Here is a 72089-nt window from a genome sequence, read left to right on the forward strand (position 1 = left end):
ATCTTTGAATAAAAAAAAGGTTATTTCCTGTGATTGAGCACTTGGTTTATTTAATGGTTGGTTTTTTAATGGTTTTCATCTGCTGTGAAGGTGTAGTGCTTAGACGTCTATTATTTAAATGTGTTGCTAAACTGAGATATCTAAAATGTGTGTAGTCTGTTAGTGCTGACAAGTTCCTAAGAGATCTTCTTTCTTTTGCCAATCCCTAATTTTGTCTAAAAGTCGTTTGTGGCAAAGCTGATAGTTGTCAACTTTGACAGAACTGCATAAGGCCATTTCTCTTGTGATAGATGCACGTGAGCATTGTACAACAATTGAACTGTTCCTCTGTAAGTCACAGATTCAAAAATAAACGAAGGTCTGGCAATGTATTGTAACTACGTACTTTGCAATTAAGATAACATTTTGTGGTTGAAAGAAATGCCATTGTAATTAGGTAATTGTAAGATGTGTTTTAACATTCAGAACTGATTTGAAACAATATACAGGTATTGATCTGGCTTCCACAGACGTCAGTAGAAGTTTTGTCATTAGCTTTCATAGCCATTAGCTTTCCTGAATGTGAAAACAGGTGTGTTTTTTTATCAAAGCACATATTAAAGGAAGTTACATACAAATATAACTTGGGCAACATGTGATATTTATTTCACAAAATCTGCAACCCTGGTGTTCACCAGGACTCCTCACCACTTCTAGAGCCTAAATTACTATTGCCACGAGAAACTCCTTTTTTTTTTCATCTGTGGCTGAGAAGATGATTGGCTCCCTCATCAGATGGATTTGGATTTAATCCGGGTAAGCCATAGATTTGTGGGCGACAGGCTTGTTTGTTATAATTCTGCATTAAGGTATGAAACCACTGACCTTAAAAGGGCAGCAATTATTTCAAATCATGGCTACCTGGCCTCTCAGCAATACCAGCTCCTGGAATCACATTGCTCCAAGCATCAGTGTCTTCACCAGCTTCCTAAAGAAGACTAGGTCAAGTTCAAGATTTTGGTTCTCCTCTTCAAAACCTTATATGGGGGTGGCCCAAATTGCCAGAAGGCCTCCTCTTGATGATCCCAACTTCCTATGTCACCTTCGTTCCAGTGAAACAATGGGACAGTCATCTAGAGCTGGTCAGGAAATTATTTTTTTTCAAAAAAAAAAAAAAAAAAAGGTGAAATTGTTTTTTGTTTGTTTTTAATTTAAAAAACTCCATTAAATTTTTGGGGTAAAATCTATCCAAAGAGTTTGACTTAATTAAACTCTGAATCCTCATCAAAGAGAATCTGCTCTTTCTCAGAGAGGAAATCCATGGGACATTGTTTGAGCAAGAAACCCATGGCATAGTCCCTAGGATCATAAATCCACATCAGATTTTGAGCCCTTAGTTGAGGGAAAGAGGCCTCCTTATTTCTTCTGACCAGCAGTCTGATGACTTTGGTGTACACAACATTCAGGTGGGACCTAAGCAAATATTTTAACCCTGTAGGGAAAAGATATGGAGTTCTGAGCGGACCTTCTTAGAATCCTCCTGATTGAAGGAACATAAGAACGCCCATACAGGGACCAAAGGTCCATCTAGCCCATTATCCTGTCTTCTGACAGTGGTCAATGCCAGTTGCCTCAGAGGGAAAAATAGAACAGATAATCATCAAGTGATACATTCCCTGTCGCCTATTCCCAGGTTCTGGCAAACAGAGGCTAAGGACACCATCCCTGCCCATCCAGGCGAATAGCCATTGAAAACTGGGCTTTCTACTGCACCCTCCTTGCCATCACAGCTGCTGTTGTCTCTGAACACAAATCTCTTTATTAAACTGCTCCTTTTTCAGAGCACCCTGGACAAGAGGACACTTCATGCTGTCTTGGAACCAACTCACAGAGTCCCTACAGCTGCTGGATTGGACTTCCCCTGCTTTTCCATGTTTGGTACAAAAATTGGGGGCTTCAATGAAAAAGTGGGGGAAGAGACATGATGGCATCAGTTGAAATGAGCCTCACCCAGGAAACACTAGTTACAATGGTAGCCACTGCTTCAAAGAGACTGCTCGGGTCCTCCTTGGCCCCCAAGTCAAGGTCAGATGGAAGAAGACTCATGAGCTCTCCCAATGGAAATGAAACTGCACAGGTCATGGAGGTGGGGGGCAAGTTGTCCAGGTGACAGGATCTGGTGACCAGCAGCTGGACCATCTTCTTGATGGAAGTGCATTGCCCTGAACTGGGAAAAAAGTTGAAACTGTTTCTCTGATCTCTAACCCACTCCTCATCACTTGTCTGTTACTGTATCTGTAAAAGGAAAAGTATTGCAGAGATTAAAATCAATCAGCAGGAAAACATTCACAAACTCACTGACCAGCAGGGTCTTAGTCCCAGCTCTGAAGATCCTGGCTTAACAAAAAATCCTAACAGCCAACCCAGAGGAAGTAACTGGGCCAGCAACTTCCCTCCATTAGGGAGACAGATGTGACCACTGACCTGTCTCCACCTTCTGGAAGAGAGGATTATATCCACTTGTCTGAAGTGCCACAAGAGAGCAATGGGAAATCGCCAGCTTTTAGAGAAATATCCTGGAGAACATCGGGAGCTAGAACAAACTTATTTGATTTATTTCACAGGGCAGGAAAATGTAAGATGCTAGTAAATCCTCTTTTACTCAAACACACAGTATGGCTATTTTTAGTGTCAGGTTTGGCTCTCATTTAAAAATACACCTAATTTCATGGAAAGAAATTAATGTAATTCTCTAATCTTCATGAAGCCCAAGGGCCCGTCAAGTCACAACAAAGCTTGAGAAAAATACCAAAGAATTGCTATTATTATCTCAGTAGCCCTATTGGGAAAAAATTAAAGCAGAGGTAATTAGTTATTACACATACGTGCACATAATTAGATATTTAGTGTGATATGTAAACTATATCTTGTTAATTCCATTGGAAAACAAAACAGTATTCAGGGAGGAACACATAAAGCCAGAATTTATGCATGTTTATTCTGTGAAAAATTCCCACATACAGATCATAATTTTGTTGTCTAGGTGACTCTTGCAGGTAAAGTCTAAATATCTGTCCTTGGTATTTTACCAAAGACTACACAAGACCAGTACTAAACGCCAAAGAAACCAATCATATTTTCCAAAGGTGCTGATGAGGTCCTTCAGGCAAGCACTGCCTCTCAACAGTTACTAAGGCATCAAGCTGAAAAAGAAGGCACATGTTTTACAGCTAAGGCCTGGTCTACACTAGTCGGTTATTTTGGAATTAGCCAACTTAATTAAAAAAAAAAAAGATTCCTTCCACACGATCAAACCAGTTTTTTTGATTTAAAGGCCTCTTTAATCCGATTTCTGTACTCCACCTCGGCAAGTGGAGTAGCACTTAAATCGGGATCGCAATCCCAGGTTAAAGGTATTGTGGACGCGATTTGACGTTATTAGCCTCTGGGAGCTATCCCAGAATGCTCCCTTGTGACCACTCTGGACAACACTCTCAACTCCGATGCACTAGCCAGGTGGGCAGGAAAAGCCCTGGGAACTTTTGAATTTCATTTCCTGTTTGGTCACCATCAGCACAGGTGACCATCAGCACAGTCCACCATCACAGGCGACCATGCAGAGTCCACCATCACAAGAGATCACGCAGTCCCGGATTCGCAGACGAGCTCCAGCATGGTCCGAATGGGAGGTACTGGATCTCATCTCATGTTGGGGAGACGAATCTGTTATGGCAGAACTACGTTCCAAAAAAAGGAACGCAAATACGTATGCTAAAGTCTCCAGGGCCATGACGGAAAGAGGCTACTCCAGGGACACACAGCAGTGTCATACAAAAATCAAGGAGCTCAGGCAAGCGTACCAAAGAGCCAGGGAGGCGAACGGGCACTCTGGGTCACAGCCCCATACATTCCGCTTCTACCGTGAGCTGCATGCAATTATGGGGGGTGACATCACCACTACCCCATCACTGTCCATGGACACCTGCAAGGGGGGAGTTTCACGGAGCAAGGAGGATAAGTCATTGGAGGACAAGGAGGAGGAGGAGGAGGAAGAGGAGGAAGAGGACAGTGCACAGGCGGCAAGTCAGGAATTTGTTTCCCCCCTAGCCAGGAACTATTCTTGATGCTGGAGCCAATAGTATCCCCCCCATTCCCAAGGTGGGCTCCCAGACCATGACCCTGGAGAAAGTACTTCTGGTGAGTGAGAGCCTGACCGGAGCCATGCGGTAGGGGGTGGGGGGTGGGGGAAATCCAGCCGTGCCAGGCTGTTCGCGTTTAGTTTAAAGGGCTCATCTCTGCTCAGAGCTTCATCAGAGCCACGAGGTGGGTGTGCGGGGGAGGGGTGTTGTGTGAAGCGATCATCCCAGAGAGCCCGCAGGCTGTCCTTTTATATGGCAAACCCACCAGGCATTGCTTGCTATGGGAAAGGGGGCCCAGCAGTTTGAAAGCATTGAAATTAATGCAAAAGAAGCAGAACCCTGCATGCTCCTAGGCTGCCTGCAAGCTGAATTCTGTTGCCCGGCCGTGTGTGATGGCTTACTCACACCAAAGTGGCAGGCACTTCAGTATAAGAGGCAAAATGCTAACTTGTACAGAAAGAACATGTGCTGTGTACTATGGATTGCCTGTTTCACTGAGAAAGAGTGTCCCCTTTGTTCTCTGAAATGTATCTTTTAAAAAACTACCTTCCCTTTTTCTCCTCCCACAGGTGCAAATGTTTCAATGCGGCCCCTATCTACTCTGTCCCAGGGGCTGGTCCAGATTAGAAGGCGGAAAAAACAAACTCGGGACGACATATTCGCCAAGCTCATGCAGTCCTCGTGCACTGATAGGGCCCAGCTGAATGCGTGGAGGCAAACAATTGCGGAGTCTTGTAAAGCATTACAGGAACACAAAGAGAGGAGGGACGCGCGCAATGAGAGCAGGCAGGATGCTATGGTCAAGCTCATGGAGGAGCAAACTGACATGCTCCACTGTATGTTGGATCTAATGCGGGAAAGGCAGCAAGACCACAGACTGCTGCTGCAGCCCCTGTATAACTGCCCTCACTCCTCCCCAAGTTCCATAGGCTCCTCACCCAGACGCCCAAGAACATGAGGGGGGAGGCTACGGAGACCCACACACTCAACCCAGAGGATCGCCCAAGCAGCAGAAAGCTAGAATATGTGAACTTTTGATTTGGTTTCTGGACTTGTCCTTCCCTCCTCCTCCACCCCACTAACCCAGTTACCCCCCCACCAACACTGGTGTACCTTCTGATTTCTCTCAATGCGTTGTGCAACAAATAATAAAGAAGGGTTTTTAAACAATTGTGACTTTATTTCCTTTCATATATATGGGGGCAGGTAACTTCAAGAGAAACAAACACAACTGTCACACCATACTGGCTTTCAAAGCTTCTCTGATGCGCAACGCACTCTGCTGCACTCTTCTAATCGCTCTGTTGTCTGGCTGTGTGAAATTGGCCGCCAGGCAAGTTGCCTCAACCTCCCACACCGCCATAAACGTCTCCCCCTTACTCTCACAAATATTGTGGAGCACACACAAGCAGCAATTACAATTGGAATATTGGTTGTGCTAGATCTAACCGAGTCAGTAAACTGCGCCAGCGTACTTTCAAACATCCAAAAGCACATTCTACCACCATTCTGCACTTGCTCAGCCTATAGTTGAACTGCTCCTTACTACTGTCCAGGGTGCCTGTGTACGGCTTCATGAGCCATAGCATTAAGGGGTAGGCTGGGTCCCCAAGGATAACTATAGGCATTTCAACATCCTCAACAGTAATTTTCTGGTCTGGGAAGTAAGTCCCTTCCTGCAACTGTTCAAACAGACCAGAGTTCCTGAAGATGCGAGCGTCATGCACCTTTCCCAGCCATCCCATGTTGATGTCAGTGAAACGTCCCTTGTGATCCACCAGTGCTTGCAGCACCACGGAAAAGTACCCCTTGTGGTTTATGCACTGGCTGCCCCGGTGTGCCGGGGCCAAGATAGGGATATGCTTTCCGTCTATCGCCCCGTCACAGTTAGGGAACCCCAGCACATTAAAGCCATCCACAATGGTCTGCACATTTCCCAAAGTCACTACCCTTGATAGCAGCTGGTCAATGATTGCGTTGGCTACTTGCAGCACAGCAGTGCCCACAGTAGATTTGCCCACTCCAAACTGATTTCCGACTTACCGGTAGCTGTCGGGCATCACAAGCTTCCACAGTGCTATGGCCACTCGCTTCTCAACTGTGAGGGCTGCTCTCATTTTGGTGTCTTTGTGCTTCAGGGCAGGGGACAGCAAGTCACAAAGTTCCATGAAAGTGTCCCTACGCACAGTGGCGTAGCCAGGGTTGCAGCCAAGGAGGAGCGGCGGAGAAAAACGGCGCCGGTCCTTCGGTGGCATTTTGGCGGCCCTGCGCATGCGCCGAAATGCCGCCGAAAGACGGAGCGGCGCATGCGCAGGGCCACCCCGCTTCCCCATCCGGAGCACTGTCCGGGGCACCGAGACCCCCCGGCCATGCTCTCAGGGCCGCAGTCCCGGCCGGAGCGTCGGGAGTCCGTGGCCCCGTTCCGCCGGCCACCCGGAGCGCCGAGAGCCAGCCCGCAGCCCCGTTCTGCCAGCCCCGTTCTGCTGGCCGCCCGGAGCGGCAGGAGGCGGGAGCCAGCAGGCCAGCCCGTGGCCCCATTCCGCCGGCTGCCCGGAGCGCCGGGAGCCAGCCCGCGGCCCCGTTCCACAGGCACCACTTTTGGGGAATGTGGTAGGGGAAGCGGCCGCTTCCCCTGAACCCCGCTAGCTACGCTACTGCCTACGCATACGAAAGTTTTGCAGCCACTGGGAATCATCCCAGACCTGCAACACAATGCGGTCCCACCAGTCTGTGCTTGTTTCCCAGGCCTAGAATCGGCGTTCCACAGCATGAACCTGGCCTAATACCACCATGATCTCCCAATCGCCACATGCCATGCTTCTAGGAATGTCTGTGTCCATGTCCTCATCGGTATAGTAATTGCGCTGTCGTCACTTCCTCGCCCGGTTTTGCAGGTACTGCACATACTGCTGGATAATGTGCGAGGTATTTACAATGGTCAAAACTGCAGCAGAGATCTGAGTGGGCTCCATGCTTGCCATGCTATGGTGCCTGCACGGGTAATCCTGGAAAAAGGGTGCAAAACATAGGAGAGCTGTTCGGTTCAAGATGGCCGATAAAAGGTGGTAAATGGTTGTCTTCTGTAGCTTTCATGGAGGCGGGAAGCTTGCTAGAGCTGCAAGATTGGGAGAGCAGAGTTTGCGGCAGAAGCTGTGCGGCTCAGTTCACGATGGCCGAAAAATGGTGGGGAATTTTTGCCTTCTGTATTTTCCACAGGAGCCCAGGACAGACAACATGGAGAAATTAGCTAGCGATGCAAGAACGGGAGAGCAGAGTTGGGGCAGAAGCTGTGCTGCTCGGTTCACGGTGGCTGAAAAAAGGTGAGAAATGGTTAGATAAAAGAGTGGATAGAAAGACAAGAGGGCATGTGAGGTGGATTCATAGTACCAGGAGACAGGCGGTGCACTGTACCATATGGCAGCTGCTGTAGCTTTCACGGAGGGAGGAGCGAGTGATGAAACACACCCAGAAACACCTGCGAGAATGTTTTTGCCCCATCATGCACTGGGAGCTTAACCCAGAATTCCAATGGGCGGTGGGGACTGCAGGAACTGTGGGATAGCTTCCCACAGTGCACCGCTTCGACATTCTATGCTAGCCTCGGTACTGTGGACCCACTCCGCCGAATTCACGCGCTTTAGTGGGGACACACAACACCGAATGTATAAAATCGCTTCCGAAAATTCGAATAGAATAAGTTCGAATTAATTTCGTACTGTAGACATACCCTAAGAAACAGAAAACAAATGAAATCAAATGTACTAGGCCTCTGTTACCTGGAGAAAGCTTTTTACACTGAATGCTAACACCTCTGTGGGAAAAGTCAGATATGAAGCATGAGCCAAACACTTGTATTATTCAGTTACTTTTAGCGTCATTTGAATCCAAGAAGTGGTTTTGGTTAGGCTGTTTTTCAATTATGCTATGGAGGTAAAAATTGATTTTAAGTGGTCTGAGACTCAGTCTTAATAAAGCTGTCTGATAAAATTGGCTTTTTATCTGACGGGGGAAGGAGTCAGGAAGGAAGAAAGAGGGGATTCTGACAGTTATTCTTATTTTCCAGAATATTGGAATTTAGGACTGTTCTTTAATGTTTTTGGACAATGCTTGTTTATTTTTTAGACTTATTAAGTATTTTTCTCTATGACCCTCCAGATTCCAACAACTGCTACACCACATTCATTTCTAAAGTCTGGGCTACACTAGGAAATTAGGTCAGTATAACTACATTGCTCAGGAGTGTGAAAAATCCACACCCCTGAGCAACAGGTAAACCACTCTAATCCCTGGTGTAGACAGTGCTAGGTCAGTGGGAGAATTCTACCACCTCTTGGGGAGGTGGCGTGCATACACTGACAAGAGAACCTCTCTCATCAGTGTAGGAAGCATCTTCCATGAAGTGTAGACAAGCCCAAAGTATCCTTGTGATCATTCATCTTTTTTACTGGCAGGAAACAGACAACGATCTCGCAGAACTGTACAAATTACCTCACAGTGAAACACTTATTTCTTGACAAAGTGACAGTGAATTTTATAAAACCTTTTGATCAACTTTGGAAATAAGGTGTTGGGTGCAAACCTACGGTAAAGTGCCTTTCATTCATGGGCAGCCTTCGCAAGTAAGGTAGAGAGTCTGGTTTAGTGGTCCAGTCCTTGGGTTGGTCTCCCAAGATTCTTGGCTGAATAGGTTTGTATGATCCTAATGTTCACTGAATTCTTCTTCGTTCCAAGGTAGATACATTGAGTAACATACAGAGTTACAAATGGACATACTGTCTGTCTTTCCAGGGCCTAATTTTTCTCCCGTTTAGCCCAATGGAAAAACTCCCATAGGCTTATGCAGATTCATGTCCCAGGTCCACTTGGCGAGAACATCCCCTCCCTGAACTGCTTTGTATGTGATGGCTACTGCCATCCCAGGCTATGTTGTGATGGTGAGGCTACAGCATACCTTGAAGGACAGGAGCAGAAAAGAGAGAGCACGGGATGAGAAGAGCAGCAAGTGGGTGTAGTAACAGAAGAGGATGTGGAAGGCCAACAAAACAGGAGAGAAAGTAGGAGGAAAGCAAGAGAGAGGAGAGGAAATGGTAGGGTTTGTATTTGAATTTCCTTTTGTTACCAGTACATTCAATTATTACTGTCAATTAGATCAGCAGTCAGAATAAAATACCTCCTTCCCCCTAACATGTTTTAATCCTCATTTGAAAAGATTTCTCCCCCGCCCCAATATAAATAAATAAATACCTGATCCAGTTGAAAATGATGAGGGATTTTTAGTTAAGCAGAATTTAATTATTGTGAGAGATAAATTGCTGCATAGTTCTACTTTTGCTCAACTGAATGAAACATCTACATGATATTTCATCACAATCTATATCTACATCACAATCGATACGTCATTATACTCTGTATCTACTTTTGCTTTTGACCAGATCCTCAGCTCATATAAATTGGCATAGCTCCATTGAAAGATGTGGTCCATTATGTCTATACTTGTTTTTCAAATATTCCGTGCTAGAATTAATTCTGGATATTTTAATGTCTTGAAAAAGACATAACTAATCCAGTAAATGAAAAACCTGTTCAGCATAGTTCGGGTCTTACATACACCACACCATTGTAACTTCTCTGACTTCAGTTGAATCATTCCTGAATAACACCCCATAAATAAAAGTAGAATCAAGTCCATCATCTGGTCAATGCTTCTAGTTAAATGGGATTTTAATTTAAAACAATATATTAGCTATTTTTTTCTGCATTGTCAAATTGATAGTGCTTTGCACTTACAGCATGTAGCATAAAGAACAGGAGTATTTGTGGCACCTTAGAATCTAACAAATTTATTTGAGCATAAGCTTTCGTGGGCTACAGCCCACTTCATTGGATGCATAGAACGGAACATATAGTAAGGAGATATAGACATACAGAGAACATGAAAAGGTGGGAGTTGCCCTACCAACTGTAAGAGGCTAATGAATTAAGATGAGCAATTATCAGCAGGAGAAAAAAATCTTTTGTAGCGCTAATCAAGTTGACCCATTTCAGACAGTTTGAAACCTGTCAGCATGTAGCATGTTTATCTGAGGATCTCAAAGCATATAATAACTGATGATGCCTTACAACAGTCCTGTGAGGGATGCATTGCTATCATCATTCTCAGTCACATATGTGACCGGTTGGATCACAGAAACCCTCTTGGGAGCTGCCACCTTATGTGCCAAGACTACTTCTACCCCTGCTTTCCCGGTCAGCTCAGAACTCCAGCACCCTGTCTTGCTGAGCCAGACACACCCGTCTGCTCCAACAAAGACACAGGGTCTGAATTACTTACCCCAAAGCTGCAGGTTTACCTGAAAGCAGCTAACAGAAGTGTTCCTGTCTTTAACACTCAGATGCCCAACTCCTAATGGGGTCTAAACCCAAATAAATCCATTTTACCCTGTATAAAGCTTATACAGGGTAAACTCATAAATTGTTCTCCCTCTATAACACTGATAGAGAGATATGCACAGTTGTTTGCTCCCCCAGGTATTAATACATACTCTGAGTTAACTAATAAGTAAAAAGTGATTTTATTAAATACAGAAAGAAGGATTTAAGTGGTTCCAAGTAGTAACAGACAGAACAAAGTAAAATAAAATAAAATGCGCAAATCTATGTCTAATCAAACTGAATACAGATAAGATCCTCACCAGTTCCAGAATGCTCCATTTACAGAGTAATCTCCTTTTAGCCTGGGTTCAGCAATCACTCACACCCCTTGCAGTCACTGCCCTTTGTTCCAGTTTCTTACAAGTATCCTCAGGGGTGGAGAGGCTATCTCTTTAGCCAGCTGAAGACAAAATGGAGGGGTCTCCCATGGGTTTAAATAGACTTTCTCTTGTGGGTGGAGACCCCCTCCTCACTCCTTTGCAAAGTCCAGCTCCAAGACGGAGTTCTGGAGTCACCTGGCAAGTCACATGTCCCTGCATGACTCAGGGTACGTCTACACTTACCGGAGGGTCCGGCGGCAGGCAATCGATGTTCTGGGATCGATCCCGAAAGTGCACCGGATCGATCCCGGAAGTGCTCGCCGTCGACGCCGGTACTCCAGCTCGGCGAGCGGAGTACGCGGCATCGACGGGGGAGCCTTCCTGCCGCGTCTGGACCCGCGGTAAGTTCGGACTAAGGTACTTCGAATTCAGCTACGTTATTAACGTAGCTGAATTTGCGTACCTTAGTCCGAAGTGGGGGGGTAGTGTAGACCAGGCCTCAGTCTTTACAGGCCGAAGCCATTGTCCACATGGTATCTTGCATGTCTCCAGGAAGACTTCCTATGTGGATTGGAGCATTCCAAGATGCATTGTTCCCCAAGTGCTTCCTGATTGAGTACTTAACCTTGCGAATTCCTTCCTAAAGAAGCTGACCAAATGCCTCACAAAGCTTACTTAGAAATCAAGCAAGTATACAGCCAATATTCTTAACCTCAAGTACAAAACGATATATGTGTACAAATAGGATGAATAGATATAGTAGACCATAACCTTTACACAGATATGCACAGGCAGCACAAAACATATTCCAGTTATGTCATATTCCCATAAAGCATTATGGGGTGCAGCGTCACAACATATATTTAAGGTCACATCATATCTGGCTCCAGTGATTGTTGTGGTGTATTGCTCTTGTTTCTAGTTCAGAATGAAATGGGTTGCCTTTGTGGCAAGTCGATGTGGTCAGAGTTGCAGTAAATAAGAATTCTGTATTTTAACATTTTTCATTCTTCATTTTAAACAAAGAGCACCAACCATGTGTTCCTCCTCCATGCACAAGCAGGACTACATCCCTAACAAATATGAACAGAGAAGAGGGAGGCGTGCTGGAGTAAAATCTCTGAATTTTACCTCTCCTCTTTATTCTGGGCCTGTCTTCCACCCTCCTCTTCAATGAAATTCTTACCGCTTCCCTGCTTCTTCGGGAGCTGCACACATGGCATTTATAGCTTCTAACGGATTCTTAACAGCAGCACAAGGCTATGACCTCTCCCTGGAGACCAAATTGTCCCATCTGTAAAAAATTCAGCCTCTGGTAGCCTAGGGACATTGAGACACAGTCATTTTCTAACCTGACTCTCCCACGTGTCATGCAAGGCATTGCCACTGAGGCTTTAGACTTATGTTAAACGTGTACATTAAATGAGTTGCAGTGGCAATACCTGAGCAAAGCCCACAGAAATAGTCCTTGCACAGCTTATTATGTCTCAAAAGCTGATTTAATTTAGATGTTTTCCTTTAAAAAATACTTGCAATAGACTTTGTATATTTATTGCACGTGGCAGAGTGAGCAGCTTTTTAAAATTTGATCCTACTTATTTAGCAGTTCCCTGCATGCCCCGTAACTGGGTCACAAGACTCAAATATTTTCCAAATAATATAGGAAAAGAGAAATAGTCTGTTTAACTGATATCCTAACAATAACACGATTTCATGCCTGACACTGCACTCCTTACTCACAAAAAACTCCCGCTGAAGTCAAGAGGAGTTTTACTTGAGTAGAGAATGCAGGATTAAATCCTTTTAAAACATGCAAATATAAAACAAAATGCAGGAATCCGTACAGTGATTTACTGGTACATAGAAAAGGAAGCAGAAATAAGTCATAATCTTGAATGCAGTCTTTCCCCTGGCCCATCCCCCATGTCACCATCTGTACTAGTCCTCATAGTCTTCTCTATAACAAAACCCTGCCCACTTAGGCTATTATTGATCCTCCACTCCTTCTCTCCGCCTTTCCTTTGTCTGCTCGGTTACAAGCTGGAAAGTCATTCCTTCCTGTTTTGGTGGCGATTCCATTCCTAATGCAACTAATGGTATTGGGAATCATTGTAGTGAGCAAGAGAAGAGATTGTAGGCTGAATTCTGATCTCTGTTACACTGATCTAGATCTGTAGTAGCACCATTTACTTACGTGGAATTACTTGAGATGTACACTTTTGTCACTAAGATCAGACTCTGGCCCTATGACATTAGATTTTCTGCAATTCTGAATCTTAACCTCACAGATAATGAGGAATTCCCATTCATTTGCGTCTGACCACAAAAAAACAGTAATATTGAATGTTATCTCTCATCACTAATAATTACACTGCATCATTTGCATAGTGCTTTTTTTAATATGGAATGTGCTTTTGGCATAAAGCTTTGTATATAAATACTTTGATTTTAAAATTAACAGTATAGGTTCGTTAATTTACTTGATTTCTTTAATGTAAACAATTATTAAAGATGATAAGGTTCTATATTTGGAATCTACATGCTCATTTCTAGAGCAAATTAATTTAAGATTTCTAAATAAATTCATTTATTAATACACTGTTAATTTGCTATATATACTGTAATTTATATGTTAAAGCTAGTAGTTTCCTTCAAAAAATTGTTTAAAAGCAACTGTTTGTGCCTGCTGTACTTGTTCACTGGTTCAGAGGGTCAGTAGCAATTGCATGTGAATGGGAATCAAGAGATTATTCAAGAAAAGAGAGTTTTAGAAAATGGAGCAGTGGGAAATAAGGCTCAGACAGGGCAGGCGCTTCCACTAGGCGACTCTAGGCGGTCACCTAGGGCGGCAGGATTTGGGGGGCGGCATTTTGCCGCCCTCGGTGGAAATTCAGCGGTGGGGGGTCCTTCCGCTCCAGGTCTTTGGCGGAAATTCAGCGGTGGGTCCTTCACTCACTCCGGGACCCGCCGCCGAAGTGCCCCGAAGATGCGGAGCAGAAGGACCCCCACCGCCAAAGACCCCAGGCCCCCTGAATGCTCAGAGGAGGAGCGCTGCTGCCTAGGGCGGCAAAAACCCACGGATAGAATTGAGGTTGAAGGGAAGGAGCTTCCAAGCTCCATCCATGTACCACACAGAGCCCAGGTTGTGAATGTTTTGGGCCAGATTTTTATTTCAAATACACACTGGTGTAAATCTGGATTAGCTGTAATGAAGTAAATGGAATTATTCTAGATTTACCCAGGTATACCTGAGATCAGATCCTGCCCCAGATTCAGCTGCTTTGTGCCAGCTACCATCCTCCCTCTTTGTATCCTGCCGTCAACTCTACCCAAGGACTAAACCCCATATCTCTATTGTGGACATAATGCAAACCCTGAATCCAAACACTCACTAACCTGCGGGTTTGAAATCCAGCTCCAAATCTGAATATTCCACAAGTGGAGGGTGTTCCAGCTGGGTGTTCGGAATCAACCTGTTATTGAGATAGATATGAGCTTGCAGCTCAAATGTAACCTGGTTTTGAATGCACTGAGTCTGGTTCTGATCTGATGCACCTTGATGCAAAGTAGGAGTAGCTTAGTTACACCAGTGCAAAACTGGTATAAGTGAAATTGGAATGAACCCTGGCTCTGGTTTAGACATACAATGAAAATATTAATATTCTAGTTACAAATACACTCTTCTTTATTAACAATGCCTGTATCATCTTACACGTCTTTTATTATATTCTATTCAGGTTCTTACGCCACCTTCATCACTGTAGTATCTGAGCACTTTCCAGCAGTGCATTAACTAACATCTGTGGTTTATCCTTTCTTTCATCCTCATCCCAGCTGAAGAACGGTATGTGCAGTGTAGAGTTTTGTTTTGGTGTGTTGTTTGTTTTATTTAATATGGCATTAGTGCACTGAAAAGAAAAATTAGATTTATAACTGCTTATGAAATTAGTCCTAATCTCCAGGCAAACAAAGAGCAAATGGTAGAGCTTGCCAGACTTTTTTTTTCTCCGTGGGAAATTTCAACACAAACTTGTAAAGCGTTTTTGTCAACATTTCTCATCTTTTCATCAGAAAATTTAGATTTTTCTGCTGAAAGCAAAGTTTCCAGCTGAAAACTTTTCAGTTTTTTGACAAAAAGCTAACATTTTCTTAAGAAAGCAGTTTTCATGAAAAGACTGTAGCTGAAAACTCATTAAAAAAGTTTCAGCAGACATTTCCACCAGCCCTTCTATATAGTGCTTCAGAACCTGCTGGTGCTGCAATGTTAACTCCAGTTTCACGGGTCTCTTAACTCCTGAAACACAATATACAAAATCTCATTTGTTTTGTTGAAATTAGAAAAAAAGAAACAGAAGTAAAATGCAAAGCCCGCCTCAGGGTTTGGAAGAGCACAAAGGGAACTTTTAGCAAGCTCTCAGCTCTGCATGAGGAGCTCTGAGACACCTGAAGACCCATCCATGAGCCATTTCACTGACTGCCCATTGAACAGCATACTGAGTTTAAACTCCCTTTCTTTCATGGCCTGGATTCACCCAGACACTTCTTATATCTTTGTCCTGATCTACTTCCTCTTCCCCCTTTCTCCACGCTGCCAAAAATGTGAATCTGTATCACTTTCAGCTCCTCTTGCAAACATATCAGTGCCTCCTTCCACGCTGCCCTTTATGCTGAGAATGTTTCCCAACCTGTTCTCCAAGTGACCTCACTGGCCTCATTCAGATCCCTCCCAAACTCTCACTTCTGCTGTCTCACCCAGGAAAAATGTGTGTGGATGAGCTGGAAATAAAATGAACACAGCTCTCAAGAGATGTGCATGGCCCATTAGGCTGAGTAACATGTTACTCTTATTATTGTCACCCTTTCTCCCCAAGCTGTCCCTGTTTATGGCCCTTTCTTGTGTCATGTTATATTTAGGCTTGGTCTACACTGGGGCGGGGGAAGGGGAAATCAATCTAAGATACACAACTTCAACTACGAGAATAGCGTAGCTGAAGTCGATGTATCTTAGGTCAATTTAGATTGACTTACTTCACATCCTCGCGGCGCAGGATCGATGGCCGCCGCTCCCACATTGACTCCGCTTCCGCCTCTCGCAGCGGTGGAGTTCTGGAGTCGACGGGGAGCGCGTTTGGGGATCGATTTATCGCATCTAGATCCGGCAAGTAGTGTAGACGTACCCTTAGATTGTACAATGGGCTGGGCAGGAACTGGCTCTGTAGCTGTTTGTGTGACATTTTTCAGACACTTGAAAACTAAATAATAACAATAATAACTGAGAAAAGGGCACCTACGGCTGAAACCCTTTGACCACACAGCTGACCCTTTCAGCCAGTTCTGGAGCCCCTCCGTTTCACATGCATCCCCTTATCTGAAGCAGCCTACCCCAAGCACATGCTGACAAGCACATCTGCCTCTCCCCTCATCAAATCACTACCACAACCTCATCAGCTCAACACCTGCCAACCAGCCACCTCCCAGGTATCCTGCCTGCCCAGTGCCTCCTGCTGGATCTTCTCCTCCCTGCTCACTCTTCTCTCCCACATCTCTCTCCCTTACTGCTTTGATTCCCTCTCTTCCATTTCTCTCCCCTTGCTCCATCTCGCTCTCTTCTGCACCTGCTCCCAGCTGCCACTGTTTTTCTCCCCTTTTTCCTTTACTCCCGATAAAACATTCAGAAACAAAGGGGTTAAAATTTTAAATGAGCAATGACAGGTTTGTATCCAAAGGTAAAGCCATGTAGGTAGCTATATGGCCCATATCACACCATTGTACAGAAGGGGAAGTGATGCGTGGGGTAGATTAAATGACTTGCCCAAGGTTACACAGGAAGTCTGTGGCAGAGCTAGGGACTAAATCTAGGTCTTCCACCTCATAATTAATAGATTCAGGGAGAAGCTCTAAATTGGGAACATATTTTAAACATCAAACCCAAAGCTTGGAGCCACATGGGAGCATCCCCAAATTTCAGGACTCTTATCTGGCAGTTTGGTCTTAGCACCATTATGTACATAGCGGCAAAGTTCAAGTTGGTTGAGACCCAAACTCCCTCAGGATTGGGAGGTGCTTAGCTATGGGGATTTGGTTTGTGCCAATCTCCAATAATAACCCAAACACCTTTACAAACATCTTTTTAACAACGGATCTCTTTTTTGAACTAGATATTTTTTTCATTCCTGTTTAGTCAAATGATAACTCATTTGAGACTTCATAGGGGTTTTATGTTGAGTAGATGTTTCCCTTATTCTGCATTTATTAATGAGTTGATAAACAAAGCTGTTTACTTGCGTCCCTTTCAATAGAGTCTAAAGTTTTTTGCTGGTATATTTTAAGGCATGAGGTGATTATCCTTGGCACAGAGTCAACAGAAATTTTTGTTCACCTGTCCACAGAAATCACCTCTGAAATGCCTCTAAATTCTAGCTAATGCTCCTATGCATTCACCCTACACTGGCTATCTGTTTTCACATCCACCAGAGAGAGTTTTCAAAAAACATTTTCTACTGTGCTAAAAAAAACACAAGTTTATGATTCACTTTCAGACTTTGTTCTCCTAAATGACTTGTTTGTGCACTATGCAACAAAACAAGAGACTTCAGAAACTTGCACACACAGCAGTATTCTTGTTAATGCCTTTTAAGCATGTAATAAATGCATGTACAAATAAGTGGGGGAAGGGTCAAGCTATCTTTTTATGGTATTTTTTTTTTCAAATTAAACATCCTCTGCTCTGAAAAGCAAATGTAAAGATATAAATAAATGAAGACCTGAATGTAAAGGGAAATGATCCAAACTGTTTTGAAATCCAGACTCCCCATCTGAAAGGAAAGTGTGATGGAACCTTTCAATTGTTTTAGGCACCAAAAAAATGAACAAATATTTAAGTCACATTTTACTATGAATGGGCAGCCTGGCTCCCATAACAAACATAGCCTCCAGCTCTAACCTTCCTGTAACCGTATCTTAGTGGGTCATAACTGAGAATGCCAAATAAATTCAGGACAAACTGCTGAGGAATAAGGCCAACACAACCCAAAACTGGTGGTTATTCTTTCATAAGATATACCAAACCAGCCACATAAATAAACTCTTGTTTCACCACACTGGATAACAAGAAAACATAAAGGCCATTTCTTCAGGCATTCCAGTTCTTATAACACCACCAAGAACACTGGATTCAGAGATGAGTGGTTCTTTACAACCAATCTCATCAAATAATAGGTTCTTCTGATCCGAAAGGACCAGCCACACACCCAGGTCAATATATAACTTAGATCTTACCCAAAAAACATGCTGGTGCCAATTCTTTAGTAGTTAAAATCTAAAGGTTTATTGAAAGAAAGAAAGAAAGAAAGAAAGAAAGAAAGAAAGAAAGAAAGAAAAGTGAGAGTGAAAATTGGTTAAAGGAATCAATTACATACAGAAATGGCAAAGTTCTTGGTTCAGACTTGTAGCAGTGATGGAATAAACTGCTGGCTTAAGTCAAGTCTCTGGAACACATCCACAGCCTGGATGGGTCATTCAGTCCTTTGTTCAGAGCTTCAGTTTATAGCAAAGTTCCTCCAGAGGTAAGAAGCAGGATTGAAGACAAGATGGAGAAGATACAGCTGCCTTTTATAGTCTTTTTTCCTGTGGAGGGAATCCCATTGTTCTTACTGTGAAAAATTACAGCAACAAGATGGAGTTTGGAGTCATATAGGCAAGTCCCATGTCCATGCATTTTGCCTAGTCACAGCAGGACATTCCATTAAGTGTAGATAGACATCTCCCATGGTCCATTGTCAGTTAAATGTTCTTTCGATGGGCCACTCAATTTGAATAATCCCTCCAAGATGTGCTGGCTAATTACTTTGTGGGCGTTCCCCCAGGAGCAAACATTTGAAATCCAAGTATAGAGTCAATACTTATAGCGTCACATACAAAAATGATACATGCATACAGATAGCATAATCATAACCAGCAAATCATAACCTTTTCCTAGACACCTCACTCAACAACCTTTGTACAATATTTGCTGCAAATATATAACAGTGGTTGCAACAATGATCTATATGGTCATATTTTAATCAGATAACGTCACACTTTCCCCATTTCTAGCCCTGAACTCAAAACACATTTTTTTAGACTGAATTGGTTAGCTTGAGGGGAGGGATAGCTCAGTGGTTTGCGCATTGGCCTGCTAAACCCAGGGGTGTGAGTTCAATTCTTGAGGGGGCCACTTAGGGATCTGGGGCAAAATCAGTACTTGGTCCTGCTAGTGAAGGCAGGGGGCTAGACTCAATAACCTTTCAAGGTTCCTTCCAGTTCTAGGAGATAAGATATCTCCATTAACATAACATACAATCACTGATTGTTGGGGGAGGGAGGGGGCATTTCTTTCATTATTCTGCAACTTTGCTTGTGGATTTCATCCTGCAGTGAACAAGGAAGAGCCAGGAATTTACAAGACAGTAGTTTTTTATTAGGAGATTTCCAGCTCAAATTTACATAGTTTATATAAATTTCAGAGAAGCATCTAGACTTTTGGGTATTTATCCAGACCTAATCTCAACTCTGATAGTTTGCCCAGGACACTAGCGCTCTCTCTCTCTCTCTTTTTTTTTTAAACATATACCTATTTGCATCAACTCATCCAAGAAAGTTCCAAGGAACTAGCCTCAGATCTGCCTCTACCTGTCCTTCCCATCTGTTCTCAGGCTAATCACACTAATCAGAAATAGACCTCTAAAGTGAAGAAGTTGGGGAGCAAGATCAAACAACTGGGAAATATAGGGAGATGAACTCCACTCTGGAATGTCAACTGATTGGGATGAGGGGTAAGAAGGTGGGATAAAGTATAAGGGCTTCAAGTAAAGATTTTGGAATCTTGGTAGGAGAAAAATAGATTTATCTTGGCACGGATGCACAGGAAGGGATGGATGAACTTCAAAAGGAGTGTTTAGTTCTATTATGGTAACACAGAGCATTACGGTAACACAGAGAAGCCCCAACAAGCTGAGCACTGAGAAATAATGAGAAACAGTACCTGCCACGAAGGGTTGATAATCTAAAATACACAAGGACAGACAGGAAAAGTTTTGTTGTTCTCATTTTGCAGAAGGGGAACTGAGGCACAGAGAGGGAAAGTGACTTTGCCAAGATCACACAGAAAGTCTGTGGTTAAAAGCCATCAATTGAACCCAGGTCTGCTAAAGCACTGTCCAGTGCCTTACTCAGGAACCTACCCTTCTTCTGGCATTTGTGTCCAATTTAGATAAACATAAAGTCTCGCTGTGTGTCTGAATTATAGCCAGAGTTCTTGAGTGATTTCCCCCTGAAACTACATCCTTTGCACAACAGGGCTGGCCCCATCACTCTGCTTATGCATCTTCTTGAGAAGAGTCCTAGCAGTCTGCAACCCCCCTTCCAGTATTCAGTATGGATCCAGCCAGGAGACTTGCACTTTCCCTCTAAAATTACCAGTCTTCTGGGCTCTCATGTGAAAATGGAGAAACCAGATTTGACTGTTGCATTTTGGATATTTTAGCCCAGAGTCCATTAAGTCTGAAATGGGAAGGGCCACTGTGTAGTTGCCACAGAGGGACTTGTTGGAGCATTAGGAGGCAGGCAGACTCCAGTCATTCTCAACATGCTTCGCTCATATTACAAGAAGACACTGTGAGATTTGAAAATCTGTGTCTGTCAGGAACTTCCTGTTCAGGCAAAAGCAAACCCAGTTATGTAAAAAGGTGTTAAATGTACATGGAAAAAATATGCTTTTCCAAGAACCATACAGTGATTACATTCACTAAATCATAGCCTGCAATCATTTTCCAGTAACAAACACAGTACATTCTGTGCAAAATCTTGCACTAAAAGAGACATTTACAATCTCAAGTCAGTAAGATGCAGTTCCTTATATTTTTTCATTAAAAATAATAACCCAGACTCCCCCACAGAAGGCAGCAGTTTAGCTGTTTGTTTTTATACTCACTCATATCCTCAAATGTCTTCCAGAGGAGATTTGTGGATAAACAGGTTTGTTTATGAAAAAAATCTGTTCCTAACTACATTAGCTATATCTATGGCTTTTTTGTTTCCAATGAAATTGATCCTCAGACATTTGTTTGTTTAAAATTAGGGGGATGCACAGTTTAGGGGATAAAAGCAGAAGACAAAAGTGAAAAAAGGGGGGTGCTCAACAGCTCACTTTCGAGTAATCCTTTCAAATCTGTAGTCTCATCCTGGAGCAATTCATCTTAAAACCCAGTAAAAAATCAATAAACATTAAATATGTAAACCCATTTTTGTTCTTCCTGCTTTCTATTTTGTCAGACACAATTCCAAACAAAGGTTGCTTATATTGTTTGCACAAGGTCCCCCTCCCACTCCCCATATATTTACAGAGCACTGTTAAGGTCTCCCTTGAAGCAACACTTTATATCCCACCTGTTTTCCAAATATCTCATTTGTTTCAGAGAATGTACAAGTACCCTGTGGTACTGGACCTTTTTCTGTGTCATGTTTGTGATATAGACGCTACCTCAAGTAACCATGTTGATTTGCATCCAGGATTGTATATTGTACAAAATACATCTTTATGCCTATCCTGGAATGATACGTCTAAATAAATAATGTAACTCATTTTGTATAATGATTATTTATTTTTATTTCCGTGATCGCAGTGAGGCAGTGAATGGGGGAAGGGGAGTCTTGACAAACAGTAGTGTGCAGATATCTACACACAAGTGACAACTGTGTAAATATGCTTTTTAGAAAAGGTGCTACACGTCACTGACTTGACATAGAACAGCTGTGTCCTGACAGCACTAAAAAAATTCCACCTGCTAGCTGATGTATTCTTTATGAGTAACAACTATTCTTTGGAAGAGCAGAGCGGTCACTGGCTCTGTTTTATTGATGCATGATGGCCACCCATGGAATGATCATGGTGTTCTTTTGAAATGGAAAGCATCTGATTTAGCTAATGAACATGCTTTTCCTCTGGATGTGATGAGCAGAATTAAAAGTCAGAGGACAGTTCTTAGATTAAACTTATTCACATAGCTAGTATAGCTTTTTTCAGTGGGTTTCTTTCTACCTCCCCTAATAAGCCAAGGTTCCCTTCTTTCAAATGGAGTAATGCAAATTACTCTTGCCCCACAAGGTATTTCTCATCAATTATAGTGACAAGAGAGAAAATGATCAAAATGTAGCTGAAAAGGAATATCAGCTCCATCTGAAGACAAAAGGGTTTGAGGATCTCAGGAGAAGGTCCTCTCCTCATAGCAGGAGGGCCACAGGTTTGAGTGTCTATTCAAGATGAGTTGATTTTGCAGACTGCAGTGAGCAACCTCTTTCGAAAAAGAGGTTAAGCTGAAATCCTGTCTTGTGAAACCTGCAATCATCTGCTGACTGTGAGAAGCAGCTAATCACAAGCAAATATCCTTATATTGTGCAACCTACATAAAATCCTCTTTTCTTATGCACAATAAAGATCTTGTTATTATCTCCCACCCCACCCCCCTTTCCTGTTGTCTTTTGAATTTCCATAGGATAGTGGATCACCATTATTATTTCCCCTTTGGCCATTTCCCACTTTATGATTTCCATCGCATAGGCTGCCTGGAGTGTCTTTCTTCTTTCCTTGCCTTCAGTTCAGGCTGCAGTGCACAGCAACGTTTTTGACTTTCCTTTCACTGTTCATTTGCAACTTTGTATGTTTTATAGTGCAAACTTTAATTAGAAACCACTGCCCTCCTTTTAGATAACAAGGGTCAGAGAGAATCCATTTTCAATACACTAGCTTGTTCCTTTCTAGAGTGCAGAATATTTATCTAGTGACACAGCACAGTCCATTAACCAGCATGTAACTGTTCTCCCGTTTTGTTTTTCATTCCCAGAAGGGAAGGCAAAAAAAGAATAACAGTATGAAGAAACTAATTTCTTTGCCTAGCTCACTGAAATTTGAAAAGGTGCCTCAGGCTAGCTGTTTCTGTTAGGAATAAGTGTGTTCTGGCTTGCTCAGGAACCTTGTGAATCTAGGTCCTTAATAACTATAGTTAACAATCCATTTGATTAATTTGAAAGTAAATTCATATTTATAGTGCTCTAGTTTTTGTTTATATAATAAGGGCTTGATTCTGAACTCACTTAAACCAGTTTTGCACAGGTGTGACTCCACTGACTTGATTTACATTACTTATAAAGTCATAATCAGTCCCTATGACTCTCTCTCTCTCTCTCTCCATGTATGTGTATACATAAATAGCATTCATGTAAGATTAAGGGTGCAAGATCATAGAATCATAGAATAATAGAATATCAGGGTTGGAAGGGACCTCAAGAGGTCATCTAGTCCAATCCCCTGCTCAAAGCGGGACCAATTCCCAACTAAATCATCCCAGCCAGGGCTTTGTCAAGCCGGGCCTTAAAAACCTCCAAGGAAGGAGACTCCACCACCTCCTTAAGTAACGCATTCCAGTGCTTCACCACCCTCCTAGTGAAATAGTGTTTCCTAATATCCAACCTGGACCTCCCCCACTGCAACTTGAGACCATTGCTCCTTGTTCTGTCATCTGCCACCACTGAGAACAGCCGAGCTCCATCCTCTTTGGAACCCCCCTTCAGGTAGTTGAAGGCTGCTATCAAATCCCCCCTCATTCTTCTCTTCTGAAGACTAAACAATCCCAGTTCCCTCAGCCTCTCCTCATAAGTCATGTGCTCCAGACCCCTAATCATTTTTGTTGCCCTCCGCTGGACTCTTTCCAATTTTTCCACATCCTTCTTGTAGTGTGGGGCCCAAAACTGGACACAGTATTGCAGATGAGGCCTCACCAATGTCGAATAAAGGGGAACGATCACGTCCCTCGATCTGCTGGCAATGCCCCTACTTATACACCCCAAAATGCCGTTAGCCTTCTTGGCAACAAGAGCACACTGTTGACTCATATCCAGCTTCTCGTCCACTGTGACCCCTAGGTCCTTTTCTGCAGAACCTGCTACCTAGCCATTCGGTCCCTAGTCTGTAGCAGTGCATGGGATTCTTCCGTCCTCAGTGCAGGACTCTGCACTTGTCCTTGTTGAACCTCATCAGGTTTTTTTTGGCCCAATCCTCTAATTTGTCTAGGTCCCTCTGTATCCGATCCCTACCCTCTAGTGTATCTACCACGCCTCCTAGTTTAGTGTCATCTGCAAACTTGCTGAGAGTGCAGTCCACACCATCCTCCAGATCATTAATAAAGATATTAAACAAAACCGGCCCCAGGACCAACCCTTGGGGCACTCCGCTTGAAACCGGCTGCCAACTAGACATGGAGCCATTGATCACTACCCGTTGAGCCCGACGATCTAGCCAGCTTTCTGTCCACCTTACAGTCCATTCATCCAGCCCATACTTCTTTAACTTGGCGGCAAGAATACTGTGGGAGACCGTATCAAAAGCTTTGCTAAAGTCAAGGAATAACACATCCACTGCTTTCCCCTCATCCACAGAGCCAGTTATCTCATCATAGAAGGCAATTAGGTTAGTCAGGCACGACTTCCCCTTGGTGAATCCATGCTGACTGTTCGTGATCACTTTCCTCTCCCCTAAGTGTTTCATAATTGATTCCTTGAGGACCTGCTCCATGATTTTTCCAGGGACTGAGGTGAGGCTGACTGGCCTGTAGTTCCCCGGATCCTCCTTCTTCCCTTTTTTAAAGATGGGCACTACATTAGCCTTTTTCCAGTCATCCGGGACCTCCCCCGATCGCCATGAGTTTTCAAAAATAATGACTAATGGCTCTGCAATCTCATCCGCCAACTCCTTTAGCACCCTCGGATGCAGCGCATCCGGCCCCATGGACTTGTGCACGTCCAGTTTTTCTAAATAGTCCTGAACCACTTCTTTCTCCACATAGGGCTGGTCACCTTCTCCCCATATTGTGCTGCCCAGTGCAGCAGTCTGGGAGCTGACCTTGTTCGTGAAGACAGAGGCAAAAAAAGCATTGAGTACATTAGCTTTTTCCACATCCTCGGTCACTAGGTTGCCTCCCTCATTCAGTAAGGGGCCCACACTTTCCTTGACTTTCTTCTTGTTGCTAACATACCTGAAGAAACCCTTCTTGTTACTTTTAACATCTCTTGCTAGCTGCAACTCCAAGTGTGATTTGGCCTTCCTGATTTCATTCCTGCATGCCTGAGCAATAGTTTTATACTCCTCCCTGGTCATTTGTCCAGTCTTCCACTTCTTGTAAGCTTCTTTTTTGCGTTTAAGATCAGCAAGGATTTCACTGTTTAGCCAAGCTGGTCACCTGCCATATTTACTATTCTTTCTACACATTGAGATGGTTTGTTCCTGCAACCGCAATAAGAATTCTTTAAAATACAGCCAGCTCTCGTGGACCCCTTTGCCCTTCATGTTATTCTCCCAGGGGATCCTGCCCATCTGTTCCCTGAGGGAGTCAAAGTCTGCTTTTCTGAAGTCCAGGGTCCGTATTCTGCTGCTCTCCTTTCTTCCTTGTGTCAGGATCCTGAACTCGACCATCTCATGGTCACTGCCTCCCAGGTTCCCATCCACTTTTGCTTCCCCTACTAATTCTTCCCTGTTTGTGAGCAGCAGGTCAAGAAAAGCTCTGCCCCTAGTTGGTTCCTCCAGCACTTGCACCAGGAAATTGTCCCCTACACTTTCCAAAAACTTTCTGGATTGTCTGTGCACCGTTGTATTGCTCTCCCAGCAGATATCAGGGTGATTAAAGTCTCCCATGAGAACCAGGGCCTGCGATCTAGCAACTTCTGCTAGTTGCCAGAAGAAAGCCTCATCCACCTCATCCCCCTGGTCTGGTGGTCTATAGCAGACTCCAACCACGACATCACCCTTGTTGCTCACACTTCTCAACTTTATCCAGAGACTCTCAGGTTTTTCTGCAGTTTCATACCGGAGCTCTGAGCAGTCATACTCCTCTCTTACATACAACGCAACTCCCCCACCTTTTCTGCCCTGCCTGTCCTTCCTGAACAGTTTATATCCATCCATGACAGTACTCCAGTCATGTGAGTTATCCCACCAAGTCTCTGTTATTCCAATCGCATCATAGTTCCCTGACTGTGCCAGGACTTCCAGTTCTCCCTGCTTGTTTCCCAGGCTTCTTGCATTTGTGTATAGGCACTTAAGATAACTCATTGATCGTCCCTCTTTCTCAGCATGAGACAGGAGTCCTCCCCTCTTGCGCTCTCCTGCTTGTGCTTCCTCCCAGGATCCCATTTCCCCACTTACCTCAGGGCTTTGGTCTCCTTCCCCCAGTGAACCTAGTTTAAAGCCCTCCTCACTAGGTTAGCCAGCCTGCTGGCGAAGATGCTCTTCCCTCTCTTCGTTAGGTGGAGCCCGTCTCTGCCTAGCACTCCTCCTTCTTGGAACACCATCCCATGGTCGAGGAATCCAAAGCCTTCTCTCCGACACCACCTGCGTAGCCATTCATTGACTTCCACGATTCGACGGTCTCTACCCAGGCCTTTTCCTTGCACAGGGAGGATGGACGAGAACACCACTTGCGCCTCAAACTCCTTTATCCTTCTTCCCAGAGCCACGTAGTCTGCAGTGATCCGCTCAAGGTCATTCATGGCAGTATCATTGGTGCCCACGTGGAGAAGCAGGAAGGGGTAGCGATCCGAGGGCTTGATGAGTCTCGGCAGTCTCTCCGTCACATCGTGTATCCTAGCTCCTGGCAAGCAGCAGACCTCTCGGTTTTCCCGGTCGGGGCGGCAGATAGATGACTCAGTCCCCCTGAGGAGGGAGTCCCTGACCACCACCACCCTCCTCCTCCTCTTGGGAGTGGTGGTCGTGGAACCCCCATCCCTAGGACAGTGCATCTTTTGCCTTCCAATGGGTGGAGTCTCCTTCTGCTCCCTTCCCTCAGATGGGTCATCTAGTCCACTCTCCGCATTAGTACCTGTGGAGAGAACATGGAAACGATTGCTCACCTGTATCTCCATTGCTGGTGCATGGACGCTCCTCTTTCTCCTTCTGGAGGTCACATGCTGCCAAACCTCTTCACAATCCTTCTGTCCCTGCTGCGCCTGCTCTGAATCTTCAGAACATTGTGGCCGTAGAAGCATCTCCTGACGTCTGTCCAGGAAATCTTCATTTTCCCTTATGCAAAGCAGTGTTGATACTCGTTTCTCCAGCCCTCGAACCTTCTCTTCCAATATGGAGACCAGCTTGCACTTTGTACAGATAAAGTCGCTTCTGTCCTGTGTAAGAAAGACAAACATGGCACAACCTGTGCAGGTTACAACAGCTGATCAATCACTCCAAGGTCAGGAAATTCCAACAACTAAGGCAGCTCTGTTGTGCTGGCAACAGTAATGCAGCCCTGTGGTCACATCCTGTATATTTTATGGTCTCTATTAAAAAAGATGTTTTATGTGCCAGTTCATTTATTAATAGATGTGAATTGTAAACTGCGGAATTTAAATTTCATAGCTGTTCAAGTAATTTGAAGCCATCATAGCCTGATATTAGTACTGTAAAATCCAAATAAATAAACAAATTAATAAAGTTGTTTGCAATGTTGTTGTAGCGAGGTTGGTCCCGGGATATTAGAGAAAGACAAGGTGGGTGAGGCAATATCTTTTATTGGACCAACTTCTGCTGGTAAGAGAGACAAGCTTTTGAGCTTACACAGCTCTTCTTCAGGTCTGGGAAAGATACTCTGAGGCCTTGGCTACACTGGCGCTGTACAGCGCTGCAACTTGCTGCGCTCAGGGGTGTGAAAGCGCCCCCCCCCGAGCGCAGCGAGTGCAGCGCTGTAAAGTGCCAGTGTGATCAGAGTCTGCAGCGCTGCACGCTCGCTCGCAGCGCTGCAAGCTATTCCCCTCAGAGAGGTGGACTACTTACAGCGCTGCAAGACAGCTCTCGCAGCGCTGGCGGCGTGACTACACTTGCGCTTCACAGCGCTGCCGCGGCAGCGCTGGGAAGTCCTGAGTGTAGCCAAGGCCTGAGTGTCACAGGGATTGTCTACACTTAAAATGCTACAGTGACGTTACTGCAGCTGTGCTACTGTTCGTGCTTCAGTGTAGACACTACCTATGCTGACAGGAGGGGTTCTCCCATCAGCACAGGTGATCTGCCTCCTGAGCGGCAGTAGCTAGATTGAGGGAAGAATTCCTTTGTTGACCTAGCGCTGTCTACACAGGGACTTAGACTGTCTTAATAATGCCATGCAGGGGTATGGATTTTTCACAGCACTAACTAACATATTTAAGCCAACCTAACTTTCTAGTGTAGACCAGGACACAGCTAAATACAAGGTTGGAATAGATAAGAAGTTAACACATGTTGCAAGAGACCATTCAAAGTGAAGTGGGCAGTTAACATGTCTACCTACAGTCATAGGACAAAGGAGTGTTAGTGGGTTACAGATTGTTATAATGAGCCATAAATCCAGTCTCTTTATTAAGTCCACGATTTTTGATGTCTAGAAGAGTTATGAATTTAAACTCCCAGGGTTTGTCTATTGAAGGTGTTACGCGGGTTTTCTTGGAGGCTGAGGACTAAGAGGTCAGATATGGAGTGATTGTTTAGTGAAAAGTGTTCACCCACAGGTGATGTGGTGGTTTTGTCTTTTATCATTTTTCTGTGTGAGTTCATTTGAGAGTGTAGTGATTGTCTGGTTTAAACCACACAGTTGTTGTTGGAGCATTTAGTACACTGGATGAGGTAACACCATATGTTGTGAGAGGCATGTGTAGGACCCATGGATCTTGAAAGCTGTGTTGTGTGGGATATTGATCATTGTAGCAGTGGAGATATGTCTGGAGGTTTTGCATCTGTTGTTATGGCAGGGGCTGGTGGCACTTTGGTTGGTGTGTCCTGGTCTATGGAGCGCTTATTTCTGGTGATAAGGTTGGGGGGTTGTTCAAAGGCCAGAAGAGAGAGTTCTGGAAAGATTTCTTTCAGGATGTCATCCCCATCAACTATGGATTGCAGTTATTTAAAGACACCACACATGGTTCCAGTGAGGAGTGATAGGTGACAACTAGGGGCGTGCAGTCAGAGAGGGTTGGGTTTTTTTTTCTGTATTGAAGCTGGTTCTCTTGGGGTATTTGGCTATTCTTGGCTATCCATGGGTCCAATTCCATGATGTGGTCTACTTCTCTGGTATAATGTTCTTGTTTGGTGAAAGCAGCTAAGATCTGTATCCTGGACTTTCTCCTCAGTGCATATTTTATGGTATCTGAGTGCTTGGCTGTAGATAACATATTTCTTGGTGTAGTTTGGGATGGTTACTAGATCTGTGAAGATAAGTGTGGTGTGGTGATATGTCAGTTTCTTGTATATAGTTCTCTGTAGGGTACCACTATGAAGCTGATTGTGGTGTCCAAGAAATTGAGGCTGGTTTGAAAGTGTTCTAGAGACAGTTTGATGGATGGGTGGTGGCTGAAGTGGTGGTAGAAATTGATGAGGGAGGGAGGTTAGGTCATCTGTCCAGTGGAATAAAATATCATCAATGTATCTCAGATATAAGACACCACTGGTTTTGTGATGTCTTAGTCCAGAAATTCTTCCTCAAGGTCACCCATGAAGAGGTTGGCGTATTGGGGAGCCCACCAAGTACCCATGGTTGTTCCCAAAGTATTTGTTCTTGAATGTAAATTTGTTATGGGTGAGGATGAAATGGATGAATTTGGTGACGTGTAGATAATCTACAAGACAACAGTCAACACTCAAGCCAGGTCTATACTCAAAAATTAAATTGACCCAGCTACATCATCCTGAATTACATAGTTAAGATGACCTAGGCTCCTGCATAGACAGTGATAGATTGACAAAAGAATTCTTCCATTGACCTAAATATCACCTCTGGGGGAGGTGGATTAACTATGCCAACAGGAGAACCTCTCCCTTAGCGGTAATGAGTGTCTACACTGAAGCCCTACAGTGGCACAAGTATCCACCCCAAAGACATCTGACATGTATTTGTCCTATGACTGCAGAGGTGTTAACTACCCACTTCACCATGAATGGTCTTTTGTAACATGTATTAACTCCTTATCTGTTCCATCCTTGTATTTAACTGTGACATTTTGAGTACCTTTCCCAGACATGAAGAAGAGCTCTATGTAAGCTTGTCTCTTTCAACAATAGAATTTGGTCCAACAAAAGATATTACTTCACCCACCATGTCTCTCAAGTCACACTACACACCTATGGGGGTATAACTACGTTGCTCAGGGGTGTGAAAAATCCACACCCCTGAGTGACGTAGTCTTACTTGCCAGCTTTGTGTTCTTGGGGAACCAGGGTGCAGTACCCAGCCTGTCTGATTCATGAAAGACCTTCCCCCTCCCCCAGCCTCTGCTTGAACCAAAGCCGATCAGAAGAAAGACTTACAAAAAGCAATGAAAAGGCAGTGGAAGACACACCTAAATCCTCCAGACAAGGGTGACAGGATTAAGGAAACTCCCCTAGGCTCAGTTGCATCAAAGATGGGACAGGGAGGCATCCCCATTAGCATACAAAATGGAGAACAGAGATTCCAAGGCAAGAACCTCACTGAATTCTGGGACCAGAAAAGCAGGGAAGCACTGCATGATGGGGGATCTCTGCTCCAGATGTTAATGAACCCACGCCTACACACACCCAGCTCAGTAGTTATCAGACCAATTCTAGTAATAAATCCTTTATTGGTATACAAAATACTGAAGCTGCCTAATTGCTCCCGCGAAGGAACACCACCAGGAGTAATCAGTTCCTATTGTTGCCTGAACAAAACAACTTTGGTATACTTCCTGAGCCATTCGTTTACCCACAAATAAATCTAGTGTTCTCACTTGAACCATTGTTGTTTCCCTACAAAAACCCCTACCCATGCTGAAGTAAGTGCTCTGATGCCTGGATCCAAAATCTGCATCAGTTCCATTGGGACTTCATCTTCTCCTGACTGATTGTGCTGGGGGCTCTGCCTGCCTCCAGCATTCCGGACCCTCAGCTACCACCACCTGATCGATTCAAGCTTCATTAAATGGTAAGAACCCATCTCTCTCTCTCTCTCTCTCTCTCTCTCTGTAGGTATAGCCTTCTGACCCTGACTTGCGTGATCAGTTATAGTTTTCTAAACCTGACTTTCATAATTAAATGTAAATTAGATTTAATATTATAACTGTTTTGTTTGTTTGGCTCCCCTTGTATGGTTATTACCTGGCAATAAATAACTTTCATGGTTAAGCTGGTTGCTTCTCTCTCTCTCTCTCCCCCTTCCCCCTCGAGGGTGGTTTTTTTGGCTTCCCCATTCGCTCTGCAGCAACGATCCTCGTACCTAAGCTAAGAGATCCCTGCAGCACCCAAAAATCCTGTGGGGTTTGCTCAGCAAGTGGGTTACTACCAGAACAATTGTAACGTGAAAGTGGGGATAGGGACATGCTGAACCTGGGACATATGAGGGGGGGCGCTTGGAAGTGCTGCTCGACCCAGCCTGCTGAGTCCAGGGGCATATAAGGGTGGCAGATTGAAAGTGCTGCTCGACCCAGCCTGCTCAGGCATACTGTATTCCGGTGCGGTGCCCATGGCATATGAGGGTGACAGCTTGGAGGTGCTTTTCGACCCAGCCTGTTGAGTCCAGGGACATATAAGGGGTCAGCTTGGGAGTGCTGATTAACCTGGTCCTCTCAGATGCACTCTGTTAATGTGTGTGTGTGTTCGTTTGATTCTGGGGCTAGAAGAACCCAACCCTGGGGAACCTAGGTCCTGCAGGATAGCTCCATTGGGAGGGAACTTGCAGCAGGGAGAAATAGAGCTCCATATGAGAACACAAGTGACACAAGCAGTACATTGACAGAATTACAGACACACACACCCCTCCTGAAGAGTAACCCTAATAAATGAGCATACCCCAAAGTAACGGGCAAATCTGGTAACAGTAGTTATACTGTCCTCCCCCCCGCCACATGCAGACAGCTCTACGTCAGCGGGACAGCTTCTCCTTTCAACATAGCTACTGCCTCTTGGGGAGGTGGATTAACTATGCCTACGGGAAAAGCTCTCTCATCAGCATAGAAGCATCTTCACTTAATCGCTACAGCAGTGCAGCTGCATCAGTGCACCGATGCAGCATTTTAAGTGTAGACCTGCCCGCAATTAATGAAGTGTAATATGTGAACGTTTGCATAAAGGAAAGAAGACTAGAAAATACTAACTTTTAAGTGGGCTGAGAGATTTTCACCTTAATATAGTGTTTGTGACAGTATTTTAGAGGCCATTTTCTATGGTTTATTTTTTTAACACATGTGCACTAATTAGCTGCATGTTAAATTGCCTGTGCACACCTGTATATGGCATTGAATTTAAATATACACTGCCAGATTTAAAGTAATATTCTATTGCATATATTCAGCACACAAGTTCCAAATGGTCCTAACTATGCTTCTCAAGCCAAGCAAAGGTGTTATTAGGTAATGAGGACTGTGTCCAAGAATGTCAGGTGTTCAGTTTCAAACTTCAGCTGTTTTTTGCTATAACCCTGTAAAAATAGTTCTAGAATGTTCTTAGATGGGAAACATGCACCTGTTTCTCCCTCACTTAACTCAAACATGGTTCATGGGATTTTTCTCAAACTTTCAAAACCAAATTTCTCCCTGGGCAGAGATTAAGTGTGCGTGTGTGCACAGACACAATTCTGAGCATATGAAAACAGGGTTAGCATTACAATTGTACTGCAACCTTACTATAGCAGCTATTACCAAGTGCCACTCTAACTTAATACATATATAATAGTAATAACAAGCACTATAGAGTGCATTCCATCTATAGGCCTCAAAATGCTTTACAATACAATACTATCAGGAAGACTAAGATTTTGTCACGGGTATTTTTAGTAAAAGTCACAGACAGGTCACTGGCAAAAAAGAAAAATTCACGGAGGCCATGATCTGTCCGTGACTTTTACTAAAAATACCCGTAACAAAATGGGGATCTGCGGGTCCCCACACCAGCTGAAGCAGGGCAGCCGCGCAGGGGCTAGGAGCCAACTGCAGCAGCTGGGGGCTGTGGGGTACCCCTGCTGCCTGCAGCTCTGGGGGTTCCCCCGCTGCCTGTGGGAGCTGGGAGCTGTGGGGTGACCCCGCCTCATGTGTCAGCTGGGAGACAGTACATTTGCGAATGTCATGCTTAGTTAGTGCCTGTAACTCACGTGATAGCCATCTGGGTGGCAATGCTGAAGTGTCAGAGTTCAAATCTTGATGATGATGCATGGGGGAGTGGTTATGACAGTTACACATAGAATTAAATGTCTGTGGCCTTGGTTACGCAGGAGGTCAGGCTAGATGACCATGACGGACCCTTCTAGCCTGAACACTATGGACACATTTACTCTTCCAGTTGTAGCTGTGATTTCCGGCTTGGGTAGATGTGTGTGTGTAACACGCTGCTGGGACTATCCAGAGCTGTGAATCACTGTGTTACCTCTCTGCCTCAGCAAGAGATGAGCTTTGCTGGAGATTAGACTTTGTGTCAGCTCCCTGCCACACCAGTCTGTCTTCCTCACCAGCAAACTCCCCAAGGCTTCCCAAACCTCACCTAGCAGGTAACAATCAGTGAACTCCAGCCCCCGAAGTTCCTCAGAGACGTTTCTCTGCAATGCACAGCCCCTATCACTGTGCATTCACAAAAGATATTAAGTTCACTGCTGGTTCATAGTAAAAGAAAACAAGTTTATTAACAAAAGAGCATAGATTAAGTGATACCAAGTAAAAGAGATAAAGGTAGAGATGGTTACAAGCAAAATAAAAGGGAAAACATGCAGCAAAAGTCTAAAACTTAATCTAACAGGATCAGGGGCGCTGGAACAGGGTGGGTGGGCTCTCCCACTTTTTATCAGCCATAAGAGCAAGTGATAGGGAGAGGGGGCAGAGAGGAGCAAGGGGAGCAGGGTCTTGGGGGGAAGAGTCGGCGTGGCAGAAGGTCTCGTGGGGAAGGGGCGGTGTGAGGGCAGGGGCTCAGAGGAAGGGATGGTGCGGGGGGCAGGACCATGGTTCAGGCACCCACATGGCCCCCTCACATATTTAGAGAGTCTCCGTCACTCCTGAACAAGATACACTTTTTGTTCAAGATGGTTTCTCTTACCCACAGTCTCCTTTCCAGCCTTTTACTGGCCAGCCTTATCTGGACCCCTCACAGAGATCAAATGGCTTGGTTTCTTTGCCTCTTAAGGTGAAGGATAAAGGTGGAGTCTCTCTGTGTTCCTTATATTCCCAAAGGAATTGTCTTTGTCTTACGAGGCAAGAAGGCCTCCTAGGAGACTTAGGCCTGGTCTACACTAGGCTTTTATGTCGAATTTGGCGCCGTTACATCGAATTAACCCTGCACCCGTCCACACCACGAAGCTATTTAGTTCGACATAGAGCTCTCTTAAATTCGACTTCTGTACTCCTCCCCAACGAGAGGAGTAGCGCTAAATTCGAAATGACCATATCGAATTAGGCTAGGTGTGGATGGAAATCGACGCTAATAGCTCCGGGAGCTATCCCACAGTGCACCACTATGTTGACGCTCTGGACAGCGGTCAGAGCTCGGATGCTCTGACCAGCCACACAGGAAAAGCCCCGGGAAAATCTGAATTCCCTTTCCTGTCTGGGCAGTTTGAATCTCATTTCCTGTTTGGACATCGTGGCGAGCTCAGCAGCACTGGCAACGATGCAGAGCTCTCCAGCAGAGATGGCCGTGCAATCGCAGACTAGAAAGAGGGCCCCAGCATGGACTGATCGGGAAGTCTTGGATCTCATCGCTGTGTGGGGCGATGAGTCCGTGCTTTCAGAGCTGCACTCCAAAAGAAGGAATGCAAAGATCTATGAGAAGATCTCTAAAGCCATGGCAGAGAGAGGATACAGCCGGGATGCAACGCAGTGCCGCGTGAAAATCAAGGAGCTGAGACAAGGCTACCAAAAAACCAAAGAGGCAAACGGACGCTCCGGATCCCAGCCCCACACATCCCGTTTCTACCAGGCACTACATTCCATCCTAGGTGCGGCCGCCACCACTACCCCACCCGTGACCGTGGACTCTGAGGATGGGATATTGTCCGCGGCCGGTTCCTCGTCGGACATGTTAGCGGACGGGGAAGATGAGGAAGGAGATGAGGAGGACGAGGCAGTCGACAGCGCTTGCACCGCTGATTTCCCCGACAGCCAAGAGCTCTTCATCACCCTTACCGAGATCCCCTACCAACCGTCCCCAGCCGTTACCCCGGACACAGAATCAGGGGAAGGATCAAGCAGTAAGTGCTTTAAACATCTAAACTTTTATTTTTAACAGAACTGGAATATTTAAAATATTAACAATGGGTTTTTCTTGAAGTGATTTAAACATCTAAACTTTTATTTTTAACAGAACTTGAATATTTATAATATTAACAATGGGTTTTTCATGATTTCTTTGCCTTAGGCGATAAAATTTTTAGTCCCAACTATTTAAAAAAAATCTAACAATGTCCGGTTTTTCATGATTCTGCTGCCCAAGACGCTCCACTCTTTAGTCCCTGCCAGTGCAGCTACACCAAAATCCGGTCTATATGTCCGGGGATAGAGACGAAATCCTCATGGGAGATCTCAACATAGGTCTCCTGGAGGTAATGTTCAAGCCTGGTCATCAGGTTCCTGGGGAGAGCGATTTTATTGGGTCCTCCATGGTACGAGACGTTTCCTCGCCAGGAGACAATCAAATACTCAGGGATCATTGCACGGCAAAGCATGGCGGCATACGGCCCTGGTTTTTGCATGCTTTCCCTAAGCATGCGTTCCTTCTCGCTGTCTGAGATCCTCATGAGGGTGATGTCGCTCATGATGCCTTGCTTTGAATTAGGGAGTGGAATGTTAGTATTGGGACTGCTTTACAGCGACGCGGTGGAGGCGGGAGAGGGGCAGCATACAGGGATTTTTCCCTGGGACAGCCGCGAGGGGGTGGGACAGGGGCAGAGTTCATGCTTGCCGGATTGCTGGCAGCAGAGACTGGCTTTGCTTTCAATGTGAAAGGAGGCCGGTGCTACTATTAAAGTTTTAAGCAGCCACAAGTCTACGGCTTACCATGTTTGCCTGCTACACAAGTTGAGGTGTCCTGCCCCGCTTCTCAGATCGCCACTGCAAGACCCCAGGCACTGAAGGCGAGGTCCGAAAATTCGACCTTGTCCTGAGTGCGCATATGAGAGGTGCAGTGCATGGTCTTGTTCACAGAGAAAGACTATGTTCTTTGTTCACAACTTCATTTATCTGTCTCAGGAATTCACTCCCTTTTTCCCATTCCCACAGACACATCTGCGACTGTCTCCCAACCCAGCCTGGCATCACACTCCCAGAGGCTAGCGCAGATTAGGCGGAGGAAGAAGAAGACGCGTGAGGACATGTTCTCAGAACTAATGTCCTGCTCCCGAGCCCAGGGAGCCCAGCAGACACAGTGGAGGGAGAACTTGTCCGAAATGCATCGAGCAATCATGGAACGGGAGGAGAGGTGGCGTCAGGAAGACCAGCAGGCGACTCAAACGCTGCTTGGACTAATGAGGGAGCAAACGGACACGCTCCGGCGCCTTGTGGATGTTCTGCAAGACCGGAGGCAGGAGGACAGAGCCCCGCTGCGGTCTATCTCTAACCGCCCTCCCCCGCCACCAAGTCCCACACCCCCCTCACCCAAAGTCCAAAGAAGGAGGGGCGGCAAGGGCCGTTAAAACTTTCAGTCAACCACTGCAGACTGCTCTAGCACTCTTGGGCTCTCATTCCCCAAAATTTGAAAAGTCCTTTCCTACCCACCTCACACAAGCCCCCGTCCAAGTTTCACCCCCCCTCGTTTCATGTGTGGTTCATAATAAAATATTCGTTTCTGTTAATTACTGTTTCCATGATTTTCTTTTGGAGGAGAGTCTGTCTGAAGGGGGGGAAGGGGCTTGGTAATTGGACAGGACAGTCACCTTTAGCAGGGTACAGAGGCGGGGGCAGGTCCAGCATCAGGACACATACACAGTGCAGTCACTAGTTGCCCTGGTCAGTCTGGGAGGTGGTTTTCATGTTCTGTGGGGGGGGGGGTAGCTCTGTGACTTTGTGGCGGGGGAGGGCAGTTACAGATCTTATGCAGCGGTCCTTATCCTGGATCACAGAGCCACGCAGCAGGGGATCTGTAACCCTCTTCCCCCTGCCAGAAAGTCACATATCCGACACATACACGCAGTCCCGCCCAGGAGTGCTGGCAGGCTCCGTTGAAACAACCAGTCCACCACTGCGGAGCCTGTCATTCCGGGAGTTTAGAAGCATCATTTGCATCAGAACACTAAACCCACCCCCCGCCACAGTCTGCGTCTCCGGTTTAAAACATGCCCGTGAAAACAGTAATAAAGACAACGGTGTTCATTAACAAAACAGAACAGAGTTTATTTTTTGGGAAGGGGGTGAAGGGGGTATGTAGCTGGAGAGGATAGTCAACATAAACTGGGTAAAGAAACGGGGGCAGGTTCAGCTTCTCTTTAAACAAAGTTAATAGTCACAGGTTACCCTGCTCACTGAGGAACCTAGCTTTCAAAGCCTCCCGGATGCACAGCGCGTCCCGCTGGGCTCTTCTAATCGCCCGGCTGTCTGGCTGGGCGTAATCAGAAGCCAGGCTATTTGCCTCAACCTCCCACCCCGCCATAAAGGTCTCCCCCTTGCTCTCACAGAGATTGTGGAGCACACAGCAAGCTGATATAACAATGGGGATATTGGCCCTTGAGACGGCCAAAAGCACACTCCACCACCATTCTGCACTTGCTCAGCCGGTAGTTGAAGAGTTCTTTTTCAGTGTCCAGGGCGCCAGTATAGGGCTTCATGAGCCAGGGCATTAGCGGGTAGGCTGGGTCCCCGAGGATCACTGTAGGCATCTCCACATCCCCAAGAGTTATTTTGTGGTCCGGGAAGTAAATACCTTCCTGCAGCCGTCTAAACAGACCAGAGTTCCTGAACACGCGAGCGTCATGAACCTTGCCCGGCCATCCGACGTTGATGTTGGTAAAACGTCCCCTATGGTCCACCAGTGCTTGCAGCACCATTGAAAAGTAGCCCTTTCGGTTGATGTACTGGCTGGCCTGGTGGTCCGGTCCCAGGATAGGGATGTGAGTCCCATCTATAGCCCCACCGCAGTTTGGGAATCCCATCGCGGCGAAGCCATCTATGATGACCTCCACGTTTCCCAGGGTCACTACCTTTGAGAGCAGTAGCTCAACGATTGCGTTGGCTACTTGCATCACAACAACCCCCACGGTAGATTTGCCCACACCAAAGTGGTTCTCGACTGACCGGTAGCTGTCCGGCGTTGCAAGCTTCCAGAGGGCTATGGCCACTCACTTCTGGACAGTCAGGGCTGCTCGCATCCGGGTGTCATTGCGCTTCAGGGCAGGGGACAGCAAGTCACAAAGTTCAAGGAAAGTCCCCTTCCGCATGCGAAAGTTTCGCAGCCACTGGGATTCATCCCAGACCTGCAGCACTATGCGGTCCCACCAGTCCGTGCTTGTTTCCCGGGCCCAGAATCGCCGTTCCACAACATCCACATGACCCATTGCCACCGTGATGTCCTGGGTGCTGGGTCTCGTGGTTTCTGACAGCTCTGTGCTACTCTCCGACTTCAGGCCCTCATGGCGGTGCCGTAGCCTCCTCTCCTGATTTCTCTGCATCTGCCTCAGGGAAAGGTGTATGATAAGCTGCGAGGTGTTGAGAATGGCCACAACTGCAGCGATGGTCGCAGCGGGATCCATGCTTGCAGTGCTGTGGCGTCCGTGCTGTCACTGATCAGAAAAGTGCGCGAACTGATTTCCCGCCGGCGCTTTCAGGGAGGGAGGGAGGGCGGTAGTGACGGATGGATGACGACAGTTACCCAAAAGCACCCTCGACACATTTTTTTACCCAGAAGGCATTGGCGGCTCGACCTAGAATTCCAATGGGCAGCGGGGACTGCGGGAACTGTGGGATAGCTGCCCACAGTGCACCGCTTCCAATGTCGACGCTTGCCCCGTTAGTGTGGACTCACACAGTCGAATTACTGTCCTTAGTGTGAACACACACGTTCGACTTTGTAATATCGATTCCACATATTCGATTTAAGTGAAATCAAACTAACCTCGTAGTGTAGACATACCCTTAGTCTCCTGTGTGTCTCTCTGGGGTGTAGGAGCCATGTTAATTCTGTCTCTCGAGTTCTGGAACAGTATAACCCCTGCTCGTTAGACTCAACCTCAAAGCTCAATAGCTTTGTTAACTACTACTATGTAAACTGAGGTAAACCCACATTCTTTGGCAAGGATCGATCTATTTATCACCTTTACCTAGGCTAGTCCATCTGGTCTTCAACATGTTCTAGCAATATCATACAGAGGGAAATCATAACTTCACATATAGCATTAACATATGCATTTTACAATGATATTAATAACCAGCATGTCAAGTATCAGAGGGGTAGCCATGTTAGTCTGTACCCACAAAAACAACGAGGAGTACGGTGGCACTTTAAAGACTAACAGATTTATTTGGGCATAAGCTTTTGTGGGTAAAATCCCACTTCTGCAGATGCATGGAGTGAAAATTATAGATACAGGCATAGATATACTGGCACATGAAGAGAAGGGAGTTACCTTACAAGTGGAGAACCAGTGATGATAAGGTCAATTCGGTCAGGGTGGATGTGGTCCACTCCCAATAATTGATGAGGAGGTGTCAATATCAAGAGAGGGAAAATTGCTTTTGTAGTGAGCCAGCCACTCCAAGTCCTTATTCAAGCCCAAATTAATGGTGTGAAGTTTGCAAATGAATTGTAGCTCAGCAGTTTCTCTTTGAAGTCTATTTTTGAAATTTTTTTGTTGAAGGATGGCTACTTTTAAATCTGTTATGGAATGACCAGGGAGATTGAAGTGTTCTCCTACTGGCTTTTGTATGTTACCATTCCTGATGTCTGATTTGTGTCCATTTATTCTTTTACGTAGTGACTTTCTGGTTTGACCAATGTACATGGCAGAGGGGCATTGCTGGGACATGATGGCATATATCACATTAGTAGATGTGCAGGTGAATGAGCCCCAGATGGTGTGGCTGATGTGGTTGGGTCCTATGATGGTGTTGCTAGAGTAGATATGGGGACAGGGTAGGCAACGGGGTTTGTTACAGGGATTGGTTCCTGGGTTAGTGTTTCTTTGGTGTGGTGTGTAGTTGTTGGTGAGTATTTGCTTCAGGTTGGGGGGCTGCCTGTAAGCGAGGACTGGCCTGCCTCCCAAGGTCTATGAAAGTGAGGGATCGTTTTCCAGGATAGGTTGTAGATCATTGATGATATGCTGGAGAGGTTTTAGCTGGGGGCCAGTGGTGTTCTGTTATTTTCCTTGTTGGGCCTGTCGTGTAGTAGGTGACTTCTGGGTACCCGTCTCACTTGGTCAATCTGTTTCCTCAATTCCCCAGGTGGGTATTGTAATTTTAAGTATGCTTGATAAAGATCTTGTAGGTGTTTGTCTCTGTCTGAGGGATTGGAGCAAATGTGGTTATATCTTAGTGCTTGGCTGTAGACAATGGATCGTGTGATGTGTCCTGGATGGAAGCTGGAGGCATGTAGGTAAGAATAGTGGTCAGTAGGTTTCCAGTATAGTGTGGTGTTTATGTGACCATCACTTATTTGCATTGTAGTGTCCAGCATGTGATTAGCTTCCATATGCTGTCTCACAAGACATATTGTGTACAATAGTTTCAGTAGGGTGTGAATATAGGGGTGTTTAGGGTTACAATATGAGCTAGCAGCACTAAAATTATCAGTGGAGCTGCAGGATGGGCTGGCTACCTGCCTAGGGTCCTGGGTGGGATTGTACTCTGGATGGCTATCCCGTCCCACTGCTGCTGTGGCTGCCCGGCTATCTTTAGCATGCTAGCTTGACCAAAGCTAAGCTAGAAAAACACTTCCAGATCAAATAGAGACATATCCTTAAATTATCGTGGATGGGAATATTTTGACTAAGTACACCAGGGCAAAGCTCTAGTTTACAGAAAGTGTCCTGGGATCTTTGATGGCCATGTCAGTTTTGAAGGTCGCATCTGAATTCTTCCCCCAAACACACACACATAAATCTACATGCGACTTAACTTATCTGCTACAATTGTTTTGACTTTGATCCATAAATAATAATTATTATTTGTCACTGTTGGTTCCCAACCAGTTCTGATGAATGTGGGATCCAAATGGCATTTCTGCTTAGGTCTGAAACCTGGCAGTGGCAAGAATTTGCCTGCTTCAGTTTGCCAGTTCACTTTCCTGCTCAGCTTCACTACCTACATTCATAGAGAATTTGATCCCATAAAATTTGCATTCTAGCAATGTCCACACCCCTGGACTCTGCCATTTCTCACTCTGCCTGCACTGGAGTGGGCAATCAGCCAGACTCATTCAGAATTATAGGCTGTTCTTTTTCCGCAAACAAACCTGCAGAAGTAAACATAATATCCTTGGCTCATGATGATGGTGAGTCACTTCTGGTTGATGGGTGGTGGTTGAAAGTGTTTGATTATAGTAAGGAAATGTTTTCTTGAGAAAAGAAACATAATAACCCTACTTAGCATTTTGAAAGCTTTGTACAAACATTAACTAATCCTCAGAACATTCCTCTGAGGTAGGTAAACATATTTATCCCTATTTTAAAGATGGGAAAACAGAGACATGGAGAAGGCCACTGTAGTGGGAAGGTCTAGTGACCAGCTGGCCTAGTGGTCAGCTTGTGGCCTTACAGATTCTGCTGGCCTAGTCATCCCAGAGGGAGCCCCAGCTATGGACTCAAATCATCCCCTTGTGCTCCAATTGTCCCAGATCTCATCACTACAAAGGAGGGGGAGGCAGGCAATGTAGGGGGATCCAGGGCCACCCATTCCACCGGGTCCCAACCCAGGGCCCAAGGGGTCTCTCAAAGTGTCCAGCCTGATCACTAAACTACCCCAAATTACATTACCCCACTACCTACTAGTCTGGAGCTTTTCAATTTGCTGTTTGGTCTTGGGCTTAGCAGACTCCACTCAGTCTCTCAGTGTCCAGTTCAGTTAGACCATCTCTCTCAGGGCTTTCAGCTCCCAAAGAGGGCGGGGAACCCAAGTCCCTGCTGCTATCATAGTCTTCACAAAGTTGTTGCTACTCCGTGAGCAGCTCTCAGCTTCAGCCTTGCTTCCTGGTACCACATACAGTTCATTCCCTTTTCTCCTGGGCTACCAGTGTCCTTTTAAACTGTTCTCCACTGCGAACATGCCCTGCACCTGTTGAGGAGCCGGGCCTCTAGGGTGACCAGATGTCCCGATTTTATAGGGACAATCCCAATATTTGGGGCTTTGTCTTATATAGGAGCCTATTTCCCACCCACCCCCCCACCCCCATCCTGATATTTCACACTTGCTGTCTGCTCACCCTATGGGTCTCCCTAGCCCAGTATTGCTCTACTCATCTTCTTGGTTCCATGGGAGGCCTGTTGATCCTGTCACATCCACACTGTGGGTCTCTGAGGGAGCCAGGATTAGAAGCTAGGAGTGCCCATCCAAGCATGTATTGTACTAGATTATGCTCTTTCTCAATACCATTTGTAACTATTCATTAAAAAAGAAATAGGAAGGGAAACCAATAGGAACATAATAGATAGCAGTGACCAGAATGCCAGCACCTTCAAGTTAGGGGTGTTTTGATTTAGAGCACTAGCTGTAGGTTTCTCCCTGGTGTTTTAGCTCCTGTTCAGATTCTGTCACAAGGGACTGTCAGGATTTGAGGAGGAGGAAATACAGGAAAACATTGTTCTTATGTACTTTCTTCTCCTTTCTTCATGAGCTCTGATATGTCCCTATTCTTATTTCCCTTTCCTGCTTCCCAATGCACCCACTGTCACCTACTGACCTCCCTCCTCTCCAAAAAAACCCTTCCCAGCCTCTCTCACCCATTCCCTCCTCTCCACCTGAAAGACCCTTCTAATCACTGCCATCTGCTCCCATTTTCTTCCCTCAAGAACCTGATGTTCTTACACAGGTCTGGGTAGTGCAGTATGGACATGCCAGCATGGTTGTGGGGCCCGAGTGTCCATATAGGAGTGTGGATACTCAAAGCATGTGCTTGGAAATCCAAGTCAACAAGACAGGTCCCACAGACCCCGCTTAGCATGTGTATTCGCTTTATGTTCCTAGAAACAGGACCAGGTTATTTGCAGGGGGAAAGCTTGGAAAGTGTAAAATAGCCCCTATTACTTTATGTGGTGACGACGCAGGAAAGGAAACAGAACACCAGGTTTGTTGGTAGCCAGTAAGCTTTACAAGCCTCCTGCAAAAAGCCTCTCAGGAAAAAACCTTTCCTGGGGTTTTTATTCTTCTCCTCTTTGTTTACAACTCTCCTTAGTGGTTACATTTTTGTGCATGAAGAAGACATGCGGTGTACAATTACATAAGATAAGAAACCCATCTCTTGAGCACGTGAACACTAGCTGCAAGGGTGATGTCAGGCTAGCCAATAAGTTTTCCAAATACAGACCCAGGGACAAGGTCACTCCCGCCTCGTTACCAAGGGAACAGTTTGCCGTTTTCTTGGACTTGTGATTAGGGAGCAACACATTCCTACACTTTATGCTAATAGCTTTTAACCAAACGTGGAGTGTGATTTTGGTTTTGCCAATGGAAAGGCAATTGAGGATTTGCCAAAAGCAGAACTTGGCCATCCTGGCCCACCCCTAATTAAAACCGGCAATGTCTTTCTCTGCAGCATGATTTTTCATGTGTCATTCTTTCCCTTAGTACTAGGAAAGATTATATTGTTCTTACAATTTCTCTATGCAAGGTTGTTTTATACATTTAACTCCATAGAAAAGTAGTAAATTCCCTTGGATTTACTGTTACCTGCACACTGAGCCTGGCAAATTGTACTAGAGAGAAAGCACATTAAAATATAAGGAAAAGGTTAAAAGCTACATTAACATTACACAAAGATTCATTGACTTCTTTTTTTCATTTTGCAAGAAACTTCAGAAAGGAAACCTGCTATTTTTTCTATATTGGGAATATATATCGGGCATTTGTAGAAAACACCTTATCTTCAAAGAGATACTCTTGACATAGACTTTGAATAAGTAATTTCTTCTACAACCCTCTCTTCACAAATCATAAAGCAAATCATCTTTCAGTTGAGTCTTTTCAGCTTTCTCACTTAATCATGAAACTGAAACCTTTCCCTGCACAGATATTATCCTAGCAATGAGTAACCATTCACTAATCTCTGGGCACATCAAGGAAATTTAGCTGCCACGTCTGTGTTTCCAGCCTGTGGCCTGAATTTTCAACAAGCACTTTTAGAAATGGGTGATTGCTAACGAGATGTGAATGTAGTCTTACATGCCTAGGTCGTTGGTTTGACTCCAGCACTAGTGACAATTGTTATCATCTGATGACTATTTAGTGGCTTTCATTAAATGAACTGATAGCCTCGGTTTAGTTCCTAGTGAGCAGGTAGGTGTCCTCATTACACAAACCACTAGTAAAATTGATACATTGGATTAGTCAGTAAAGTGTGCAAAGGATTGATTGGACACGGAGTCTCTCATCAAACGTCCTCTCATGAATGTAGATGGTCAACCCAGTTCAGGACTGATGCACAGTATTGGAGAGAAGTTGGCAGTATAAAGAAAGAAACTTACACTGTTGTGGCCTCTGCTTTATCAGTTCTGTTCTCCAGGAATGCCTGGCTAGCAGTTTTCATTGTCCCTAATTTAATTTACTAAAACTAAAATGATTAAGAACAATCAAGAGTCTGAATTCCACTGCATTTCATACCATTTCTAGAAAGGATAACAGTTCCTATGGACTCTAATTTTCTTCTGCTTTTTCATGGTTTTAATCTCACTAATAACCTACTCTACTAAATGGTTCTTTGGCTTTGATTAACAAGTAAACAAGCAACTGTTTCACTGTCCAACCCAATGGGAGGGTAGCTGATGGTGCTCCAGGAAAATGTTAATGAAAGTCCACTGCAGTCTGGAATCCACCTGTGAATTAGACAAGAGCTTATCTCAGTTTGGAAATCCCTAAACTTTAAGGAAATTTTCATCTGACTCTAAATTAACCATGAAGGGGAAAGAGGTGGGCATCACTGAAAACCTCTGCTCAATATGTTCGTCAAAAAAGCAACAAGCTCTTAGAATGCACAAGGAATAGGATAGGAAGTTATACTGAAACTATTATAAAACCACTGTGTACATCAATGTGTACTCTACCCTGGGATTCAGTCATTCGGTGGCAAAATGAAATAGCAGAAACAGAAGGTGTTCAGAACAGAAGATGAGAATGATTAGAGATATGTATAGCCTCTGTGACTACTGCTGTATTTAGTGATCTGAAGAAGATCCACCGACACTCCAGTGTTCTGTTGGAAAGGGCCAGACAGGACAAAGAACAAAAGTGAGGGAGAGGGGAGGGGTAAAATGTGCGAGGGAAAGAAGCAAAGTGAACATGAGATCAAGGAGATGACCAGGTTGTGAGCGAACGGAAGGACGCTAGGAGTGAAAGGGATTGCTTTATCTGAGTTTGTAATTCAGAACCATTTTCATACAAAACATTTTGAAAGGCAAATTTTAAATGTGGGGGCTATAAAGCCCTCTTGACATTTGGTTGACTAGTTAAACCACTCATGTTTTTGCTCTCATTGTCTATGACTTCATCCCAATAATGAACCAGTACTATATGGGAGGTTGTCGTTTATTCTCCCTATGAAGAGTAAGTACATTGCAGATAAAGTTCCCTTTGCATACTAAGCGCTATTACATTGCACTGTATCGGTTATAGCTACTTACCTTTTACACAGGGATTAACATGTTCCCAATGCTGGGCAAACATTAGTTATTACAGCACCTGTGTAAGGTATTAGCACCTCCATTTTACAGATGGGGACACTGAGGCAGAGAGGTGAAGTAATTTGCCCAAGGTTCCAGTGTCAGAGATGGGGGTAGAACTAAGGAGTTCCTAAGTTCTCCAGCTCATGCTGCTGCTCTGTTTTACAGATCTGTTTACTAAAAATACAGAACATTTTTGTTTATGACAGTTCAGGATTAATAATTTACCAAGGACATTAGGCCCTTTGTACCTGTCATACAGTAGCAAGTGTTTTGAAGTGTTTGAACTTTTCACAAACAACTTACAAAGTTTAAATTGGCCCACAGTACAGCAGGGCTTATTGGAATCAGACATGACTTCCAGCTGATAAATACACACACAAGCTGACAGTACATGCAGAGGGGCATTAAAGAGAGAGATCAATCTTCATTTTAAACTGTTTCCTGTTCCACATAGTAATGGTAACTGCAAGCTAGTTACTTTGTGATCTGTACTGTGTGAGATTTAGCTATGCCTGTCTTGTGGATAAAGAGGATTATGAGCTTATAAATGCAGCATCCTTCTGCTTTCTTCTGTCTTTTAACTGAAATATATGCAAATACACATAATAATTATATTTATTTTTATTCTGCTGTGATAAAAGTACACTTTTATGTTGTACATCAAATGCATTAACAGTACCTGACTGCTTAATTACCAGGAGTTTCTCTGTCTATATAAAATAGCTTAGGTCAGAAGAATACAGTTTTTGTTTCCTGTGTCTTGTTCAAGCATTTGCCTTAGTGAGGTCTGAAATGATTCCAGTATGGAAGATGGCTTCTGTATTAAACACTTTTTCAAACAGCAACACATTCCAGTCATACAATTCTAAAATCCTGTACACCGAAGAGTTCCAAGTAATATTATTTTGGTGACACCCTACAAACTGATTCTAAAATTTTCCTAAGAAAAGAACATTTTCATCATTATATGTTGGCTCACACAAAATGTTTTAGCAGCATAATTTGTTCAGATGCTTAACCTTTTTATTTAAGAAATCTTCTGATTTCTTTTCAGCTGGAGTTTGCTTTCTCACCTGACCCCAAATGTTTCAGATCCATCTGTTCAGTGTCATTCAGGTGCCTTTAAAAATCAATAGTGCTTAATAGATCTTGCTGCATGTTTTAGGTCATGCTCCTTGACCTCTAAAAACCAAAGAACAGATGCTGACAGACATCTTACATTATACTGAATATGAGCATTTGCGGCAGTAGTCTATCTCTCTAAGAATTAGAGTGGCAAAGTCATGTATTGACCTCCTGTATTTTGCTAGTAAGCAAATTGGTGACAATTTCTGTAACAGATCCTGGTATTTTTAAATAACACACCTCCAAAAATGTATCAGGTAACAGACTTTTGGTTTATTTATTTGAACACAAAATAAATATCTAATATGGCTAGGACCCTAGCGTTAGGATGACAGTATCTTATTGATGATAATCATTTGCATCATTGTTTATGGATGGTAGAAACATGTTATTTTGATACATTTTCTAAAATAATGATCCCAAGTCATTATAGGATTAGATTGTGTATTCTGGCCCCAGTACAGCAAAGCACTTAAGCACATGCTTAACTTAAAGAATATGACCAGTCGATGCAGTGTTGCCAACTCTTATGATTTTATGTCAAATCTCTCAATGTTTGATTCACTTCCTGGAGTCAGGTGATTACCTGAGAATCTCAGCTTTCATTTCAAATGAGAAGCAAGTTTCTAGCTCTCTGGTTGTGAAGAAAAGCTTGAATACATGACTAGACTGTAATCTAAAGTCCCCCAAGCCAGAAGGCAAACAAAAGAATCCCATATTGCTTCTTTGGCTTAAAATCAAAAGATTTTTAAGTTCTCATTGTTTTGAGGGTCTGACTGCTGATTTTTGAATGTTTAGGGGTAGCAATGCTGCAAGGGGACTACTCCCATGCTTAAAGTTAAGCATGTGCTTCCGTATTGTGCTGGATCTGGGCATGAATGAGAGATGTTGCATTGCTGAGGAGGAGCCCTAGGGCACTCTGGTTGCACTTGGGGAAGTAATTTGTTATAGGTCTTTTCAGAAGGCAGCTTAATTCTCCTGCAGACAACCAGCTACACAGGCCAGCACATTGGGAGGCAATCCTTGCTCTTCACAATTTCCATGTGGGGAGATCATCTGGTACATGGGTCTTGCCTTTTTCCCAGCACCAGAGCTAAAATCCAGATAGCCCTAATGCAGATGTACAAGTGAGGGGAGGTGGAGGGAATCTTTACTCTTTGCTGTTCCTCTGCACATCCGCATTAGGGCTAGTCACAATATTGCTCTATTATTTGCTCTCAGTTATTTATAAAAAAGCATGAAACCCATTTTACAGATAAAGATACACATGAGTCATATGCATGATTGGAATCCTGGAAATTCACAACAGTATTGGTCCTTTGGGTTTTTCCATTGGTACTCACTGTTCCATCTCATAACTTTAATATGAGCTTGTGCCTGCACGTCGCATTCATCTGTGCATGCTCTAACCGATAATGGAATGCTGGGGGTTAGAGCAGCCCAACCTCCATTACAGGTAGAGCTCCCACAGTAAACCAGCTGGCATAGCTAAGATCAGAGGCCCAGATCCTGCAGCCAGAGCCACACAGGTAACCTCTGCCCACATGCAAATCTCCAGGGGGTTCCACATGAATACAGGGCTGTATCTGTGGGGATCTGATTGCAAAATCAGGGTCCTAGCCCGATAAATAGAGCTGTCTGAATACTGAATATGTGATTTGGTTAGCATTGCTATAATTGATGGGAAAATTGGTTCAACAAATAATTGTTTATGGTAATTGAGCAACTCTATAGCTGGTCGAAAGCTATTAGCTGAATACATTGTTTGATGAATAATAGCAGTATATGTCAAATCATTTCTTAGCCTAATATTTCTGCAGTAGTTGACAATATCTGCCAGTAAACTGGTGCAGTTGCTTGATTAGTGGTGTATTTCTTTCAAACTATTCGTAAATATTACAAGAATACACTCATACATAATATTTTGCCTTTGTTTTCAATAACAAATCTAAGGGCTTGTCTACACTGGGATACTCAGGAAAGTTAATCTGAATTAATTTTTCAAATGGATTAGTTAAACTGCATTAAACCTCTATGTGGACACTCCTATTCAGAATTAAAGTGGCCTCAATGCAATTTAGTTAAATTCACATTCATAAATTTGAGGCTTTCACCTCAAGCAGTTTGGGATAAAGTTTATTTTAGGCCTTCTCAAGTAAAGTCAGTTTTTACTTGAGAAACTTGAATTTTTCAAATTGTAGCATAGTCTCAATTACATACCTCATAAAACCACCTCAAGTTTTTTTATCAATTGTTCACTATTTGGGGGGGAGAGGTGTCTAGCAATGAAAACAGAGGTGCTACAAGTCGGGATTTACATGAATCATGTGAGTGTGGAGGTTCTCATTTCCATGAGCAGAAAAGAAATATAAACCTGGAAAGAACAGACAAAAATGCAGGTCTCTTCATTGTGCAGATTCCAAACTACACGCAGGGTTTTTTCACCTAAATTGTTAATTTAACTTAGCTTATTTGAATGAGTAAACGTCTTTCAGGGCCTGATATCTGGGGGCTTGGGGTCTGGCACTAGAAACATTTATAAAGTTTGACAAAATGAAACAAGTTAGGATTTAAATAACATGCCATTTATTGAAGAACCGGTCTCTGATTACAGAGAAAGCTGGGTGTGAAGACTACAACACTTACATAAAACAAAATCTACTCAAGCTCTTTGGATTTATATTTTAGCCATCAGCCAGCAGATTCCCAATCTCTTCTATAGCAGAAGATCTTAAGTGCAGAAAAGGCTAGAAACAAATGCCATTAGTGTTTGCTATTGAAATTGAAGTGTATTTAAACGAATGCAGTGAGCTGGATGCTGAATTCCTGGGGAGAAAAAAGAGAGAGCTGAGGAATTCTCCTTGAGGCCACAGAAGGAAATTAGTTCATCTACATAATTCGAGGCCACCTGCAAATGAAAATGATTCCTCACATTAGGCTGTCACTCCCCAGGAAAACAAGCCATGCTAACTATAGTACATGGCTTCAGATAAATATCGTCCTAAAGGGATGAAGCATTATTGAAGAATGTGTAATATCATGCAGCAGGTTTTTGCCTGCTGCCAGATGTCTGCTGCATACTGTACTTGCAAAATATGTATCTCCATTTTCATGAACCCACTTATAAAGGTTTTGCCTGGCTGATTTTTCAAGTTAATGATAGTCAAGGCACTTGGGGAAAAGATTTATGTCAGTGATACAGAGGTTCAGCAAATTGTCAAAGAGTTTTGCAATACAATTAATCTTTTTTTCACCATTACAATTTGTAGGTGTGTGCATGTACTCAGAAGAGTTGTTATAATGTAGAGACCACAGAGATGTAAGTGCTATATGAATCAATTAGATATAAAAAAATACAAAGTTAACTTACTGCTCTGCAGATTTGTACATCTTTCTCTGCGTCAAATGCCCCCACCAAGCACTGTGGAGGCTACTGCCCTGTATCATGTTCAACTGTCATCAGTTTCACAGCATTTTAAAAAGAGCTGCAGCAACTGGGATGATATCTCAATTATAGCTGCTGCTTTCTAAATTGCTTCACCTAGAGTTATGTACTTTTTTTTTTTCTAGAGGACACTCTTACCAGAGAAGAGAGACCAGGAACAGAAAGCAAGGCTGTTCCAAGAAAGGGGAGGAGCCTGGACACACCTCAGAGCAGTGTTACTCCCTGAGATTTCCCTGACACAATTTAGGAAGGCAGTAAGCTGGTCCCTGGTATCAAAAAGGTTGAGAAACACTGCCCAAGAGGACTATGACACAAACCCAAATAATGCTCCAGAGAGGAAAAGAAACTGAGACATAGGAAGGGCATAAAGTATGTTATTGTTTTGTCTAGATCTGTGTACTGTGCTTTCTAAAGTAAAGAGTGATTGGTTTGGGAACTTTTGCAAAGCTTTTGTGTTATGTACTTCAACTACCACATGTTCCTGGAGAGAAGAACTGTAAACCAGAGTGTCCATTGGGTTAGAGCTCTGGAAAACAATGTCCTTAAGATACTAGGGAGTGTGGGGGAGCTCAGCTCTGGCGTCGGGGGCCTAGGGTGGCTGGGACAACAAGGTCCCACTTCTGAGAAGGGGTAACAGACACAGATTCTGTGCTCAGGAAATGCCAAGGAAAGAGATAATTCTGGAGCCTACCCAGACTTAGGGGAGCTGAAAAGCATGAACATGGGTCCAGTATATAGGTCCAAACACAGCAACCTGGTGAGTGTCCAGAAGGGAAAGCTCAGTTAGGCCTGCGACAGAAAGAGCTCTTTATGAAGTATGCTGAGGGGCCAGTGTTACATGTGGAAGCTGTATGGTTTGAGAGCTAGAGGACTCAGCTGGCATTCCTGAGCTCCTTGGTAACACTCTGAACAAGGTCCCTCCAGAAATCTGACCAACTTCTTCCTGTTCCATTCATCATATTACAGGCTAGGACCTTGCTCCATGAGTAGTGCCATTGATTCAGTGGGATTCTTCACAGCGCAAAGTGCTGTTCAGCATGAATTAAGGCATGTAAATGTTGCTGCATTGTCAGGGCTGGCTGCAGCATTTCTGCCGCCCCAAGCAAAAAAAAAAAAAAGCCGCAATCGGGGGCGGCAGTTCAGCGGCAGGTCCTTCGCTCCTAGAGGGAGTGAGGGACCTGCCGCCCCCGAATTGCCGCAGGTGCCGCCCCTCTCCCTTGGCCGCCCCAAGCACCTGCTTGTTAAGCTGGTGCCTGGAGCCGGCCCTCTGCATTGTCACGCCTCTATATCTGGCCCTTCCGTGTTCCTTCATTCTCTTTCCTTTCCCCAAACTATCAGATAACACCAGGAAATCATCTGAGAGCCTGCTTGAAAAGTACGTGTGTGCTAGATATGGTACTGAGAAAGTGGGGAATGATCCTTCAGTGCCATCAGTCTGGTGCTGTCGCTCTGCTTTTGATCTGTGCTCCTCTCTCTGCTCTGCCTGTCCTTTATCTATCACTGAGCAGATCAGAGGAGAATGCGTGGATGAAAGGTTTTGGAACAGGACAGGCCTGGCAGCAGCAGTATTAAAAGCTGCCCCTAAAAGCTGCTAAATAACCATTTCAACATGAGTCTCAGGAACTATGCCTGCGTGCTCCCCATCATTTCTCCTGCCTCCAGCAGCTTTGGATGCATACGATCACCTTTCTAAAGCTCTCTAAAATACACCCAATAGCTATGTAATCCGTAATAAGATGCATCCACTTTGCAATATCTTGCTTAACAGACAGCAGCGTTTCTCAAACTGGGGTCCGCGAGGGTACTCCAGGGGGTCCGCGGGCCCCGCTCATCAACTCCTCCCCCTCCCTCCCTCCCTCCCAGCGCCTCCTGCACGCCACAGAACAGCCGGGGGCAGGAAGAGGTGGGGCGGGGTTGGGGCTTTGGGGGAATGGATGGAGTGGGAGTGGGGGTGGGGCCTGGGGCTGAGCAGGGGGCTTGGGGGTTTGTGAAGAAATTTTAAATCAAAATGGGGGTGTTCAGGTTACTAAAGTTTGAGAACCGCTGACATACAGTAAAGCAGAGAGCAAGGGTAACTGCCCTTAAAATCACAGTACTCCACGAGCCAAGTGAATAGAATGGCAACTATAGATATCTCATGACTGGCATGTGCTTTTTATATTTGATTGTTAGTGATTTCATTTCTAATAGTAGAATTGATTCTGCAGATTTAATTTGTTGTTAGCTCAGTCTAATATTATTGATTTGAACATTGAGCCTGATATCTACCAACGTGGTTATTGTTTCCCAATAATGATTTGTTTTGATATATATATATATATTGATTTGCAGTGCTAATTGTAATAAGGGTGTGACACACATGACTGGAACAAACTGGTTCTTATTTCCTGGCCCCAGTGACATGACATGGGGTTGCAAAATCATGTTATACCTCTATATCATGTAATGGTAAATACCTACTGACACCTCTAGCTCCTGTTAAATTTACCTTCTCTTCTGCTGCTTTTTTCTGAAAATCAAATGCAAATAAAACATAACAATAATAAAAAAACAGTCATCACCATCTAATACAGCCAATTAATAAAACACAAATAGACCAGGGCAGGCAAGCTGAACCCCCTGACAAGGTAAGAGGAGAATTCTGTCTTTTATTGGATATGTCAGTAACTACATCTCTGAACCCCAGGGGCTCTCTGATCCATTCACATAACCACTTCTCATTCTCGGAACAGTTCCATCTGCAGTGGCCTGGTTCACCACTGAGGTGGATCTGCCACCTGGAGTCTATTTGTTGCTCCTGTTTCTCTTCATTGTCAGTGACTGGGTGGACATGTATTGCTTACACCAGCATGTTGGGTATCCCTAGGAAATAGCCAGCCATCATCCTCCATGGTTTTGTATAGTTGTCTTCTATTCCTCCTATAGGATTGATCCTCAAGGCAGTTATGATTTATATCCTTAGTGCTCATGGAATAGTCATTATGTTAGCAAGTTGCCAACCACTCTCTGTTTGAAATCTAACATTCTTTCCTGCCCTAGTATTTCTTCTGTTCCAGTTCTTCTGTTCCAGTTTCTTCTGTTCTGACATAAAGTTCTTTTGTAATTACTTCACAATTGCCTTTGGCTCAGGAGACTTGAGACATTTGCATGACGATTTTTGTCCTTCAGCCCATTAGTCTCTGACCTGATGATCCTAAAAAAGCATAGTGAGATGTGTTGAGATATTCTAACAATGGTCAGTATGGCTCTCTTGAATCTGCTGGGGCTTTTTCTTTTTTATTAAGTTCTTTGCGGTTTTTACTGAGAGGGACACACCTTTGCAAAATGGTTGATTTTATTGCAATGCTTCAGATGGCATCCCTTGTGCTGGATTACATTGTATTGTGTTGCGATTGTCCTCCCATGTATAGCAAGCAGGTCCCTGCCATTTGTTTACATTTGTTATTCTGTCTTTATCCCTTGGTGTGTCTTTTTAATTAGATACACTTCATTTCTTTCACTGCATGTTAACATTTGCATTTAGAAAAGCACACTCTTCACTGCAAATATCCACTGTTCTGAGTAATGTCATGTCCATTTCTCATGATGAACTCCTTGCTTTGACCTCTTTATCAGTTATACCACAGTTAATTTGATCTAATTATTCCCTCTGTTAAGTATTCGAATTCACATGACTTAGCTTTAATAGAAATCTCTGTTAACCTAATGTTCAATGATCTCACCTGGCGGCTGGCTTCTAGTACAGAAAACATGCCATTCCCTACTGACATTTATATGGAGCAAAGTATTCTTGAAATTTCTAAATGTCTTTTTCTAGCAATTTGCAGAACTCTTCATGCTCCCAATGGAATGTAGTGTAGTTCTCCAATGCCTCTGAGCCTGTCACATACAGCCATGTGAAGAATTTCATGGGGAATCTCTCTGGTTTCTCAATACTATTTGCTTTGTGGAAAATTTGGAAGTGCTGTAACCACCTCTTTTTGTTCTCTGCCAAAATGAGACTTAGGGTTTTGTTGTTGTTTGTTTTCTGCTTGTTGTTTCCAGACACCAGGTAATAACTGTATGACACAGAGGAGTGCTGATCAGAGAGTGATCTCTATATCTGTAACCCCTCTTTCAGTTGAAGTCGGCACCAACAAGGGCCGGGTTCAATATCTAAGGGTTCCTTTTCAACAATATAACACAGAACTGGCTTGAGCCCCCACCCAGTAATTTGGGACAATTACTCACCACCTCTTGGGCACCTCTAAGAGGCAATACTTTCCCTTTCACAAGCACAGAGTCTGAGTGTAGAAAGGAAACTTTTAGTAAAAAGGGGGAAAGTCACCCGGCATTAACTTGGGAAAACACTGCAAGCAGGATAAGCATAAAACCATGAGTAAAACACGCACTCCAGAGTACATTGGGCAGTGTCCTTTTGCCTCAGGTTCTTAAGTCCAGCAACCAAAAGTTCCTTTAATGTCCCCCTCCCTTCTCCACACCCCACTCACATTTGTTGTCCTTGGTCAGTGCAGACCCAGAGTTCAGAGGTGCATCTGCGTGAGTTCACTTCCTACTATGGCAAGAGAAGGCACCTTGCCCGCTTCACTGTACAGGCACTTCTCTGGCTGCCCTGCCAGCCACTCAGCACCCTCTGGGATGCCTCAAGCTCCCACCAATTAACACAGGGCTCTCAGTGATTTCAGCTGTTTAGTAGGGGAGGCGAGCCTCATTGTTAGTGCAGACTGGGAAGCGTCATGCATCAGAAACACTGTCCCAAAGTAGGTCTAATGCTTAGACCTGATTATCAGTGACTTCAGCTCCATTAGTGTGCAACAAGTCTCTCAACTGAATCTTAATCATCTCTGTTACTACACAGAGGAAAGGTCAAATGGTGTCTGGGACCCTGCAGCAGGGCCCTCACCACCAGCTACAAATATTGTCCCCACTCTCTCTCCACTCCACTGTGCTTTGGCACCCTTCATCCTGCCTAGCGAGTGCAGTTTAGTTGAGGGTGAGTCCCTCAGATATGCCAAGCACAGTTCTGCTGCCCTTAATTCACATAACAAGGATAACAACCCTTTACTACTCCTGCCCACCTCCAATAACAAAGTGACTTGTGATCCAACACAAGCCAAAAGTGATCATTTGGGCAAAGCATTCCCATCATGCTATGCGCCTAGGCAGAGAGGGCGTGTCTATGCAAACTAGATCAATTCATGAAGTCTTCTTCCCCAGCTCATGACTAGATATCAGGCTAGAACTCATGCAGATTCTGCTTACATATCTTTGTCTCCGTCATATTAGATCAGTCAGAATTACAAAAGGTTTGTATGGCAAGGGGATTATCCACTGACTCTGGTAGTTACTATAACATGAATAAGCATTTCAGACTGAAAAAACGCACTATTTATATAATTACATTTAGGACTGGCATAATGAATTTAATGTGTTGTAGCTTGCAAAAGTCTCCAATATATGCTTCTTAGGATACTTAGTACTTGATTTTTTGACTTGCAATGAAGAGTTTTTATTTTTAAACAGGAATTTATAATGTGCCTGTTTGTTAAAAAGCACAACGCTCCCATTAATAGAGAGAAGCCTGAGAATCCCGTATCTCTTTCAGTCTTGTTGTTTGCTTGTTTTAAAAGGAATAATTCTGCAGGTTTTTTCCCCTTCATAAGTATTAAGACAAATATAAAAATCTTACTATTTCTATATCACAAATAACAACATTCCTATAGCTACCGAAAATCCTCTATACAAACTGTCACAAAGGCTATACACTACTTTTTAAAAAGCAATCATTTGATCTTCACTACTATTCCAAGACAGTCCTGGCTGGATTCATATTGCTTCCATTCTCATTACAACAGAATAATTAATGCAGAGGATGCAATTCTATTTGTAAACAACTTCAGATGAGGAAGTTATACATTTTAAACTCTGTGCTTGTTCCTTGGTGAGTAAATGCTCCTTTAAAATATTTCCGTTGTTAGACAGTTTTGTCAAATAAAACTTGCTTGACAATAGTTTAAAGAAGACACTTATTTCAACACAGCCTTGTGAGAATGCGGAGGGTCAAAGATAAGCAAATAGAATGTAACAAGACATAATCCCGGGCTAATGGCACCTGTTTCCTTAGATGTACTTCATGCTTCTCTGGCAGGGAGCAGTGGAAGTCAGTCATCAACTATGTTTTCCAGACATTTCTGCTAGTGCTTTAAGAGGGAAGACAACTGTCAACATCATCAATATTTAATTGCTCTAGAGTTGTTGCTGTTTTCCCTCCGCATATTAGGAGTGTTGTAAATATGCATGGAGTTGTTGCTTTCTCCCACTCGCTGCTTGAACAAATGTCTTTGTCACAATTTATTCCTAGAGTGATAAACAATAAAAACTGTATCCTTGTGGGATTTTGTCCTAATTATCTTCCCTGTCCATAGCCTGTTGGCTTTGTTCTTTCCGATAATTCTGTTCCTTACACTGTTGCTTCCCTCAAACGTCACCGAGAAAATGTTAGCCAGTGCATGCATCTGTGAGTCACAGGGTTAGAATGTTGTGAGCATTGCAACAAATTGTGTCCTTTTCCTTTCTTTCTTTCTTTCTTTCTTTCTTTCTTTCTTTCTTTCTTTCTTTCTTTTTTGACACAGCCATTTGTCATAGTAGCTGAGCCTTTCATTTCTGGGGATGTTTAATTTAAACTAATACTGATTCTAGTTTCTTGTTGAAAATTAAAAATGCATCTACTGAAATAGACCCTGACTCAGCAAGGTACTTAAGCGTGTGCCTCCCTTGAAGCAGTTCTTAGATTATAAGATCTTCAGGGCAGGGACTGTCTTTATTATGTCTTTAAGCAGGGAATCACCTGAACTGTCTGAGTTACTTCAATAGTACTGCTCACATGCTTCCGTAACTTGCTGAATCAGGGCCATATGGCCTGATTTTGCCATCCTTACTCAGGATGAAATCAATGGGACTACTTGAGAAGCATGACACATGCTCAAGGTGAGTATGAACGGCAGGATTTGGCCTCAGTTATGGATAGAATGAAATAGGCCACTGAGTCATCCTCATAATTTCTCTCAATTAGACAGGTCTCTTTCATTGTCTGCAGGGCTTTTTAATGAGATAATCGTTCTAATTAGGTCTCTTGTTATAAAAGTTGCATTCAGACATGTTGCATTCATCTCCCATTCTAAGATAAAAAGAGGTTTGTGAGCCCTATATATGTTTTGGGCAGATTCCAGCTTTGGGAGCACCATCGGCTTCTGGGATCAGTGCCTGCTGTAAAATCTAAATAAGAACTCAGGAGAGGAATGCTCCATGCCACATTACCTCCCTTTACTTCCAGTTCTGAGCATGATCCCAGCACTTCACCGGAACAGAACTTCACCCTCTGGATACAATATGGGATACCACATCTGAGACAATGATTTTCAGTGGAGGCTGATGACACCTGCAATGGCCAGACTTATTCTTGTTTAGTAGTGCCTTTTCAGGAATTGCCCCATTCATTTCAGTGGGACTACTTGGGGCATAAGATACAGCTCAGCATTAAGAACAGGAGTACTTGTGGCACCTTAGAGACTAACAAATTTATTAGAGCATAAGCTTTCGTGGGCTACAGTCCACTTCTTCGGATGCATCTGTAGCCCACGAAAGCTTATGCTCTAATAAATTTGTTAGTCTCTAAGGTACCACAAGTACTCCTGTTCTTTTTGCAGATACAGACTAACACGGCTGCTACTCTGAAACTCAGCATTAGTAAATGTATCAGAAGCTAGACCAATGAGAAGGCAAACCTGACATGTAAAGGCAGATTCAGAGCCAATTTACAAGACCAGGTAAAGGTCACATTCTGACCCAAGAAAAGGCAAGCAAAGCCTACCTGAGGAGCCTGCATTGATGTCTCACATAGCTAGCGTGTTCCTAGTGACATGCATGCAAATATTAGGTTTAAGACCTCATAGACTAAGCAAATGACACCGCTAATGATGTAGTCCTTTAAGGAACTCTTAACACTTTTAAATTCCATATGAACAATTGGCCGAATTGAAACATTTTCAAGTTCATCCTCATGATGAGGACTTGGATTTAGATAAGCGAGCCTATTTACATTCCTTGTGAATTCTTAGATTCATAATTTTGGGATATGTCTGTATCCTTTTTGACTACCCCTTCCTCTTTCTTTTCTGCCTACATCCAGGCCTTTGATAAGCTCTCTTGTAGCTCCCTTTACCATATTGCTAAAATTCATTCATTTTCCTCCATCTCCACTTGCTTTGGTACTGCTGTGACCTCTTTCTCTTGGGCAGCCTCCAAGTCGCCTTGTCTATGTATTCTCTATCTAAAATGCCATTGCTAAAATCATCTCATTTCTTCCTTTCTCATTAGCTTCCTTTCTTTTTCTACATCAAGTTCAAGTTCCCAGCTGTCATCATCAAGGCTCTCCAAAATGTCATCCTGTTGACATCTTTCCTCTCATTTCCCCCTATTCTGTATCCTCTTCCCAGTCTTGTTTCCTATTACCTTCATTTCCCACACTCACTTCAGTGCTTGAAACAGTCTCTTACTTCTTATCCATAACGCACCTTCAAATCGACCCATTAAACCCACTTTTCACAAAGCTTTTCAACGCTGATCTCCACGCTGATCTCCTCTAGCTTCTGTCTGTGTGGTTTTCCCATGTACCACATTTGACTAAATTCGGCAGAGCAGAGCCTTTGCCTTCTTGGCGTTTGCAGACTGCTGTTTACTGGTAGAAATATTTATTACTATTGCTTGTTATTTATTCAATATCAGATGCATGATCAAAAACTTCTGCATGGGGCAACACTGGTAGGCCTGCGGTAACATATGCACGTTTTATAGGCCCCAGTTAGAGCCATCTCAAAACCACAATTTCTGACCCACAGGAAAATCTACTATTTTGAAATGTGGCTTTGTCCTGAATTAGATTGAATAGTCAAAATATAAAACATTTTCAAGGAACAGAAAGTTCCAAAAAGTTTACAATTTGGAAATGTCAAAGTGTTTCAAAAAATATTTGCATTGGTTTTACTTTCACTTTTCACAAACCATAAATATCTTCCAAGTGACTTTATGGTTACTCTTCATATGAATGTTTTTGAATATTTCACACACACACCCTCCCTCTCCCCCACCCCCCATATTTGCCTAAGGCCTTGTCTACACTGCCACTTTACAACGCTGCAACTTTCTCATTCAGGGGTGTGAAAAAACACCCCCCTGAACACTGCAAGTTTCAGCGCTGTAAAGTGGCAGTGTAGACAGTGCACCAGCACTGGGAGCCACGCTCCCAGTGCTGGTAGCTACTCCCCTCGTGGGAGTGATTTTTTTACAGCACTGGGAGAGCTCTCTCCCAGCTCTGGTGCCATGACTACACAGCCACGTTAAAGCGCTGCCGTGGCCAGCACTTTAACATTGCTAGTGAAGTCATACTCGAACTCTAGTGGCATGAAAATTCGTTGAATTTAAAAGAGGGACAGGTAAGATAATCAAGTGCAACAATGAAAAAAGTCAGCAGGGTTTGTTTGTCTGTTTGTTTTTGTGGGTTAGAGTCTTTCAAGAAAGAATAAATGTATAGCATGCTATCATTCTTTGGTTAATAAGAAGCATTTACCTTATTTTCTTGATGTTCGGGATAAGAAGCCATTGCTGATAATCCAGTGCCCACAAGACTTAAGAGAAGTGCTTCCTTGTTCTGAAACGTGTGGACCGAGTTTGGGATTGCTTGGCACCAAGAGGAATTTCTTGCAGCTAAAATGACATCTGTAGCATTTTGCTAGCTATCTTTCTAAATCTATATTTGGTTGATACCTATGCCCTCTTAAAATTGGCATCGAATTTTGTGAGTGGGCATAATGCCACCCCAACAGATGGTGATAGGCATAGGCATGCCAGAGAACCAGTGTGTGCACCACGTTTGAGCATTAAGGGATGGATTTGCATCCAAGAATGTCAAAACAGCAGTCAAGGCAGAACAGCTGAGTCTATGGTTAAGGGGATATGCTATCCCTTCTCCTGCTCTGAGCTGGATTAACTTTGAAAATGATAATTAAAAAAAACTTCTTGCACTGTGAGATTTTGGGCTCTGGCAAATCAAGATAAGGAAGAAAAGCAAGTATTTTAATGAAATCTCCACCCTTAACAGTTCTTTACATCACCAGGCACCTGCAATCTCTCCAAACAAAGAAAAAAAGGCTCCCATGCCCTGGCAAAATTTCCTGCGGAAGAGCTTGGCTGAGTGCGGAAGTGAGACCTGCAGACTACACAGTGTGGAAGCCCATATATGCTTTCTGCTAAACAGAGCCCAGTCTTTGTTTTGAGTATTCCACAGATCACGTTGATTCAAATTGGCATACACCAGCGAATAATAACTTCTTGGTGCCAACGAGTTTTAGTGCATCTGTTCTGGCAAGGAACATTGCACTGGAAAAATTAAACTCCTAGTGCAAGAAGAGTAATTCTAAATTATATATTTTATATTTTCAATTAATTTTTTTCTTGTATTTATATACAGTAGAGCTGAACTTTAGAAAAAAAAAACAAGCCAAGCATAACCCTGTAGTTTCCTTCAACTGGAACAGAGGTAACATCCACATTTCAGGAACAGTTATACATCTCCCATGAACAGAAAAAATGAAACAGTTTTATGGATATAACTGCAAAGAGAACTAACGAGTCTCCTTGACTTTTCTACTCTTGAAATGTATTTGCGGATTACTGAGGAAACACACTTTTCATCTTTTATAATATTCAGGGCTTGAAAAGTTTACTAAACTTGAGAGTTTCCTACAAGCCTGAGACCATCGGTGAGTGCCATGATAAGAAGTAGCTCAGTCCACCCACCACCAAGTCCTGCAGTTGCTTGGAAGATGCTGGGATTCTTACCAAGGTGCGGTCCCTGGATGTTGCTTGGGTTGACTAGGCATCTGAGACACTCAGTGGTTAATAGTCAGAGCCAGGGGAGCCACCCAGGCCATGGCCCAACCAGTTTGTGGCTGGGCCAAACTTGAGTGGAACTGCGACTCTATGTGCCAGGTCCCAATGTCACTCAGTCAGATTTGGAGGGGATGGGTGTAGGGGCTCATGGCCCCAAGGGGATCAGGCTGCTGGTAAGGAGGGGCACCTGAGAGGGGAAGAGGATGGTTAGGCGAGGGAGGGACTCAATGGTCCCCCACTTGAAATGGCACTCCACAGCCTCTACGGTACAGGTAAGGGATGCTACATACATAAGAAATTATTAAAATACACTCCCTGTACGGAGTGACAGTTGGTAAGGGCTCACTAGTAAGAGAAATTAAAGAGGCGGGGTTTTTTTTCATTTCTATTAACTAAGGTTTTGATCCTAAGCACTGCATTGCCCAGTGTGCATAATAGCTCCACTCCAGTACAAACAAAGTCTGAGTGCAAGTAAAGTCAAATCGTAGGTATATTCCTCCACTCAGGGTGGCATTACGTTTCAAGCTCTTGTATGCCTGCTCCTTTATTCGTAAGTGCAGAATGTAAACTGGGTGTAGCTCATGGGCAAAGAAACTGAGTGTGACTAAGGAGACATGGGCTTTCATGAGACCCTCATCGTCCTAATGAGGCCAGGAGTAACTTGGCAACTGTACACCAATGTGCTCATTGAGTTCCTCCATGCTCCCTTTTCCACTTTTTACACTGAGCAAATTTTCACTTATATGCTCAACACTCCACTCCTGTGCTGTGCAGGATCAAGCCATGAGCTCTGAGCCAATAATAAGAGGCATCAGGTAGGAATGTTACCCTGTCGGCAACTCTCTTTGAATTGCCATGATCAAGCCCCTCCAAATTAATGGGCTGGCTAGCACTTGTCCACAGGGCTAATGCTGAAGAGAATCAGATCCTGCACCATGTTAGGACAGCCTTATTCTGGATGAAGTAACTGAGGACTGGTCTCCATTACTGTTTAAGTTGATCTAACTTGCGTAACTTGTATAACTCCATTACAGCTGGCATAGAGCTCGAGTGATGTAGTCATGAATGAGACCAGGCATATTTATTATAAGAGAGTATTAAAGATTTAGTGATAGGGCTGTGCAACTTTAGAAGATATTTCTTTCCCATTACATTTTCCCAAATTTTGTTTCCCACATTTCAGTCAATTCCTGTTTGATCAGAATTTCATGAAACAGTAATCTGCCTGCAAATCCTTACAAGGTCAAGAAAAACAATTACACTTGAAAATTGGCCCAACTTTACTGAAAACGGTCCCATTTTAATATGAAAATGGGACCCATTTCAAACTTGCAATGACATGCAAAAATGCTCAGATGTTGAGGTTTTCAAACTGCATTGCAAATATTTTGCACAACTCATACTAAGTGAGCTTAAACATGAATCTTTCTGCTAACGTATATGACAGTCCTTGCTGTTCAAACCTTGATCTTGATACTTTTGATACCTGATTTCTCCAGTGCTTCCCTGCACCTACTGGTGTTTGTTTGTCATTGGGAAAGAGGAAACCACACTGGACCTGTGCATTGTGTAGGTGAAAAGATCATACAAAACCAGCTAAAATACTCCATAAAAATTGCTTTTGTGTGCAAGATTTTTTTCTCTGTGGCTGGTGGTTTGTAATCCATTTATACTGTAATCTATTTATAATACAAGATCATAGAATCTAGGTTCTGTAATATGAAGCTTCTTTTCTAAAGGCTCTAGCTAGCTCGTGTGCTCTGGATGGGGAAAAGCAATGCGTTTTTTAGGTTTTAGATTTCTGGGTTACAATGGACTTTTCTGGGTAATTTCTTTGAGTTTAAAATTTAGTGTCTCTCTCTCTATCCAGCACTATGTGGCTGTTGCCAGAAGCATTTGTATGCTGTGAATTAGCAGGCATTAATCATTTCATGCATAATTCACAGCTTGCAACAGTGATTCCAGAAAGTCATAACACCTAGCCTACATTTGCATTAGCACATAACATTTAAGTTAATATTGTTTTGTTTCTGGAAAGTGTTTTGTTGTCTCAGAGGCTGGGCATACTCTGGTCAGGAATTTACATCATAAAACTTGTTGCAAGTTTATGTGCGTATTCTTACCTTATGCTCTAACTTATACCATTATACCAGGCTGCTTCAACCGTTAGTATGAAATACACTCCACTGAGTGGCTCTGGAGCCATTCCCGGGTCTGTAGCCAAGATTCTTTCCTCCTGCTCCTTGGGTATCTCTCTAGCAGTAGCACCCAGTCCAGTTACTTAGCTTAGATGCTGGTGTCAGGATTTTGGTCTTAAGGAACCCAGCATTCGGGTAATAATCATAAACATCTGAATTTTGTGAGCCTCTGCTGAAATGAACGAAATTGCAGAACTTTTGAGGCTCACTCATTGCTATATTGTGTTCCCCCATACACAAACACCTCCTGCACATACACAAAGTGACAAACAACACTGAGCAAACCGCAAGGCGACAGCAAGATCCAGATTGAAATCCTGGACCCATTGACTTCAATGGAATTTTTGACATTGACTTTAATGGATCCAGGATTTCACTTCAAATACAGGAGATATGAGCAAGTTTGGAAAAGAGTTAGAAATACAGAAACAAAACTTCTAAAGCTTCCTTTATGATTCATATCAGGATACTGGAAATTAGATCCTTTCAGGACAGCATAGGAAAAGGAAAGCCAAAAAACAACAACAATTGTGTGAAATGAATATTTACTAGCGAAAGAGAAAAATCCCCACATACAATGGGGCCGCATATTTTAGATGACCTCCAGATTAGGGAGGCAAAATTGTATTAATTTAGTTTAACTCCCAACCAACAGACTCAGAGACCAAATGAGGACTATTCTGGTGTGTTAAAGCAGATCAGTTCTCAAACACAGACAACTTGCTAAATTCACAGAAGGTTCCATAAGGTTGAAAGTGAATGAGTCTGGTTTCAGTAGTCAAGAAGAGAGATAAAAATAAATTAATGTAGAGAAAGAACTGCAGATCTGCCCCTCTGCCTAACATTTGCTACAATGCCTGCAAACGAGGGTCAATTAGAAGAGATGGGGCCTGATTCTCCATTTGCACTTTGTGTAGTTACCAAAACCTGTGCAAAGTGGATGCAGAATGCTACCAGATAAGAATGGTAGCCTTTCACACTTATCTTGCACTTTTGCAATATAAGGTACAGGGCAATGAAGACTCAGGGCCAGACTGTGCAATTTTAATCTGAAAGTAAACACCAGGATTAGTTGAGTGTTTTTCCCTTCCCCTCCCCAGTGGTTATGTCTACACTGCAATCAGACACCCATAGCTAGCCCGTGTCAGCTGATTTGGCTCGCTGTTTAATTGCCATGTAGACATTCAGGCTTGGTCTGGAATCATGACTCTGGGACCCTACAAGGTGGGAGAGTCAGCTACAGCCAGAGCCTGAACGTCTACACTGCTATTCAACAGCCTCTTAGTCTGAGCCCCATGAGCATGAGTCAGCTGGCACAGGCCAGCCACAGGTGTCTAATTGCAGTGTAAACATACCCTGTGTTTCCAAGAGAGAGGTTTGGGTTGAAGTGTTTTTGTTTTTCATGAGAACTTTTGATCTGTCTGACTGATCACTGTAACTGCGAGATGCTCAGAAGACAGCTAGGAACTAATTAAATTGACTTTTATTTAATTGTTTTTTATTTATTTTGATTAAAACCTTTGCCAAATTGTACATGGACCAGATCCTCGTCTCAGTTACACTGCTGTTAATCTGGAGTAAAACACCTGAAGTGAGTAGAATTACCTAGATTGCCATGCCAATGCACCAAAATAAATGCCTAAAAAGTGGTGAACTTTAACATCCTTGTGAATTTGGTGGGGAACCATTGAGATAAGTCATAATTTTAGTCAGATCATGCAGAGATTTGTTTTGGAAATTCAGATATGCAGGAAGAAATTTACCTACATTCTTCCAAAACTGCTCACTGGAACAAATAAGATTAACTCAAACCAAAAAGCAGTCCGTTGCACTAATATTCTCTTGAAAATAATAACTCATATACACTAGGTAGTAGTGTCTGTGAAAGTGACTCCAAAAATTAAAATAAACCACTAAAATAGAATTCCCGGCAGGTACACTCGAAGTCTAAAAATGTGATAATGATGAGAATAATACATTTCTCTGGTAGGGTTCCACTTAGAACATAATGTTCTGTTCTTGTTGGCTCATATCAAATAAGATATTGTAGCACTCGAAAATATATAGAGAAGATGCAATGAACAATGAAGACAAAAACAACAAGTAAATATATACTGCCTAAAAGGTCAGGGAAAGTTAAATATGTAACATCTTGCACACATGTACATTTAATTTGACAGGTGTGTATTTATTTATGTTGTATGTGTGTGCATATACCTAAAAGCACTATATAGATATAGGCAAAGACGCTAATACCAGCTATCGTTAAGGTTGCCTGACACTTTCCATATAAGACCCTGTTTTCAGTTACTTTATTTATAATTTAGCAAAACTTTAACGATTCAAGCTGAAATTTTCCATGCTGGCTCTCTACCTTTCTTTTAAGAACATTTCAGCCAAAATGGTTTAGCCACTTCCAAAACAAAGAACATGGATATAGATATCTATATTGACCATGTTGTTTGTTTGTTTATTTAACAACCATTTTACTGAGAAGCTCTAGTGCCTCCATACTCCAGAATAAACGTTTGAAATTTGGCAAGGATGTTGCGTTGGTGTCACAGACACAACTTTTGTCATCCCTATAAAAACTCATCCAAATTTGGCCACATTATAAGCCACTGAAAAATTGCAGTTTGCACATGCTGAGTGGAATCATTATAGTTTAGCAGCTTCTCTGAAGATTCTATCCACACTGAACATGCTCCATCCCCTCACAGCTCCAACCTTTGACTGAATTGTGCAAGCACCATCCCCATATAGGTTTCAGAGTAGCAGCCGTGTTAGTCTGTATCCGCAAAAAGAACAGGAGTACTAGTCTGTAATAAATTTGTTAGTCTCTAAGGTGCCACAAGTACTCCTGTTCATCCCCATATAGCTACTGAGCAAGGGGTGAAAGTAACTTAAAGGACTTACCGGTACTCCAGAGTCCTTGGGGGGAGGGGGGGCGCTCAACCGAAGAGGCGTGGCCTCTACCGGAAGAGGCGGCAAGTTAAAGGACCTGGGGCGGTAGCGGCGGCCGAGCCCCATGCCCTTTAAATCGCTGCCTGAGCCCCACCACCGCTACCCCAGGGCTCCAGCAGGCTCCAGGGATGATTTAAAGGGCCTTTAAATCATCCCCGGAGCCCTGCTGCCGGAGCCCTGGGGAGGCGGCAACGGGGCTCCAGCAGCTATTTTAAGGGCCGGGGCGGTAGCAGCTACCGCAGCCCCAGTTCCTTTAAATAGCCGTCAGAGCCCCGCTGCCGCTTCCCCAGGGTTCCGGCAGCAGGGCTCCGGGGACGATTTAAAGGGGCCGGGGCTCCAGCTGCTGCCACCAGGGAAGCCGATCCGCCCTGGTATGGCGCACCGGCTCTTGCTGGTACGCCGTACCGCGGCCTACCGGCTTACTTTCACCTCTGTACTGAGCATCCAAGAGCTGCAAGGACCGAGCTGGGTTTTCCTGGCAATTGCTGCTCTCAGCTTCTGGGAGCTGCACCAGAATTGAAGCAGTGAGACTACTACGTCTACGCTCAATGCTCCTGCTGCTGGTGTCTAGGCAGTGAGGAAACTATATAAAAAACGTACTTTAAAAAAACATTAAGGCCTGGGGGCCACACACTGAATAAAGATAAAAGGAAGCATTGAATAACACCCATTCAGGGGGAATTTCCCTGGATTTCTTTTTTTTTTAAATTATTGTTATAATGCAGTAAAGCCCAGAGGCCCCAATTAGTATCAGGGCCCGGATGCACTAGGTGTATGTATGAACACTTACAAAGAGATAGTCCTTACTCTGAAAGCTTATAACCAGTGACATGTGAAGGGGAAGGATACAATCAAATATATCCAATAGTAATCCCAAAAGCCGATTCTAGTGGACAAAACACAACATTTTAGCAGCAGCACTCTAACTGACCACGGAGCTCTGAAGTTGGGCCCACTATCCAAGTGTCATTTTAAATCACACATTAAAAGGTCCACCTCTAGAACACTATTTTTTGTTCAGTCTTATCCAACTAGCTGTATTGACAAGTAGATCTGGTATTCTGCTCTAATAAAGATTGCTGCAGATAAGTGAATCTATTTTAGTTGAATAGCATGTGTGATTTCTCATAAATGCTTTACAGTAATGACAGCCACAGCACAGAAGCTATCAGGTCCCCCTGCCCCCGGGGAGCAATATATGAACCATACTTAGCATTTAACCATTTCTATAAGTGCAAATGAAGCAAAAGTCAGACATAGGTGAGAGCCAGTGGGGAAACGGTATAATCAAACATGTTTTCCAAAAATGTCACTCAAATATTTTTCCTGAATTTGTAGCTTGTCGTAAAACTGTTTGATGACAATTCCTCTAAATAACTAAATAAATAAAGCTGTGTTTCACTTTCATTGCCATATCAACCTTGTATTTAGTTGTGACACGCTGACTTAGTTGCCCAGACCTGAAGAAGAGCTCTGTGTAAGATCGAAAGTTTACCTCCCCAATCTTGTCTCTAATATCAACCAGACCATTACCTTGGCTGAATCAAAGCAGAAAGCTGACTCTGAAAGGCCCTTTCCCCACATAATGCAAAGTAAGAATAACAGTTGTGCAAGTATACTACCAAACATGTATAGACAGAATGTGCATGTATACTGGGCTAGACAGGAGCAGATCTGGCAAAGCACACATCATGCTAAGGTTTGATCCTGCACCACCGAGGTCCATGGGAGCTTTGTAACCAATTTCAACAGGATAAGGCCTGTTGTGTGCATGCAAAATAGCGCATGCAAAATGCATGGCTCTGAACTTGCTAGAAAGAGATCAGGATTCATTTGCTGTGTGCTATGTATTAATGGTCTTTTAACTCTAAAAACCGCAGCTGACTCTCTAATGAGAATACAATTCCATTATTAACTCATTACTGACCATAGTCCTCTGTGTCTGGAAAGAAATTTTACAGCACCATCGGGACTAATATCCAAGACCTCTGTGCAGTAAATGACTGCTGCTAACAAGTTTTGCCTTCTTAAAAAGCTACAGCTATATATTTAACATATTAAAAATACATATCTCATGTCCAATTTGATGTTGAAATTGTTGTAGTCATTGTACAGGGGATTTTTTTATATCATTATTATTATTATTCTTAAGTGCTAGGCAGCCAAATGAGAACATAATTACTTCGTCAAAGTCAATAACAGCAAACAGCCTCTATCAGTTCTTGCTGTGCTCAGCACTGTTTCACAGGAACTGCTGGGGAGCTCTTCCGCCACCAAATCCATTTGACTCCATTTAGGAACTGAGTACAGGAAGGTAGTTATTGTACAAGATTAGTTTCCTGTATGCTGCAAATTGGCAGTAGCAGAAAAATACAGGAAGAATTTATTAGCTTGCGAGGTCAGCTAATAAAAAGAAAACTATGTAACTCGATCTGTTACTTGCTTTAAGTAGGATCACTTATTAGACGTCATACAAAATGAAAAATATCCTTTAACTACTTAATTACTGTCCAGGGGGTCTTCAGCAAATTCTACAAAGACTAAAATTACTGAGTCCTAAATGTTTTTATGTAAAAATTGGTCTGAGAATTTACTTTCAAGGTAGTTGCTAAGATTAGGATATCTGGCTCCGACTAACAGTGTATTGAAATACACCCTAATTTTGATCTCCACGAGCAGTCTTTACAGCCATGTTCTGAAGAAACCTCAGAAGTATGTCAAAGGATAATGTCATAATATTGGTCAGTTATAACTGAAGTCACTGCTGGTATCAGAATTCATGTTCAGAGTTTCTTGAGGTTATTAGTGAGATTAATTAAACAAATTTGGGCTGGAAGAGAAATCTAGAGATTTGAAGATAATACTAATGCTGTGATGTTCTTGGGGAACACTATACAATATGAACCCTAAGGCCAGATCTACACTACAGCTTCTGCCAGCATAGCTGTGTTGGTCAGGGATATAAAGAGGTGTGATCCCTGACTACAGCCAGCAGAAGTCCCTAGTGTAGGATGCAGCTATATAGTTGCATTCATACTAGGAGCATTTTGCCAGTATAATATGCCGGTATAGCTACATTGGCAAAGCAATCTTAATATAATAGACATGGTCTTACTTAGGGGTACTGTCACAGTGCCTCAGTGGGTCACAGCTGAGAATACCAGATTCAGGACAAATTGCTGAGAAATAAGGCACACACACCCCAAACTCATGGCTATTCTTCCATTTGATATACCAAGCCAGTAACAAAAATAAACCTCTGTCTCACCTCACTGGATAACAAGAAGTCAGAAATGCAGTCTTCTTAGGCATTCCAGTCCTTGTCTCACAACCCAGACACTGGACTCTATGATGAGTGGTTACTGAAAACCAATTTCACCACATATAGGGTCCTCTGATCCCAAGAGATCAGCCACACGGCCCACAACAGTCAGCCCACAACAATCTCCAACACTCCAGCAATCCTTCATGCAGGCATAGTCCTCTTGGAAATATTTTATGAAGAAGTAGCAAGAGTCTTCATTGCAGCTGGGCAGTTGAAAAGTTTTTACTTTTTTATGTTATTTTATTTTGTTTGTTTATTTTTGCTGATCGCCTGAATTTGGGCAAGTCTAATTAAAAGCAGTATAAAATGTGAGTCTGTAAAAATAAATAAATAAACATAACAAGGAATAAGAAATTACTTCAGCAACCCCAGAGAAGACCGTAAGATCTGATGCAAGACATGGATGTGAGCAGTAGAATATATTGCACCACTGGAGATACATTGCTTTGCACCAGCTAAGGGTCTGGCTCACAGTCTCCAGTGCACACCAGAAAAATTTTCTATCAGCTGCCATGGAATATAAGTAGAAATTAAGCAGAATGACAAATGCAAACAAATGCTGACCCCAGTGTTTCAGACTATATGACGGGCCTAATGTGTTAGCCATCCAGCTTTTCTCATAGGGAAATCAAGGAGCATTATAACACAGGTGTGACGGGTTGGATCACAGAAACCCCCCTGGGACCTGCCAACTGATGTGCCAAGACTACCTCTGCTCCTGTTTTCCCTGCCAGATCAGGACTCCAGCAGCCTGTCGTGCTGAGCCAGACACTCCCATCTGCTCCAACAAAGACCCAGGGTTTGAATTACTTGCTCCAAAGCTGCAGGTTTACCTGAAAACAACTCAAAGAAGTGTGCTTGTCTTTAGCACTCAGATGCCCAGCTCCCAATGGGGTCTAAAACCAAATAAATCTGTTTTACCCTGTATAAAGCTTATGCAAGGTAAACTCATAAATTGTTCGCCTTCTATAACACTGATAGAGAGATATGCACAGTTGTTTGCTCCCCCAGGTATTAATACATACTCTGAGTTAATTAATAAGTAAAAAGTGATTTTATTAAATACAGAAAGTAGGATTTAAGTGGTTCCAAGTAGTAACAGACAGAACAAAGTAAGTCACCAAGCAAAATAAAATAAAATGCGCAAATCTATGTCTAATCAAACTGAATACAGATAATCTCACCCTCAGAGATGCTTCAGTAAGTTTTTTCCTCAGACTGGACACCTGGTACAGCTCTTGTTCCAGCTCAGGTGGTAGCTAGGGGATTTTTCATGATGGCTCTCTCTCCCTTTGTTCTGTTTCACCCCTTTATATACCTTTGCATAAGGCAGGAATCCTTTGTCTTTCTCTGGGTTTTCACCTCCCCACACTGGAAAAGCACCAGGTTAAAGATGGATTCCAGTTCATGTGACATGATCACATGTCACTGTAAGACCCCAAGCCTTCATTCCTCCCAGCCTGACTCACAGGAAGGCTTGCCTGCAAACAGAGCTCCAGTCAATTGTCCTGGTTGATGGGAGCCATTAAGATTCCAAACCTCCATTAATAGCCCACACTTTGCATAATTACAATAGGCCCTCAGAGTTATATTTCATATTTCTAGTCCCAGATACAAGAGTGGTACATTTATACAAATAGGATGATCACACTCAGTAGATTATAAGCTTTGTAATGATACCTTACAAGAGACCTTTTGCATGAAGTATATTCCAGTTACATTATATTCACTTATTACCATATTTTTATAAACCCATATAGACTGCACAACGTCACAACAGGATCCAAAGAGCACAGTCAGCATCAAAGGACCAGTACAAAGGACCCTACCTACACCATCTTTAAAGAACAAAGACAAGTAATGTTCTGTGACACTAGCGATATCATGGGCCACAAGTATATTGAGTGACTTAAATTTAAGTCAATGTAGCCATGCCAATTTATGCCACCCAAGGATGTGGACATTGGAATCTGATGCATTCTAGGATATCTCTAGTGACCCATGACATGCCAGGAGGATTTCACTTAAAGGGGGGGTGGGGAATTAATGCTAGCTAAAATATACTTTTAGCTTTCTTAGTGGGAACACTGAAGAAATCTGAGATCAACTCCATTTCCATTTTATCTTTGCAGTTCACCTTTTAGAAGAATAAAATACATAAGTTAGTTTGCATAATATTTTGCAAATGTTATTGCTGAACCTGCAAAACTTTACTTCCATGTGTAGTCCTCACTCACACAAGTTGCCCTATGAAAATCAATGGGCCTACTCACTTAAGGTCTATTTATTGGCACAAGTGTGTCCCATAGTATGTGACCAGGGCCAGTCTTATGGGTGGATGACATGGGCGACCACCCAGGGCGCTGTGGTCAGGGGAAGGTGCCATGGT

Source organism: Terrapene carolina, unplaced genomic scaffold (assembly GCF_002925995.2).
Source record: "Terrapene carolina triunguis isolate 2854851 unplaced genomic scaffold, T_m_triunguis-2.0 Scaffold21, whole genome shotgun sequence".
NCBI lineage: Eukaryota > Metazoa > Chordata > Testudines > Emydidae > Terrapene > Terrapene triunguis.